At 37.0% G+C, this 70,151-nt stretch overlaps 7 protein-coding genes and 1 non-coding gene across 13 annotated transcripts in view; 5 read left to right on the forward strand and 3 right to left on the reverse strand.

The window, feature by feature from the left end:
- The window catches only part of LOC133880168 (formin-like protein 14), a 2,866-nt gene extending 1,120 nt beyond the window's left edge, over nt 1–1,746 (forward strand). Inside the window, exons 2-4 of the mRNA XM_062319098.1 lie at nt 195–321; nt 1,391–1,462; nt 1,636–1,746. Coding sequence (XP_062175082.1) covers nt 195–321; nt 1,391–1,462; nt 1,636–1,746 — 310 coding nt within the window. The remainder of the gene's footprint in view (nt 1–194; nt 322–1,390; nt 1,463–1,635) is intronic.
- A 2,671-nt stretch (nt 1,747–4,417) lies between these two features.
- Nucleotides 4,418–6,852, forward strand: LOC133875559 (UDP-glycosyltransferase 74F2-like). Its single transcript, XM_062313733.1, has 2 exons — nt 4,418–5,214; nt 6,032–6,852. Exons 1-2 carry the CDS (start codon nt 4,570–4,572, stop codon nt 6,758–6,760), a joined length of 1,374 nt encoding a protein of 457 aa, XP_062169717.1. The 5' UTR covers nt 4,418–4,569; the 3' UTR covers nt 6,761–6,852.
- Nucleotides 6,853–9,930: 3,078 nt separating this feature from the next.
- LOC133875569 (formin-like protein 14) lies at nt 9,931–29,943 on the forward strand. Of its 4 annotated transcripts, none has more exons than XR_009901466.1 (18): nt 9,931–10,131; nt 10,379–10,502; nt 10,607–11,313; nt 11,428–11,649; nt 11,877–13,471; nt 13,906–14,032; nt 15,084–15,155; nt 15,962–16,060; nt 17,810–17,851; nt 17,936–18,016; nt 18,107–18,157; nt 18,242–18,505; nt 21,619–21,690; nt 21,814–21,930; nt 24,337–24,405; nt 24,484–24,550; nt 29,275–29,590; nt 29,691–29,943. XR_009901466.1 is itself a non-coding variant. In XM_062313761.1 (18 exons), exons 2-18 carry the CDS (start codon nt 10,430–10,432, stop codon nt 29,427–29,429), a joined length of 3,726 nt encoding a protein of 1,241 aa, XP_062169745.1. In that variant the 5' UTR covers nt 9,933–10,131; nt 10,379–10,429; the 3' UTR covers nt 29,430–29,943. The 4 variants fall into 4 exon arrangements, 3 of the variants coding, with proteins under 3 accessions (XP_062169728.1, XP_062169738.1, XP_062169745.1); XM_062313761.1 differs by having other exon boundaries at nt 9,933–10,131; nt 18,242–18,323; nt 18,411–18,505; nt 29,275–29,943; XM_062313744.1 differs by having other exon boundaries at nt 29,275–29,943.
- A 14,061-nt stretch (nt 29,944–44,004) lies between these two features.
- Nucleotides 44,005–44,143, reverse strand: LOC133859002 (small nucleolar RNA Z247). The gene has a single exon (XR_009898670.1). It is a non-coding gene; the product is annotated as a small nucleolar RNA Z247 (small nucleolar RNA).
- Nucleotides 44,144–47,888: 3,745 nt separating this feature from the next.
- LOC133875593 (BTB/POZ and TAZ domain-containing protein 3) lies at nt 47,889–53,370 on the forward strand. 2 transcript variants are annotated; one of them, XM_062313772.1, is made up of 7 exons: nt 47,889–48,071; nt 48,554–48,634; nt 49,782–50,171; nt 50,430–50,560; nt 50,659–50,965; nt 51,928–52,241; nt 52,584–53,370. In XM_062313772.1, exons 3-7 carry the CDS (start codon nt 49,830–49,832, stop codon nt 52,711–52,713), a joined length of 1,224 nt encoding a protein of 407 aa, XP_062169756.1. In that variant the 5' UTR covers nt 47,889–48,071; nt 48,554–48,634; nt 49,782–49,829; the 3' UTR covers nt 52,714–53,370. The 2 variants fall into 2 exon arrangements, with proteins under 2 accessions (XP_062169756.1, XP_062169764.1); XM_062313780.1 differs by lacking the exon at nt 48,554–48,634.
- Nucleotides 53,371–54,602: 1,232 nt separating this feature from the next.
- On the reverse strand, nt 54,603–59,110 carry LOC133875608 (sm-like protein LSM36B). 2 transcript variants are annotated; one of them, XM_062313792.1, is made up of 4 exons: nt 59,022–59,110; nt 58,356–58,500; nt 54,957–55,070; nt 54,603–54,855 (listed from the first exon to the last, which is right to left on the reverse strand). In XM_062313792.1, the coding sequence occupies exons 2-4, from the start codon at nt 58,468–58,470 to the stop codon at nt 54,809–54,811; spliced, it is 276 nt and encodes a 91-aa protein (XP_062169776.1). In that variant the 5' UTR covers nt 58,471–58,500; nt 59,022–59,110; the 3' UTR covers nt 54,603–54,808. The 2 variants fall into 2 exon arrangements, with proteins under 2 accessions (XP_062169776.1, XP_062169784.1); XM_062313800.1 differs by having other exon boundaries at nt 58,356–58,494; nt 59,022–59,102.
- A 1,610-nt stretch (nt 59,111–60,720) lies between these two features.
- On the forward strand, nt 60,721–66,385 carry LOC133875628 (acyl-coenzyme A thioesterase 2, chloroplastic-like). The gene is made up of 5 exons (XM_062313826.1): nt 60,721–61,917; nt 63,860–64,037; nt 64,619–65,088; nt 65,557–65,685; nt 65,964–66,385. Exons 1-5 carry the CDS (start codon nt 61,069–61,071, stop codon nt 66,114–66,116), a joined length of 1,779 nt encoding a protein of 592 aa, XP_062169810.1. The 5' UTR covers nt 60,721–61,068; the 3' UTR covers nt 66,117–66,385.
- Nucleotides 66,386–66,707: 322 nt separating this feature from the next.
- The window catches only part of LOC133875621 (formin-like protein 2), a 7,453-nt gene continuing 4,009 nt past the window's right edge, over nt 66,708–70,151 (reverse strand). Inside the window, exons 3-4 of the mRNA XM_062313813.1 lie at nt 70,112–70,151; nt 66,708–67,973 (exon numbers count right to left, since the gene is read on the reverse strand). The exon at nt 70,112–70,151 is cut by the window's right edge and continues 205 nt beyond it. Of these exons, the coding sequence (XP_062169797.1) occupies nt 67,113–67,973; nt 70,112–70,151 (901 nt within the window). The 3' untranslated portion in view covers nt 66,708–67,112. The remainder of the gene's footprint in view (nt 67,974–70,111) is intronic.

The following is a 70,151-nucleotide window of genomic DNA, read 5'->3' on the forward strand; positions in this document are numbered from 1 at the left end:
CAGTTTCCTTTTACTTCCTCCTTTTCTGAATGATACTATGTTCTCTGGTGTTTTCAGTTGATTTGCTTCTGTAATTTTCCCTTTTGTTGTGTTTTGTTTTCTCCTACTCCTCTCTCTCCAGGAGGGTGTGTGTGTGGGTAGGTGCGGTTTTGTTCTTATAACACTTCTGATATATCATTGAAAGTTTTTGTTAGTGCCCCTGAAATAGATATTTCAGAGCTTGAGAGTCTGTTCTCAGCTGCCTCTGCTACGGATGGGAGTGGCACTAAAGGTGGAGGTCGACGTGGTTCTAACATGAACAAACCTGAGAAAGTGCAACTGGTAAGCAACCCCCCCCCCCCACAAACCTTCACTCTCTGTCTTTGTCTCACTATTGTATGTATTACATATGGTTTGGTGCTGGAAACACTCAGACAAACATTGGAAGATACATGCTTTCTATTTTATAGTTTTATTCAGTTATAAATGATCCTGAAGATATCTGTACAGAGATTTTTTTTTTTTTTTTTTTCGAATTATGACAGCTCTATTATTAGGTGCTAATTAACAATTAGACAAATCCTTGGGAAAGATGAAATAAACAATCATATGAAAATCTCTGATTTTGTTGGTGGATGGCTCAACTTTGAGATACTAAACTGCCTAACTCTGTTAACACTTGATGAATATTTGCCTAAAGCACCTCACAAGGAGGCATATTTTAGTTACACTGGCACACCGTGATCCCCAACTGATCAATATATGATCCATTGTAGGGCAACCTAAGGTTTTTCTCTGCCTGAATTAAAATCACTGTAGGAAGATATCAGGACTTTGGTTGATTAGCATCCAAATGTGTACCAAAAAGAATGATTCTGTTATATGGAAGGAATAAGCGGTTATCACTCAAAATAAATTTATGATTCAACTCTGCCACTTGTAGCATTTTGCAACATTGAAGTTTTATTACTGTTGCTATTATTACGACATTGGAATCTCAGGAGGTCCTATCTTTTAAGCATGTTTTATTTAGTGGCACTACATCACAAGTTGATTTTGACTGCACAAAAATTTAGAGATGCACTGGTGCTTTTACCATGAGAAATTTAATTTGTTAATCCTTTTCTTTTTCTCTTTTTTGTTTATTTATTTATTTATTTTTAATTTTTAATTTATGGCAAATATACATCAACATCTTTTATAAATGGTATACTGGACATTTTTTTTGGCCAACTATTGCTGAAGTTAGTTTCTAAATGTCTCTATCAACAATACATAAATGGTGCAGGACATTTTTTATTCTCTCTACCTTTGTTATGTAAATGTTTCTACCAAATGTGGTGCTATTGTGATCTGTTATATTATATGTATCTAAAACTCAAGTTTTTTATGCTGTGTTTCTCTCTGTCAGGTTGACTTGCGTAGAGCGTATAATTGTGAAATAATGCTCTCAAAAATAAAAATTCCTTTGCCAGATATGATTGTAAGTTTCTTTCTTTTACTCATGCTACATGTTCAACTAACTTCAATACAATTTGACAATTGAGGGAATAGTTTTGATTTTTGGTCTCATGGGATTCTTTGTGAATGTATCACACTGGAAATGTGAAATTAGAATTGTCACTGACTTAGTTTTTTTTGCACATGCTCTTGAAGACATCAATGTCAAAGTTTTTCAAAGTGATGTCTAAACTTTGTCATCTATTGACAACATTGCATGGTCTTACCGTTGAGCATTCAGCTAACCTTGATTGTGTGTTAGCATAATGTAATAATATAGGCAAGGGATTTTCTCAGATGAATGAACTTGTACAAACCACTGCTCTCCCTCCTGCACCAAAAGTCATGGGAGGGAAGCCAAAAGCTTTCCTCCCCCCTTTTCTCTTCATTTTTTCTCATCTTTTCCTCCTTTTTCCCGTTGCTTATGCCTCCTACGAGGTCCCTATCATGCTAGAACTCTTTCTAGCCCTATCCGCCTCATCAGAGGCAATTTATTTGCTTTTTATGATTTCCGTCTCCACAACATAAAGTTCACCAGCTTACACCATCTTCCTCCACCATGTTTTCTGTGATTTTTGAATAGGTTGTAAGATCGAAATCTTTGGATCTAGGTTTACGTATACTACTCCATCCAATATTGCACAACACACGTCTCACCAGTGGGTTCGCCTGTGTCTTCTGCTTCCACAAACGGTTGTCGCGTTTTCATCTACCGACCACGCATCTGAGCGTGGCATGCATGTGCCAGGGAGTTTGTCTCCCTTTCCGGGGCGTGGTAGCCACGCACCCCGGTTTTCGACGGTTCCCTGCGATACCCATTGGAGAGAGGCTTTCTAGGGGCAGCACGTGGCCTTTACGCACCACCTCTAACAGCTCCTAGTCCCTCTCCTCCACCGGATCTATGTTGTTGTTTATGTTACTGTATTTGTTTTTATTTTCTTTGTATTTTTGGGATTTTCTTTTTGCAACTTTTCTATGTTTATCTTTCTTTCGATGTTTAGGTCTTTAAAACTCTTTTTACACCACAAACCATCTTTATTAGTGGCTTAGATTATTGGCATCCGTGTCAAGAATCATTTGTCCGCATCTTTGGAAGTATTGTCATCACGTACTTACATTTCTATTTTTTATTTTGGATTATCTAGCTCTTGTTGTTGTAATTTCCTTTTATTATGTAATTTTTTTTATGTATAAAAATTAAAAATTAAAAAATTAAAAAAAAAAAAAAGAAAAAAGAAAAAGAAAAAGGAAAGGGTTACCTAAATTTATGAATTGAAAGCAATAGCTAGCTAAGATATAGCAATAGTACGTACGTAAGGCTTCATATATAGCATTACTTTGGATGTAACCATCGATGGCTACAGAGACTAGAGTGTATTTGGTAGGGTTGGCAATTTTTGACACGACCCGCGAATCCGACACGAACACGACACGAGAAAATAGGATTTAATAGGGTTTGGGTTTTTATAATCGGGTTCGGGTCGAAATCGGGTCAACCCGATTCTGACCCGATTACAATCGTGTCTGGCGGGTCAACCCGCGGGTTGACCCGCCAACACGATTATAACACGAATAAAAGAAAAAAAAAAAAAAAAAAAAAAAAATTCAAGAAACTCTGAAACGAACCCTAGCCGCAGTGCCGCACTTTCACTTTGTCTTTCTAATTCTTTCACTCGTTCGGTCTGATTGTTCACACTTCACCCACCGTTCTCGCAACCACGCCCACGAGCCCTTGACGGCGACGATGCTCACGGCTCTCACAGAGTCACACACACAGCCACCAGTGCTACCAGCAGCGGAATAGAGTGGCGGTGTGCGGCAAAGGGGGCAATCGGCGTTGTAGAATTTGGAAATGAGTTCCAAGGCCGAAGATATGGACGGATCGATTCACCGACCAAGAAATTTATTTGGAGTCTGGACACGCCGTCGAGTAATCCCACCAGTGGTCCAATGCTACCAGTAGCGTAAAGCTTTCTGGTATACTATTTTTATTTATATAATTTGGTTATTTGTAATTGCCTTCTAAGAATTGGGCATTTGTGCGGTTCTGGATTCATAGATGCGGCTACCGTCTCTTCTTTCTTCGGATTCTTTCTTCTTCTTCTTCTTCACAACGGGTTACCCGGGTTGTGTTCGGGTAACTCGATTAATTCATGGGTCGTGTTCGAGTTTGAGTTTTCGACCCGATTAACAATCGAGTCGGGTTCGTGTCGAACCCGATTGTGTAATCGGGTCGGTCGGGTTGACACGAACCCGACCCGTGAACCCGAATTGCCCACCCTAGTATTTGGCAATACTCTCGTCTTCCTCTCTATTTTTTTGTCTTTTTGCTTCTAAAAAAAAAAAAATTCAATCCAAGACATTTCAACTCATCTTTTTTTCTTTTTTCTTTTTTCACTTTTTATATTATACAATCATTTTTTATTATTATTCAAATAAAAATAACCCACTTTAAAACAATTTTTTTTTTTCACTTTTTTATAAAATAATTAATATTTTTTATATTTTATATCACATCAATCACTTCTTATTACTATTTAAATAAAAATTTCATAACACAACTATTTGCCAAACGAGAAATGCTACTTCTCAAAAAAAAAAAATCAAAATCTTATTTCCAAATGATAAGTCATAATCCCATAAGATTATGACATATTTTTCAAAATAATAAACCTTATGAAATTGTGATACATTATTGAAAAATTACATTTAAAAAAAAAAAATTGAGATGGGTAATATTTTCCTTTCCAAACAGTGCAAACACACCCTCCACGCTATCGTGGTGGGTTCTATTCTTCTCCAGCTGACATCATCAGTGATCTATTGTGATCGGTACGGTTGACTACATCCAGTTCATAAAAGAGAGATCGAGTAAAAAAAAAAAAAATGGAGTTCTGTTAATAAAGATAGAGGGCACGTAGATCGATACCTTCCAGCCTCTTATTTTCATATATCATATTTTCGTCCTCTGTAGGAGAAAAAACCTACCAGTCATGCAATTCAATTGCCTCTTTCTATAAATTAGAGACGGCATGCATGTATGAGATGAAGAGAAGTAGGTAAGCTCGAGAGAGAGAGAGAGAGAGAGAGATGGAAGGGAAAGCACATCGAGCCCATGTCTTGGCGCTGCCTTATCCAACGCAAGGCCACATAAACCCATTGCTCCAATTCTCCAAGCGATTGGCCTCCAAAGGGGTTAAAGCTACACTCGCCATCACACTCTTCATCAACAACTCCATGCAGCCCCAACCATCAGAATCCGTCCAATTTGACACAATATCCGACGGCTACGATGAAGGCGGATTTGCCCAAGCTGAGAGCATCCCCTCGTATCTCGCTCGAATGGAAGCCATCGGCTCAAAGTCCCTAGCGGACCTCATTATCAAGTACAAAGACACTGCAAACCCTGTTGACTGCATAATATATGATCCCTTCTTGCCTTGGGGTTTGGAGGTAGCCAAAAAGTTTGGCTTAGTTGGAGCCGCTTTCTTTACTCAAACTTGTGCTGTTAATTTCATATACTATTATGTGCATCATGGATTACTGAAGCTCCCAATTTCTTCCACACCCATCTCAATTCCTGGTCTACCGTTGCTTGAGCTTGAAGACACGCCATCTTTCATTTGTGTGTCTGGCTCGTATCCGGCTTACTTTGAGATGCTGCTAAATCAATTTTCCAACATCGACAAAGCTGATTGGGTTCTTGTCAACACCTTCTACAAGCTGGACGTTGAGGTGGGTTTGGTTATATATAGCATCTTTTCAGTTTTATGAATTTACTTGGAAATCTTCTGGAATTGAACTTAACAGATCGTTGGCTCGATTTCTATTAGTACTTTGATTTCACCATAAATATTTGAATATTAACAATATATATATGTAAAAATATATACAGAGCTATACATGCAGTATATTCCAAGGGTGGCTCAATCACCCTCGTGACTCTTAGGGGTGATTTGGCTGATTCGGCTATCTTCATGGGCCAAAACCTCTTCTTCTTCTACATTTTTTTCACTTTGACCCTTGGGGATGGCCGAAACACCCCCAAGGGCAAAACTGGTTGCGGGTGGCTTCCCTTGGCCAAAATGAGGGTGGCATGTGGCCCAAAGGGGTGGCTCAGACACCCCTAAAATTTTATTTTCTTTTTAAGTCCTTGAAATAAAAAAAAATATATCTATATATATATAGTAACCATATCAGCGCTGGCATGACTTTGGAGACAAGTGTTGCATAGGTACTCTAACATGTGTAAGATGACAAGATGGGAGTTAGTTTTGGACGAAAAAATGAACAGAAATATTATTTCCGTCTTTTTTTCATAACACGTGTCTCTTATTTATGATCAAAATAAAAACTGAGGGGACAAAAATAAAATTTTTAAACCACAAATGTGTGTAAGGTATTTAACCCTTATTTACTCAAACTTTGCTTCAATACGTCCAACAGCAAAATAAGACACGCATGGAATAATTAAACTATAGTGTGCTAGCTATAGTGATTACCTAACTATGTACTGATGAAAGGTGGAAAATATTGTGTTTTACCATTACAGGTCGTGGATTCGATGTCAAAAGTGTGTCCAACATTGACAATTGGGCCAACAGTTCCATCTTTCTACTTGGACAACCGTGTGGAAAATGACAATGATTATGGGCTTAACCTTTTCACATCAGACGACTTGTCCGTTTGCACTAACTGGCTCAATACTAAGCCAGCAGGATCTGTTATTTATGTGTCCTTTGGCAGCTTGGCCAGTTTAAGCAACAAGCAAATGGAGGAACTGGCGTTTGCTTTAAAAGGAGGCAAATTCTATTTCTTGTGGGTGGTGAAGGATTCAGAGGAAGAAAAGCTTCCGGAAAATTTTGTGGAAGAAATAGCCGGCGATAAGGGCTTGGTGGTGAAATGGAGCCCCCAAGTGGAAGTGCTATCGAGTAAGGCCGTTGGGTGCTTTTTGACGCACGGCGGGTGGAATTCAACCCTTGAGGCATTGAGCTTGGGAGTTCCATTGGTGGTGATGCCACAATGGGCAGATCAAACCACAAATGCCAAGTTTGTTCAGGATGTGTGGAAGGTGGGAATTAGGGTTAAGGATGATGAGAATGGCGTTGTGGGAAGAGCAGAGATTCAGTCATGCATTAGGGAAGTAATGGAGGGAGAGAGAGGAAAAGAAATGAAGGAGAATGCCAAGAAATGGAGGGGTTTGGCTATTGAGGCAGTAAGTGAGGGTGGCACTTCAGACAACAACATTGATGAATTTGTTTCTAAATTGATAAAACCCTAGTTAGTTTCCTTTTGAAAAGTTTAATATTTCATCTAAATAAAATTTGTTTAGTAAGGAAATGTTATTTGAATTTAATAATTTTATTATTTTAACTCGATCATGATATAATTATGTGAGCGTAACCTTTTTCTTTCTTTTTGTCTGACCTTGGTTATGGCACATTGGCAAAGATTAGACAAAGGCGGAGACGATCATCCCGCCATCGATTGTACTCATTATAAAGGAATGTTATAGTTTCTTCTAGTGTCTTTTTGAAATGACATAAATGTAATAAAAAAAATTAAAAAATTGTATCCATGTCATCCAAAAGGACATAGATATAATTTTTTATTACATTTATGTCATTCCAGATGGACACCAGAAAAACACTAAAATGAGTTCTAGCATTCCCTCGTCATTATAATCATTCCCTTGTCTTTGTTCCTATGATATTTTTGTTATCAAGGTTGTGCAGGTCTCTGTGCTATAACGAGTAGATCTTCCAGTAAGGAAAGAATCTATATTGGAAGAGATGTCTAATATAGATTCTTTCCTTACTAAAATTAGAGTTAGCTCTAAAAGTCAAGACCTAATTGATATCTCGTATAATTGGCTGGTAGTGATCTATACATTGTTCTTCTTTTTAAAGGAGAACTATAAGAATAATGTATGGTTGATTATTATCTTCAAACCTTGTGTTTGCCAAAAAATTTAGGTTCCCTCTATGAATTTAAAAGAGTAAGTTCTTTTTACGAACCTAAAGGTTCAGGTTCTTTTTACGAAACTTCTCAATTTATCATTTCTTATGTTTAATTTGTTATTAGTTGGTTCGTATCAATTACCATATACTCTGTCAACAAATTCAAGCAAGCCATCTCAAAGTATTCTACAAAATAACATACGTATTCACAATAGATTCTCTACATGCATTACTATACAAAATAGCTAACCAAAGCTACTTGTTATGCACTCTACATCTGATCATTACTTATTCTTTTTCTATATCATTTAATTTTTTTTTATTTTATTATTATTTTTTTTCAATTCCCTTTTGATGAAAGAAAGAGAGAGAGAAATATATATACAGAGAGAGGGAGAGAGAGAAAATGATAAAAAATAAATAATAAATAAACCAACAAACTAAGTTCAGTTCTACTCTTCAATTTTCTCCGTCTTCAATATCTAACACTTTACACTGAAAATAATAAATAACAAAACAAGAGTAAAAGACAAACATATAGGGCGGACCGGACCGGACCTACTTGAAATTTGTCTTAAAGTATACATTTTTAATAAGTTCGTCCCCCAAAATAATATTTTTTTCTCCCCTATAAAGTTTTTTGTTTTTTCCCCCCCTCAAACTTAAAAAACCAAAAATACCCCATTCATTTAGCTTCCTTCCAAACTCCCCAGTTCGCTTCTAACCAATGAAACTCTAATTTGATTTAGGACTAGTCTATGACAAAGTCCATTGAACCTTACTCTTCCACAAAAGACACTTTAAGGGAATAGGTTTGCTCAAGGCTTATAAAGCCCACAATCCAGGCTTACCTTGGCAATGTGGGACTCTTAACACACACTACAAAAAATTCAAGATTTCTATATAATTTCAAACCATCTAGAAATGGTAAAAAACCGTCTGAAACAAAGTCCAGACGGTTTATTTTGGACGGTTTAAAACCGTCAAGAAAAATGGGTCTAGAATTCGGGTTATGGACAGTTTGGGCCAAACCGTCTGGAACCAATTTTGGATGGTTTGGGCAAACCGTCCAGAATTAATAATTTCTTCTTTGTCTTTTTTTTTTTTGTTCGGTCTCGATTCATTTTCATCAACGATGCCGTCGAGTCGAAGACGAAGAGGACCGAGCCTTCTGCAAACCCACACTGAGCCTTCTGCACAAATCATTCAGTATAAGAACTATACTGAAATTCAAACAAAAATATATTACAAGGTTAATTTTTTACCCCTAAATTTTTTTTAAAGTTAAGAGAAATATGGGCAAACAAAAAACAATTGATTCATTCTAATATGTGAGTCAGTTAGAAGTTAATACATCTTTAGAAACGGATCTTGATGCTTTAGTGACTAATGAGCATCCCTCCAAATGCCCAAGAAACCAACTTGAAAAAATGGATGGTACTTCTTTGGAATGTGATACAGGATTATGTCTGTAAATATGAGAATTTCATGTTAACTTACTAGATAAAATTGGACGTGTTTATATTAAAGCTGGTCCATATATATCAACTTTTAGAATATCCAATTTAGGAGTGGGTAATAATCGTCGCCAATTTCAAGCTTCCTAGTTTAGGACATACTTAATTTGGACGTTGAAGTACTCACCTTCAAAGAATGTCATATTTTGTCTTTCATGCTACGTTTTTGCTAAGAAATCAACGGGTCGTCCAAGATTAGATGAATTTACAGAGAAAAATTTTGACAATTGAAAAAATGTGAACGATGAAATGAAATTTTTTTAACAGGACATGTGGGAAAAAAATCCAAATTCACCACATAAAATTATTGTGAAATATTGTGAGGATCTAATGAATCATTCTTAGCGTATTGACAAGTTAGTTGTAAAACAATAATCACAAGAAATTGAAGATAATCGGTTGCGCAGCTCAAAACCTTAATGAATAATATTCAATGACTAATATTTTAAGCATGTGCCTTTAAAGGTAATGACGAAAGCCGACTCAAAACGTCAAGTAGCTTCATTAAATTGATATAGCTCCAAGAAACTTATAATGATAAAGTTGCAGGCTTATCTTGAAAAATATTATACAAAATGCTAAATATACATCATCCAAAATTCAAAATGAAATTTTGTATATAATTGCAAATAAGGTTAGACAAAAAGGAAGAAAAAGGTTATGTTCACATAATTAAATCCAGAATTAAGATTATTATGTTGAAATTATATCTATTAGACAAATTCTATTACGATGAAATATTTAATTTTTCAAAAAAAAAAAAAAAAAAACACCTTTGGGCTTGCATTGCATAGAGCAAATTCCCCAGTACTTCTCCTTCCAGTTATGGTGAAGTCCAGCCCATTACTCTAATGAGAGAACGTGTGAGCTGCACCTGCACAGCCTGCAAGGGACTTCAAAATAAAATATAATATAATATACTATAAATTCAAATTTTCAAAATTTCAAATAGAAGACGTAGAAACGACACCGTTTTAGCCGAAATTTCATTTTCTCCTAGTTTTTCTCCAATCTTCTTCCCTCGCTCTGTCAGACATCTTTCACACACGCACACGCACACCCTCCCACAGCATGCCCTCCGGTCAACCACCACCACCGGCCTTCGAAATCCCCTCCGGCGACCGAATTCCGGCGGGCTAACTGGTTAAACTCGGCACCCGTACATTAAAATCAGGGTAATTTCTAGTTTTACTCAATCTAAGCACTTGATTCATGTTTATACACAAATTGTTGGGTTTAAGCTGCAACATTTAGAAACCCTAGGTGAAATTTGAAACCAGTCCAAGATTCTGTTGGGTATTTTATGTAATTTCCCTTTTATTATCTTATATTATTGTTGTTGTTTTAAATGTCAAGAAATAATGAAGAGGAAGAAAACTGAAGAATAGAACTGAACTTAGTTCTTTAGTCCATTTTATTCAGGTATTGAGCTTGTTGGTTTCGTATAAACCACATGCAATTGGTTTGGCAAGAATGTCTCTTCTAAGTAGGTTCTTTTACAGAAGACCCCCAGATGGCTTGCTTGAATTTGTTGACAGAGTATATGGTAATGTCCTTCATTCTCTAATCTAGAATTGCTATTATAAATTTGATTTTTTTTTTGTGGGTAATGGGTGCATACCTATTGTTTGGTTTCGTGAATTTGTGCAGTTTTTGATTCGTGTTTTTCCACCGAAGTCTTGCCCGATGGAATGTACCAAATATATTTACATGAAATCATAACCGAGTTACATGAGGAATTCCCAGACTCATCCTTCCTCGCATTCAATTTCCGTGAGGGTGAGAAACGGAGCCAGTTTGCAGAAATTCTTTGTGAATATGATGTTACCGTCATAGATTATCCACGACAGTATGAGGGATGCCCTCTCCTTCCATTATCTTTGATTCAACATTTTCTTCGTGTTTGTGAGAGTTGGCTTGCACTTGGAAATCAACAGAATATTATTCTTCTCCATTGTGAGAGAGGGGGTTGGCCGCTCTTGGCATTCCTTTTAGCTAGCTTTTTGATCTTTCGAAAACTGCATAGTGGCGAACGAAGGACTCTTGAAATTGTGCATCGAGAGGCTCCTAAAGGGTTTTTGCAGCTCCTGTCGCCTTTGAATCCATTCCCATCTCAGCTTCGTTACCTTCAGTATGTTGCGAGAAGAAACATTGCTCCAGAGTGGCCACCTCCCGAGCGAGCTCTTTCTTTAGATTGCATCATTCTTCGGGCCATTCCCAGCTTTGATTCTCAGAATGGCTGCAGGCCAATTATCCGTATCTTTGGTAGGAATCTCCATAGTAAGGGTGGGCTTTCGACTGAGATGCTGTTTTCCATGGCCAAGAAGAAGAAGAAAACACTTAGGCATTACTGCCAGGTAAAATTTTTTGTTCTACTCTTCGTATTAGTTTATGTTTCTTGATTTAACTTTGTATTAGTCTATATTTAGTTGTATTTTTCTGATTCCAATATGCTGATTTTTTTATTACAGGCAGACTGCGATGTGATTAAAATTGACATTCAGTGCTTGGTGCAAGGAGATGTTGTATTGGAGTGTGTCCATTTTGACTTGGATTCAGAAAAGGAAATTATGATGTTTCGTATAATGTTCGACACTGCATTTATTCGATCCAACATACTGATGCTTAACACTGAAAACTTGGACATTCTTTGGGATTCAAAGGAGCGGTATCCAAAAGGTTTCAGAGCAGAGGTGAGTATGTCAGTGGGCCTCATTGGATCTTGGATAGAGCTAGAGAAAGAGAACTGATGACACCTGTCTAAGAAAATTAAGCTTATTTAGTCATTTTAGCTCTCTTATTTTCCTCCATTTATTTCTGAGATCCATAAAGAGCCTATAATATTGATAAGATTCTGTGGTTTTTCTTTCCCTACATACAATACAAATTTTCATCTGATTAAATGAAATTCTAAATTCAGGTTTTGTTTGGGGAGGTTGAAAGCATCTCTCCTCCAAAAGCCCCAACTACTATGTTAAATGGTGAGGAGAAAGGTGGATTGCCCATTGAAGCTTTTTCTAGGGTTCAAGAACTGTTCAATGGTGTTGAATGGGTTGATAGCAGTGATGATGCTGCCTTGTGGTTACTTAAACAACTTTCTGTTTTAAGTGATGTGAAAGAACTTTCATGGTTGCAAAGTAAAGCAGCAAGTTTATATTCATCACCTGCTGATTCTGAAGAAGATAACAATGCATCTAGCACTGCTGATAGTTCAGATGAAGCATTTGATATCATTCCCAAATCTTCAAAAGCTCCAACAAAATTACCAATACAAGATACTGTTGATTCAGTCCCCTTACCTTTTGAAAGTGATGGTCCACATGATGTAAATCATGCTTCAGAGCCTCCTCATCAATCAGCAATTGAAAATGATCCGTCATCACTTCATGAGCAATCAACAATACCAAGTGGAGGATCTCGACCTTGTTCAACTCCTATAGCACCGTCTCCACCTCCTCCTGCTAGTAACCCACCATCTCCACCTCCTGTTGGACTTTCTTGCGGAAATCTTTCGCCAATGTCCCATCCACCACCTCCACCTCCGCCTCCACCTCCACCTCCACCTCCACCTGTACCTCCTTCTCTTACTGCTAGTAGAGGGCCTCCCCCACCTCCACCTCCACCTCCACCTCCACCTCCACCTCCACCTCCACCTCCTCCTTTACCTCTACTTCCACCTGCACCTCCCTCTCTTAATACGTTTAGAGCTCCTCCACCGCCGCCACCACCACCACCACCACCACTTCCTTCCTCTAGTGTTCCTAATAGAGATCCTCTAATGCCTCCCCCTGCCACTTCCAATAGGGGTTATTTGCCTCCTCCTCCACCCCCTCCTCCACCTCCTAGTCTCTCACATAAAGCTTCTTCTACACCACCTCCTCCACCCCCACCGCCGCCCCCTTTCAATTCATCTAAAGTTGCACCACTAGCCCCTTCACCTCCCCCTAGTCAACAATCTTTTGTGCCACCCCCACCGCCCCCACTGCCACCGCCACCGCCATCCTCAGGAAGTGCAATTAACAAATTTCAACCACCACCGCCACCACCTCCGATGCCAAAACTGCCCCCTTCGTGTTCAACATCTAATCCTACTTCTGTTCGTGGGGTACCGCCTCCACCACCTCCACCTCCAACAAGTGGGAACCCTGGTAATGTTTGTCGGCCACCACCACCTCCACCACCTCCAGGACCTGCACGGCCAGGTTCAATTGTGCCTCCTCCACCACCAGCACCAAAGCTTCCTGGTGCTCCTACACCACCAAGTCGTGGTGCAACACCAGCTCCTCCCCCGCCTCCTAGAGCTAAAGGCTCTAATGCACTACCGCCACCACCTCCGTTAGTTGGTAAGGTGAAAGCTTCTTCGGGGCCATCAAGTCTTGGAAGAGGTCGAGGTGCTGGTAGCACTACTCTTGCCCCTAAGAAATCTTCACTAAAGCCCCTACACTGGGTAAAAGTTACTCGTGCGATGCAAGGGAGTTTATGGGCTGATTCTCAAAAACAGGAAAATCAGTCAAGGTGTGTTTATTTAGAACTTGTATAAAGATATTATATGTTCCATCTGATAGCTTTTTCAAGACGCTAAAGTAACTTGTGCATTTTCAGGGAACTATTTTATAAGCATTAATCAAATGTTTAGGTTCAGTATACTAAATGATAATGGCACTCGTCGATATGAATAATACTTTCATTCAAATTAAAGGCTGAGCAAGTTAATTGAAAATCAACTTTAGAGCAGCCATTCTACCTTTTTTTACACAGTTTCCTTTTACTTCCTCCTTTTCTGAATGATACTATGTTCTCTGGTGTTTTCGGTTGATTTGCTTCTGTAATTTTCCCTTTTGTTGTGTTTTGTTTTCTCCTACTCCTCTCTCTCCAGGAGGGTGTGTGTGTGGGTAGGTGCGGTTTTGTTCTTATAACACTTCTGATATATCATTGAAAGTTTTTGTTAGTGCCCCTGAAATAGATATTTCAGAGCTTGAGAGTCTGTTCTCAGCTGCCTCTGCTACGGATGGGAGTGGCACTAAAGGTGGAGGTCGACGTGGTTCTAACATGAACAAACCTGAGAAAGTGCAACTGGTAAGCACCCCCCCCCCCCCCACAAACCTTCACTCTCTGTCTTTGTCTCACTATTGTATGTATTACCTATGGTTTGGTGCTGGAAACACTCAGACAAACATTGGAAGTTACATGCTTTCTATTTTATAGTTTTATTCAGTTATAAATGATCCTGAAGATATCTGCACAGAGAATTTTTTTTTTTTTCGAATTATGACAGCTCTATTATTAGGTGCTAATTAACAATTAGACAAATCCTTGGGAAAGATGAAATAAACAATCATATGAAAATCTCTGATTTTGTTGGTGGATGGCTCAACTTTGAGATACTAAACTGCCTAACTCTGTTAACACTTGATGAATATTTGCCTAAAGCACCTCACAAGGAGGCATATTTTAGTTACACTGGCACACCATGATCCCCAACTGATCAATATATGATCCATTGTAGGGCAACCTAAGGTTTTTCTCTGCCTGAATTAAAATCACTGTAGGAAGATATCAGGACTTTGGTTGATTAGCATCCAAATGTGTACCAAAAAGAATGATTCTGTTATATGGAAGGAATAAGCGGTTATCACTCAAAATAAATTTATGATTCAACTCTGCCACTTGTAGCATTTTGCAACATTGAAGTTTTAGTACTGTTGCTATTATTACGACATTGGAATCTCAGGAGGTCCTATCTTTTAAGCATGTTTTATTTAGTGGCACTACATCACAAGTTGATTTTGACTGCACAAAAATTTAGAGATGCACTGGTGCTTTTACCATGAGAAATTTAATTTGTTAATCCTTTTCTTTTTCTCTTTTTTGTTTATTTATTTATTTATTTTTAATTTATGGCAAATATACATCAACATCTTTTATAAATGGTATACTGGACATTTTTTTTGGCCAACTATTGCTGAAGTTAGTTTCTAAATGTCTCTATCAACAATACATAAATGGTGCAGGACATTTTTTATTCTCTCTACCTTTGTTATGTAAATGTTTCTACCAAATGTGGTGCTATTGTATATTATATGTATCTAAAACTCAAGTTTTTTTATGCTGTGTTTCTCTCTGTCAGGTTGACTTGCGTAGAGCGTATAATTGTGAAATAATGCTCTCAAAAATAAAAATTCCTTTGCCAGATATGATTGTAAGTTTCTTTCTTTTACTCATGCTACATGTTCAACTAACTTCAATACAATTTGACAATTGAGGGAATAGTTTTGATTTTTGGTCTCATGGGATTCTTTGTGAATGTATCACACTGGAAATGTGAAATTAGAATTGTCACTGACTTAGTTTTTTTGCACATGCTCTTGAAGACATCAATGTCAAAGTTTTTCAAAGTCATGTCTAAACTTTGTCATCTATTGACAACATTGCATGGTCTTACCGTTGAGCATTCAGCTAACCCTGATTGTGTGTTAGCATAATGTAATAATATAGGCAAGGGATTTTCTCAGATGAATGAGCTTGTTTGTGTTGCTTATCTGTCATTTTGTTGTCCATTCTGGCTGTTTAATGGGGAGTTGGGGATTAAGGAGTGCATCACCCTTTGTCTTTTTTATTTTTCTTTAGCTTTTAGCTAGTCATAAAATTTATCGGGAGAATACAAGATAGCTTTCGATGATTTTCACAAATATCTCACTGATCTCACTCTATTTTCTAGTACAACTACTATCATGCATATTTGATGTGTGACATCTATTAGCTTATTATTTGCTTTAGACTTCACTTATAAATATTAGATTGAGGAATGAATTAATATTAGCTTACAATCATCTTATTGAACTTGCTATGTTATGTTCTTTTAGTTTTGTGCCTTGATGTTGTTTATTTTTGCTGCCCTTATAAGTTATATAGACTGTTTCTTCTTTTTGCTGACAAAACTTATGCATTTTTGTGAAACTTTTACTTGTTAGTTGATGGTCATATTTTTGTCATCTATACCTTCAGAATTCAGTTCTGGCTTTGGATTCTTCTACTCTAGACATTGATCAGGTTGAGAATCTCATTAAATTCTGTCCAACAAAGGAAGAAATGGAAACACTTAAGGTAATCTCTCTCACTCCTCCCGGCCCCCTTGTGCAAGTTTATGCATGATACAATTTCTTGGTGTTCTGGTGATACTCTGTTTAGTATCTAGATTGTTAGCAGTATTTAAAGATTAAGTATGATAGCTCTATCTCTCTTCCTTTTTTTGTGCTTGCATTAGTACTTGAAATTGAAATTATGGTGTCTTGTTACTGTTGCAATTAGGAAACATAATTACTACGCTTGGTTTTTTTGATGAATGAAGAAATATTTTTCAAAAGAAAAAGGCTGACTTGGTGTACAAAATAACATAGCCTAAGCTGAAAAAATTAAGAAAAAATGATGGAAGGGCAAGGGATGTTTTCCGAGAAAAGAAAAGATATAACTTCAGTTGCATCCTTTAGCTTAAAGATGGGAATTCTTTCCTGAAGAATTTTTTATTTGGCTACCTGCAAAAGCACCATGGAAGGCAATGCGGCAATAATCTCTAGACATCTAATGCTCTGCTCCAAATGTCACTGCCACTTCCTTTGCCCACTATGATCCACCACCCTCTAAACAAATTAACACTAACCTTAGCATCACCATGGGAAGCGAGCACAAATTGCCTTAATTTTCATCTATTGGAGGACGAAATAGATCTATCACAATTTAGTTTTACTCTAACAAACTGCAATAGGGAGATAGTTCTACCAAAACGTGGTTTCACATCTTTTTATCTCATTGGAAGTAAACTCCCCGGTACCAATGTTGGAAGTGGGGCCAAGATTGTAGCTATTGAAGCAGACAACAAAACAGATTAGCAGGATGTTGAAGTCGCGGGTTGCGCGAGAAAAATTGCAAGAATATATTGATACTAAAGAGGAGGTTCAAGAGACTAAAGAATGATAAAGTCATTTAAGATCATGAGGGAGCAAGAAGAGCTCAACATTGTGTTACAATATAATTAAATGATTAAATTTATCATTTCTTTTAACCTTAAGATTTTGGAATAATTGATAATTTAACATGGTATTAGAGCAGAAATCTTGAGATCAAACCCTGACAGTTTAACTTGTTGAGGGGTAGCTTGAGCTCACACATGAGGGAGTGTTAGAATATAATTAAATGATTAAATTTATCATTTTATATAAGCTTAAGCTTTTGGGAGAATTGGTGATTTAACACATTGTTTCTGAACAAGTCAAGATCAGGGATGAATTCTTTTCAAGACTATCCAAATCGTTGATTTCATCATTCCAAATAAACCTGATAATGTGGCGGGAAGGGAAGATTTTTTTCAACCTTGTCGCTTCCAAAAGCAGAAGTCAATGCAAGTTCGTAGTTTGACAATTCCTATATTTTGACATTAAAATCGAAGTTCGTGTTTCTCCAACTGAGGTAGAATAACAAAGTGTTTTCTGTAGAATGATTTCTAGATTTTGGCAACTTAAAACTGTTGATATATGTGGCCCACGTGCAATGCCTTGTGTGTTTTATCTGGAGGGAAGAACTGGCATTTTCTGAAAAAGCAGAATTTTATAATTTCTTACCTGTTATTGTCTGGTATTTTCTAGCTGTTTGTGGTGTCCTAGGTGCTTTTGGGTTTTAAGTTGGTTTATTGGCTGTAAGTTACTCTTTTAGGTGTTGATTGAGCACTTTCTAATTTGGTGTCCTAGTCGTAGTAGGGATAGTCTATTAGGTGTTGATTGGGCATTATCTTATTTGGTGTCCTAGTCGTAGACTCTTGAATCAAATGATCATGTCTTGTTGATTGTGTTTTTGTTTCAGAATTATGCAGGTGACAAGGAAATGCTTGGAAAGTGTGAGCAGGTTCTGTCTGATGCCATGTTCTTGAATAAATTCAAATGCTATAGTTTCATATCTGACAAACATATAATTTGTTATGTATTTCAGTTTTTCCTAGAACTGATGAAGGTTCCACGAGTAGAATCCAAGTTACGAGTATTTGCTTTTAAAATCACATTTTCTAGTCAGGTATATTTTTCTCAGATATGTGTTCAATATTTGTTTTTGCGTGCTAATGCTTTAATAATTGTTAGTGCTTATACTCTTGTTTTTGCATAGGTTAATGACCTTAGAAAGAATTTGAATACAATCAATGATGCTGCTAGAGAGGTAATACTAAATGTAATGGTTTTTAAACTGTTGTTCATGGAGAAATGTTTGCTCTACATCTTAAGTATAATACACCTATTACAGGTAAAAGAATCTGTGAAATTACGCCAGATAATGCAGACAATTCTGACTTTGGGAAATGCCTTGAATCAGGGCACTGCACGAGGTCTCACTGCATTAGTATTTGTTTATTGCAAATTTTTATTAACTTGTTGCCCTGCTTGGCTTGATGTTTCTTTTTTGGGTATTGCAGGATCGGCCATAGGATTCAAATTGGACAGCCTTCTTAAGTTATCTGATACTCGTGCAAGAAACAACAAAATGACGTTAATGCATTATTTGTGCAAGGTAGAAATATTAAATCTTCCAAAGAAATGTTTGAGTTATTGTTTATATTATTGAAGTTGTCGTTAAGGTTTGTTGTCCCTAATAAGAGGCGAATTTAATCTAGTTTCAAAATCATATGAATGGAAAAAAAAAATCTATTTTCTTGCAAATAGGTGTTCTTAATTTTTGGTTTTGGTGCTTCATTATTCTTGTGGTGTAACCCATTCAAGGGTTGAGGAGGGTGTTAGTGAAACTCTACTTTCACTTAATCTCCATGCATTTTCTTTTTCTTTCATCTTATCCATTTTTGAACTCAGGAAGTCATTAAAGTTCTCCTTGATGCTTTCCTTTCTTGTAAAGGGTCTTTCTACTCAACCCTGGCTTCCTCTCTTAGTGTTGATCTTTGCCTCCGCTATCATCAGATTTGAGGGAGAGGTCTTGTGATTTTCTTTTGTGTCATTCCTGGATATCCGAATCTCCCTTTGAGGAATATATTCCTAGCATTTTTTTTTCATCGTTGTTATTCCTTGTTTCTTTCCCCATTTTCTTGCACCTTATGGCAACATTTTAGCAAGGCCAAACCATTTTGCAGTGTTGCCATATGGTATTTTCTTGTATATAGGGCTCTAATTGAGCCGAGTCGAGCCGGGTATTGGTTGTTTAAAGTCGGCTAAAAAACAATTATACGTAGGATCAAGCTTGAATCGAGCAGTAGGAACATGTTTGAACTCAGATCGACATAAATCAACCAAGTTTGAGCTCAAGTTAAATTCCAATTTTTTTTATTAGGAAAATTTATACTAATTCTACATTCTAAAATTGCTAAGCCTAACACTATAAAATTTATATAAATTACTATGTATATTATTATACAACAAACAACTAATATATATATATATATATATATATATTATTATGTATGTCTTATTAACATATATGTTAATGTGTGCGTGTGTGTGTACGTGCATGTTAGTATATACACACTAGCACATTTTAATTGTGTATATGTTTATGTATATGTTAATATAGTAATATTATGCTACTATATATATATATATATATATATATATATATATTAGTATACATACATATACATATGTATATGAATATGTTATTGTGTTATTGTGTATGCAGACACTAACATATTTTAGTTATGTATGACGTTAATATTTTGTTATGAGTTAATATTTTAGATTATATTTATACAGGTTAGTATGTAAACCCTAAACCCTATATATGTTGATATATTTATACCAATACATATACATGTATGAGCTTTAATGAGCTGAGTTGAGTTTATACGAGTATTGTTCACGAACTTAAACCGAACCAAGCCAAGTTTATCTGAGTTGACTTGTTTAATATTTGAGCAGTAATTATTGTTCGAGCGCGACTCGTTTATTAAACGAACCAAGCTTGAGTCAAGTTTGTATGAGCTTAACTCGAGTTGTTCGGTTCATTTAAATCCCTACTTGTATATGACTTTACTGAATAATGACTTTGGTGGTTTAGGATAAGGCTCATTTTTAGGTTGCCTTTTGTTGTAGTTTTCTTGATTGTTGTTTTTTATGATTTTATGGGGAAGTATTCTTTATATCTTTGCTTTAATTGTTATATTATTTTTACTTATCAAAAAAAAAAAATGTTATATTATTTTGGTCAGTTGATCTTACATTGGAAATCTCCTGCTTTCCAAGTCTATATACGTCTTTTAGGTACCACCTCATTGTCAAGGCATGACATATGGCACGCTTAGGTTGAATTTTTTGATTGATCCAGACTTGTTCTCCATCATTTGAATGAAGGAAAAATCAATGTCTCGGATGAGTTGTATTATAAAGATGATGTTGATGCATTATCAATAATTACATTAATGATAGTATAATAACATGAATATTGCAATTGATGAATTCTATCTTTTTTTTTTTTTAAGTAATTTAATTACCAAAAAAAAGCAAGATTTACAACAAATCCAAAACACACTACGGATCCCTAAACCCTGATGCTCTGCTAAGTCAACTTCTTAAAAGAGCCACCTGTGGAAACCAAAAACAGCTAATCAATCTGAGAGGTTGGCAATGTACACAGTCCTGAGTAATGAACTAAAGTTTCTAGACAGGATACACATTCCTACGTGCTAAGCTCTCACAAACAGAGAGCATAGGTCACTTCATATAAGAGGACGCTAAAAGCAGAAAACCAGCGAACTACACACTCCCCAGTCCCTGAAATCTTACAAAGCAGCATCTAACTAAGGTAGCTCTCCATAGCCTACCTCAGTTCTCTTTCCTTGCATCTTCGATGCATTGGTGTTGTCCGTCTTTGGAGCAGGCATAAATGCCGGTGAGTGCTTTGTCACAAGCCAATTTTGATGAGCAGATTTTGTCATTTAGTTTCTTCTTATTCTCTTCTCTAGATGATTCAAACTTGCTGATAGTAAAACTGGTAGCTTCTGGATGACCAGATATATCCCTTGACTGCAAGGGATTACAATCAAAGCTTTCTGAATCATCTTCCTTGTCACCTCTGTCTTCTTCTGAACAAGAGGGAAGGATTTCAAACATACATATTCCTGCTACTCTCTCCTTGAGCGAGTTTAGAGCCCTTCTCCTTGTTACAGGCTACAATATAGGAATTGTTTACTGCAATCTTCCCCTCATAATTTATCACCAATTTCCATTCATGGGGTGCTTCAAGCAATTTGAATTATATACAATATCAATGAGGGGAAAATGGGAAATTTTATTGGTTTCTTTGATGGTACTGAAGGTTGCCTTTCCCAAATGATTCCCTTCCATCTTAAAAAAGAAAAAGAAAAAAAGTATTCCAATTGTGAAGATGAGCTGTCAAGTTTGCAAACTGAGTTATGAACACCATTAGCATGTAGTTAAATACTTGACATCCAAATGTTTTGCAGGATTATCATATATCAACACACATGAGAGTGGAGTAAACTTTCCGTCTTTTTTAAGATTTTTTGTATTTCTTTACTTATAGTTGTTAATATTTCAATTTCAATATCCCAGCATTTATGTTCTGCTTTCTTCATTATTTTATCTAAAATGAGTAATTTTTGGCACCTGTATGGGATATTCATATGATGCCATATTAAATTGTTCTTTTTCTTTGATCAGCTCCTTTCTGAGAAATTGCCAGAATTGCTGGATTTTGATAAGGATCTTGTTCATTTAGAAGCTGCCTCTAAGGTCTGTTTGTTATCTTGCTAGTATTGGCTCCTTTGTTTCTTGTAACTTGTTAATGGTTGGTCTATAGCTGACCTGCACAACTTGTTCCTTATCATCATCTGATTGGCCTTCACAAATGACTAGATTCAATTGAAAGCTTTGGCTGAAGAAATGCAAGCTGTCAGTAAAGGTCTTGAAAAGGTTGAGCAAGAACTCACTGCTTCAGAAAATGATGGAGCTATCTCAGTGGGCTTCCAAAAGGTGAGGATAAGGAGATGTGGCATCTTCCCCTCCCCCCCCTTTTATTCTTTTAATTGGTAAACACTACTGATATTTTGGGATCAAATCTGTGACTTCACTCTTTTCCTCTTGTTTTTGTGAAATACTCAATGACGGCTAATTATTTGGCTTGCTTTTAGCAACAGCCATATTAGCAAGTCCCTTTTATCAAAGGCATGCATCTCTGTGGACATTCTTGATGCACATGAGTGTGGTTATCATCTTTATTTGTTCATTTATTTGCTAAATGGTGAGCATATTAATTAGAAGATGAAAATATGTTAGGTCTTATTGACATTATATATGGGCAGATGGAATTGATAGACTTGTTTTTTCTTATGCTTCCAATGGGGACCGTATGAGTTGCTTAAATCTATTTGGACCTTTTGCCAAGGTTGTATTGTAAATGGTCCAATTTGTTGTGGCAAAGGAGGTGCTCTCAATGGGGCTGTCCCTCTATTTCTAGTGAGGTTCAAATGTTCTCGAGTTATTCTTCTCTTATTTTGCACTATGTTTTATTCTATTATAGAACTGTAGTTCTTGCGATCTCAGAGCTCTTTTTTGTTTTCTTTTTTATTTTATTTTATTTTTTTATTTATAAGTAATAAGTGTAATGTGAACCAAGAACACAAGGAAAATGCATGAGAAAACACCTAGTTAGAAGAAAAAAGAACGAAAAAATCAAGATAACTAATCTCCACAAGAGAAACAAAAATAGTTGTTTAAAGTTACAGAGTATAGAAAAATAAAGCTTTAATTTCTTCTAAAGTCTTCTCACGGTCCTCAAAACTTCTATAATTTATTTCCCTCCATAGACACCACAATAGACACAAAGGCACCATCTTCCACACAGCAATACTCCGAGCACTACCAGCAGTCCACCAACATCCTTATAAGTCGACTACTCGTCTAGGCATAACTCAAGATGGCCCTAATCGACTGAAGAAAACATCCCATAAAGCCTTGGCAACGCTATTCTTTTCATCGTCTTATAAAACACCATAGTTCTTGTGGTATGAAGTTAGCAATTAAGTTTAGCACAATTAAACCACCTAGACTTCACCAAATTGTCCTCTTGATCATATTGACACATCACAAGTTTTTGGAAATCTAAATGGATTGTTGGTAAATTCTTAGTCCCAAATATTTAAACCTCTATGTTGTGGGGCAACATTCATATCAAGCATACTTATATCCCCTCTCATGGGCAAGCCTGCCCAACAACGTTGATGCAGGCATTGCACATTCATAATGAAAGGATTTACTAGAAAAGGGGATCACCAAGACTAGAACTTGAGACTTCACCAAAAACAAAAGGCTTTTGTACCAACTTTTCTGGTATGTTGATGAGAGAAGAAAGAACAAGAACAGGAGGGAAGAAAAAAGCGGAGCAGATACCGAGAAAAGAAGGGAGCATACTACCGGGGGGGGGGGACCAAAAAAGAAAAACACAATATTTGCAAGCCTGCCTAACAAGCCTGAATAGAAAGTGGTCCTTGAATTTGCAAAGCAGAAGAATTTAGTAAAAGGGGGCCACCAAGAGTAAGTACGACTTCACAAAAAATTGGGCTGTGATTCCAACTTCTGTGGTTTGTTGAAGAAAGAAAGAAGAGGCAAGAAAATGAATAAAATATCTTGGGAAGAGGAGAGGCCATATCCACTTGTCTGCCAAGAACTCTAACTCTCTCCCTCCCCCCAAGCACCCCCCTATTCATACACATGATATGCATGTATACATGAGACCAAAAAATAAAATTTCAGTGTAACTACACTTACAATGTAATCCAACTTTGTGTCTCTTGCTCCACACATTGATTCCAACAATTGCACCATTTTGTGTGGAAATAATATTGTTATATTTATTGCTCCAATTAATAAATGCATCAGAAGGATGATTTCAATATGGTCCTAGATTGTATTGCATCTTGTTCTGATAATAGTCGGTCAAACTTTCCCTTGGGTACTGGGGCACTAGCTTTTAGTTTTTCATCATGTGGTCTCTTATATTTCTCTTGAATATCCAATATTACTATTTTTCTGTGTCTTACATTTTGTATTCTCTGTCTTGGCATCAATATATACCTCTATACATATATGTATGTATTTGGATAAGTTCTCCATACTTTTCTGGCAAACACTAACCAAGCAGTAAACAAATGGGATGCTTCTAAATAAACTTGTGTTTAGCTAGTATAGAGTCGACTTGATAATTGGCTCAATTCCACGCTTTATCTTTGTTTCCTTCTATGAATTGAAAGGTGCCATGTATTAAGTGGTGCTTGGAATATTCTTGTCAACAATGAGGCATTGGATGTAAATAAGCGTTTAGCATGAATTTTTCAACATGGACCTTTAGTAGGTATTAATACCAGAATTCCTCATTTTCAGGTGCTGAAGAATTTTCTCGATACTGCAGAAGCTGAAGTTAGGTCACTTATCTCGCTTTATTCTGAAGTGGTGAGTCCTGTCCATGGTCATAATTCTTGATAGTTATTGTTCAGTTAATTACTGTAATGCTAAATATTGTCTTTGCAGGGAAGAAATGCAGATTCATTGTCTCAATACTTTGGGGAGGATCCAGCTCGGTGCCCCTTTGAGCAAGGTCTGTTATGTCTTCCTCTATATGTGGGCACACAATAAAGCGATTTGGTTCGAATAGCTGCATTTTTTCTCTTTTTCAGATAAGTGAAATTTATTTGTTCGTTAATGGGAGTATTCTGCTTATGTAGCTTTTACTGTTCTTTTCAGGACAGACAATTAGATCTAAATTTTTTTTTTTTGATAAAGTAAAAATTTATTGAAATGAAAGCGTAAGGCACTTTTACGTACACAGGTAGTATACATAGGAGAGCCAAAGCTGGCCTGAAAAAACCCGAACAAAAACCCAGCAAAAAGCCCCGGAGACAAAACCTAGAAACCGAAATAACACCCAAAAGACAACCCACAAAAGAACCCAAGCAATGCACCCAAAAGAACCCAATTAGGTCTTGTCAAAGACGGTTCCTATTCGGTCTCTAAAATTTAAGAAGTTACGATCAAGTATAAATAAGTAGCAATTAGGTCTTGTCAATCCAATTGGATTACAAAGCAATTTTGTCTGAAATGATCATATCCTTGTGGCATAGCCATTCCAGCTAATATTCATAATTTTTTTTTTTTGGTAATTACCTTTTCCCCCCATGAACTACCAGCCTATATCATTTTACCCCCACGAACTATCACTTCGACAAAAAAAGAGCATCAAACTACCATCTTTACATACTTTGCCCCCTTCCGTCAAGGAATCTTGTTAACTTGGATGGAATATGCCATTTTTTACCGTTAAGTTTGATTTAAAGACCAAAATGCCCATACAGTAATTAATAAAAAATATTAAAATTAATATATTAAAAAAAAAAACTGAAGGAAAAGGGCCGCCACCACCCCTGAGGTGGCCGGGTGGCTTGCGAGCCACCCCCAGAGGTGGATCCGGCCACCTCTGGGGTGGCTCGCAGGCCACCCACAGCCTCTGGGGTGGCCGCGCGGCAATCCTAGAAAAGACCTAGGGTGGCCGTGCGGCCACCCCTTAGGCCGGGGTGGGCCGCGAGCCACCCCATAGGCCGGGGTGGGCCGCGAGCCACCCCAAAGGTGGCCGGAGCCACCTCTGGGGGTGGCTCATAGGCCACCCGGCCACCTCAGGGGGTGGCTGCCGCCACCCCCTTTTCCTTCAGTTTTTTTTTTTTTTTTTTTTTTTGTTTGTTGTTTAAGATGAGGATATTTAGGTAATTTTTGAAATTGAGTTAGGGCATTTAAGTTTTTGCATGAATTAGACTAACAGAATGGGGGAAAGTATGTAAAGATGGTAATTTGATGTTTTTTTTTTGTCGAAGTGGTAGTTCGTGTAGGCAAAATGACATAGGCCGGTAGTTCATGGGGGAAAAGGTAATTACTCTTTTTTTTTTCTTTTTTTTTTTGAAGTAATTAAAAAGAAAAGTTCTCTCTCTCTCTCTCTTCCACTGCCTTCTTCCACACCCCATCCAAAGCCCCGCCCCAGCCTACTCCCATGGCCTCCTTCCCCCACCCCTACGCCCACTTTATCTTTGTACTTGTCTTCATCCTCAATAATGAGACAGACCAAAAATTCAAAAAGAAAATCAATTCAATCCAAGAGTAGCAGGCTTGAACAAGGACAAGGCCCCACTTTTTCAAAACCTTATCACCTGGCAAACTAGGGTTCTCGACATTCTGAGACTTTGACCTCATGCTTTGGCCCAATTAGATCACCATACTCTTTTAGAGCTGTGGTACTGATAATCAAGTAATGAGGGATTGGATAGGTGGGTGAGAACAGCTGTTTGGGTTGCAAGAAAGGGCATAAGTGGTGGCAGCACATGGCCGTTGCTTTGATGGAAAATAAAATGGGAGCTAGGGTTTCAAGAGCATGAATTTGTTTGGGGATTTGGTCAGCTCTGGTTGTTGGTGTCTCAGCAGTGGTGGTGGTTGAGTTGAACAAAAGAGGGGGGGATAAAAACAAAGAGGCGGCTGGGTGAAGTGTGCTTTTTCTTTTTAATTATTTTTTACTAAAAACTTGAAGGTGTTCTTTATTAGTTGTTGATGTGGCAATCCCACATAGATGCCATCTCAACTAAAATAAGCCATTTCAAATAGAAAATTACCATGCCGGCACTTTTCTCATGTGAGGTAAGCGTGCAAATATGTACATGGACTTCTAGCACATAAGAAATTAACTTGACATGTCATCAGTTTCTGTCAATTAGATTGATGAAATGGCCTAATAGCTACTTTTTTTTTAATATTCTAGGACTTGATTGTAACTTTTTAAATTTTAGGGATCGAATTAGAACTTTGTATAATTTTAAGGGACACAAATAGGTGTTTGCGCTTCTTTTTTATCCTGATTTCAGGCATTCATATTTCATACTATTTGGAAACAGTCTCAATGGATATACAAGTTGTATGTAGTTTGCCTTCTCTAATTATCTAGATCAGAAACTTTTGATCTAGGCGGGGGAAAGGCAAGTCTCACGTCTTCTAGCGTTGAGTGCCCCGCGGGGTTTTGGGCTTTGCTGTTTTTTGGGTTTGAGGGCTTGTCGTGTTTTGGGTTTAAGGGCTTGGGTTTCCTGCTCATTTGGAGCTTCTTGTGTATGTTATCTGTGTATTTAGGGGTGCCTTACGCTTTTTAATATATTATTACTTATCAAAAAAACTATCTAGATCAGAAATTTTAAAGAAGAGTTTAATTTGAAGAGATGTATGCTCCTACTTTAGCTATGACTTAGGTGTTTTCTTGTATGATTGTTTTATTGGGGCACTCTATTGCATAAAGGTTCACTACTCAATTATGGGTTGGTAGTTTTGCCCGAAGAGTTTACCTGTTTGTTTTAGAAGACCTCAAAACATGATTCTTGGGAAAGGATTGCTCTCATTGGACTGATTACTTTACTTCCAGGAAAGGAGTGCGCTACTACTAGATTTTTGATCCTAAGAACCTGGCAATTGTTTATGCCTCCAGAGTTCTGAAGCACAAATTTCTTCCTCTTAGGCTCTTACGATGTTTTCTATCTACGGAGAGCTACCACTCTTGAGTACACTGAATGAAACTGGTTGGCTTCCCAAGTATTACCCAATTAAATCTATATTGCTGATTCTTTTAAATTACATTTAGGGCTAATGTTTTAAACAGCATTACATAGTCTTCAATCTGCACAACATCCTCATATAAGGACTGAATCATTGGGTGGTGGATAATTTGTCAGTGGTAGGAGGCGTGGCTCATTGGAATGTTCTCTTTACGCGCAATGTTCAAGATTGGGAGGTGGAGATGGTGATGTCCTTCTTCGAACAGTTATACTCTACTAGGGTTCGACATGGGGAGGTTGATAGGGCGGTGTGGACTCTTTCCAAGAGGAAGAATTTTGAAGTGAAGTCTTTTTATAAAGCTTTAGTTTGTCACGAGACGACTTCATTTCCTTGGAAAGGTATATGGCGTGTTAAAGTTCCGAAGCGGGTTGCGTTCTTTGTCTAGACAGCGGCTTTAGGGAAGATTTTAACTTATGACAATTTACGTAGGCGTGGTATTGTGGTGGTAGAGTGGTGTGTTATGTGTAAAAAGCATGGGGAATCCGTTGATCATCTTCTTCTTCATTGTGACGTGGCTCGGATTGTTTAAAGTTCTTTTTATAGATTGTTTGGGGTGGAGTGGGTTATGCCTAGTTGTGTTGTGGATTTATTGAGTGCTTGGGGCACTTTGCTGGGTCGTGGTCCTGTTCACCGTATGTGGAAGCAGGTTCCTCTATGTGTCTTGTGGGGTTTGTGGCGTGAGAAATTCTAGACTTTTTGAGGATGTGGAGGTACAAGTTGGGGCTCTTTGTAGAAAGGTGCTTAATATGTTATATCTTTGGGTGTCGGCGCATAGCTTGGGTAGTATGCCGTACGCTGATTTTTTACTTTCTTGTTCGTTTCAGTCCTCTTTTTAGGGGCTCCTTTGTATACTTCCTGTGTACTAGGGTTGCGCCCATATGCGCTTTTTAATGAATTCTTACTTATCAAAAAAAAAAAAAAAGGACTGAATCTGGATTTCACTTCAAGCAAAGGATGCTTGACATCTAACTGGTAGGAACTAAACAGGACATAAGTTTTTAGCTATGAGAGATAGGTAACCTCTTATTGAGCTCATTTTTGCAACCGCAGCGCTTGTCCTCTAATAATTGAGGTAAGTTGGTACTGCTTTCAGATATCAAACTATCTTATTGTCTATCTTTTGAGTAAGTGATCTTTCTTATATGTGGTAATATTAGTTTGGTGTCGATCCAAAATTCATTTCTTTGGAAGGCGAAAAAGTATGTATAAACAATAGCCGTTTTTTTAGCACTTCTTAGCTTTTCAATCTGGTTAAGTGAAAACATCTGGCGCTTTGGATATTGCATATTATCCCCGTTTCTTTTTTGACTGTCAAATAGAACTTATGCACACGTATGGGATCGATCCCTTGACTGGATCCTCCACTTGTAAGTATCCTTCACAAAAGGGAGTTATCAAACAAATGTATCATTTATTTAGGAAATTAGCTTATCCTCATTCTGATTAGCTAACAGGACCAGCAGATGTAGTCAGTGTTAACTTGTTTCTCAACGTCTAGTTTACGTGGTGGGGATTGATATGGCTTTTTTGGTTGGATCTCTTATTGCTTGGATCTTTGTTGAAAATAGAATATTTGCATACCTTTAACATCCATGGAGATGATGAAGGTTTTTATCTGTATAAGAATAAGGATCGTGTTTGGGCATAATGTTCACTGATGAGCTTTTGTGGTGGCTTTTGCATCAGTGACACAAGTTTTGGCCGTCTTTGTTAAGATGTTCAAGAAGTCACGAGAAGAGAATGAAAGACTGGCTGATGCTGAAAAGAAGAAATTGGAAAAGGAAGCCATGAAAGAGCGGACATCAGCTAACGCATCCGCAAGGAAAGATGCTTCTCAATAGAGCGGCATGAAACATGAAAACTTGCATAAATTTCTGAGAATATGCAAGAGACATTAATCAGATGGAGGTTGACTCATGCAAGTAAACTGCACCAACCCAAGATCAGAGGTCGCTGCTTTTCTGGAAATCGCTTTGGCGATGATCCACGCTTATCTCCAAAGGTGCAGTTCAGTTTACTCCCACAAAATTGAGCAATTTCATAGCTATTATTGGATGCTGCCTTTTGTCTTCCATCTAAAATCAGTGATGCTTCTATCACAGCCTGTACAAATTGTATTCAAAGATGTAGATATATCAAGGAAACCAACACATGCAGAGTTGCAGTAGCAGACAAACCCCCCACCCACCCAAAACAAAAATACTGATTTAAATTTTTTGTAGCAGCCTCAGTAGATGCAGATTATTGTCTTGCAGATGCTGGTTCAAGATATGTATTTGCTGATATGATAGCAAAAGAATGGTGAAAATATTGTGTTGCTAAATATATGGGATTAGAGATATTAATGGGGTTTAAGTGAAGTGTTGAAACTTTTATGCTCAATGTTGATCACCAAAAAAAAAAGGCAATGCCCAGTGTTTCACTAGAAACTATAGAGACAATGCTGATATTCAATGAATAAAGGTGGCAATGGATTGCCTAGTTCAAGGTGAACATTGAAGTAAAAATAAAGGAAAATTAATTTAGAGGCTTTTAGGGTTTAACATTTTATCAAATTGCTCTTTTAAGGTGTAATTTTTATCAAATCACTCAAAGAGGTATTGTTCTCTTATCGAACAGCTTTATGAACACACGTCCTTAGGTTTCATAATGGTGAACTATGACATCAGGGTGAGGGTCACGTTATAGTCAATAATTTTTATGGACACATGTACATATCGTTGAATCGGTACTAATTAATTTCGTCACTTTTTTTTTAAAAAAAAAATAATAATAATGTAATTTAAAAAAAAAATAATTATATATATATAAAAAAAAAAAAAAAAAAAAAAAAAAAAAAAAAGAAGGAAAGGGCAAGCTAGGAAAATGAAACGAAGTGATAAGGGAGAGTAAAAAACAAGGTGGTTGGGTGGCAAATTGGGTTGATTCGGAGGAAATGATTGAAAATTGGTGGTTCAGCCACTCCCAATGCCACTTAGTGGCCAAAGGAGCAATTTGACCATCTTATCCTAGCAAAAGGGAGTAGTTAAACCATTTTTAATAGCTAAATGAAGTGATTCAACCTCCTAAACCCAACCAAATGGCAAAACTACATCCAATTACTAAAAGAGGTAGTTTGGCCGCTCCAATCACTCTTTTTTTCTTTCATTTTTATTTTTCTCTGGAATTTCATTTTTATTTTTTATTTTTTATTTTTTTATATATATATATATATATATATATATATATATATATATATATATATATATATATATCTGAAATGACATTTTTTAAGTGATGTGACAAACTTAATTGATGTGACTTAACAATATGTACATGTGTCAATATATTATTGGCTCTTATGCCATTAGCCTATATGTCACTAATTATTTATAAGGGTTTGATTTCTACACTTTACCGGTACAACAATTGCACAACAACCCCTCACATGGGGGTGGGCCCCACACACTGGGTCTCACCCCCATGTGAGGAGGTGTTGTGTAATTATTGTGGTGGTGTTGTAAATCCATCATTTTCCTTATATATATTAGAAAAAAGATTCATGCATAATAATTGTACACATGTTGTGCAGGAGTATAGACATATGTGATGGAACCCATGAACCCCACGTGTCTAAAGTTGTGTATATGTTGTGCAAAAATCACTGCTCTAGAGAGAGAGCGCCACATGACGACGGAGCAAATATCAATGAGCAATATAAGTATAGGAAAAAGTCCCACTCTTCAAGCTAAATTAATGGAAAATTTTAGTGTAAAGAGTAATATGTAATTAATTAATTATTTTAGTATTATTAATAACACTTTTAATTCGATAGAAGTCAAATAATTTAATTTTTTATTTTTTTGGTAGATAATCCATAAATTTTTGAGTTGAAGGAATTTAAAGAGGGACCAAAACTATTGTAACTATACAACCCAATTTTCTGAGATTGGAACATTCGTGAAAACTCAAAGCCAATCATCTTTCGGCTCCACCTGAGTCACGTAGGCCCACCTCCACATCAGATCGACCGTCCCTTTCTTTGTATTTTGGTTCTTTTTCGCCGCCGCCCCACTCTCACTCATTCTCTCTCTCTCTCAACACCCTCCACGTGTCGAGCACTTTTTGGTTGTTCGGGCAATCCGACGGCGCGTGGGGACGTAGGAGGCGGTCCCACCTGAATGGCTGTCCGGGCACCAAAACCACCACCACCACCCGTTCATTCCTTAACGCACACAATCTCTTACTTTATCTTTGTTTATCGAATCGTCTCGTGATATCTCTTCTACTCTTTTCTCTCCGGTAGGCTGTAAGAAGATGTGGATATGAAAATATAAAAAATGGTTAAATATAATTTACCCCCTTAACTAATAACTATTTTGTATAAAGCACTACTAATTGATAAATGTTATGCTTTATCCTTTCAAATTATTCATTTCTTGCAACTTAGCCCTATCCGTTAGACTTGACCGTTATGTTGGATAAAAAATCAAAATTGACCTAAATATTCTGAACATACTCTTATTTTGACCATTAAAAAAATCAAAATTACCCTTTGTTTTTTTCTACTAATTAATAAATAAAAAAGGGGAATTTTGGTTTTTTTAATGGTCAAAATAATGGTATTTTCAAAACATTTTGGTCAAATTTAATTTTTCATCTAACATAACCGTCAAGACTGATGTAGGGGGCTAAAATAATAACAGTTTGGTAGTTTAAAAAACCAAATTATAATACTTATCAGTTTGTTATACTTCATTAAAATGATTGTCAGTTTAGAGGCTAAATAATATTTAACCTTTAAAAAAAATGGTACTCAATCATGTTTATTTTTTTTAAAAAATGATCCTTACACTCATTTCTCACAACAGCCCCACAACAAGCTGACGTGGCTGGTAATATTTTATTATTTTTTTACAAAAAACAAAAAAACAAAAAAAATAATAAAATATTACCAGTCACGTCAGCTTGTTGTGAGACTGTTGTGAGAAATGAGTGTAGGGATCATTTCTCATTTTTTTTTTTGAGAAATGATCCTTACACTCATTTCTCACAACAGCCCCACAACAAGCTAATGTGGCTGGTAATATTTTATTATTTTTTTACAAAAAGAAAATAAAAGAAAACAACAAAATAATAAAATATTACCAGCCACGTCAGCTTGTTGTGAGGCTGTTATAAGAAATGAGTGTAGGGATCATTTCTTTTTTTTTTTTTTTTTTAGGGCTTCTCACTTGACGTGAATAGCTAAAAAATGTTGAATCTGTATGACGGACACTTTGTCCCTAACAAAATCTTGCCCTTTAAATTATATAATTGAAATCTATGATCAATTAGCAATAAAGAATCATGTCACTTTTAGTGGACATGAATTATGAATACGTCCAAGAATAGAATAATAATTTGGTCAAAATATGTTTGATGTTTCCATCCTAGTGAAAAAAAATTGAGTCATTCTGTGTTGTCATTAGAATAGAAAGTTGAAGAATATAAATGACCATTCCAATTCATAATTAGGGAATCATCATTCGTAGCATCAATTATCAATTACAACCAAACTAGATTAACCTACTTTATTAACCATATGATAATGATTCACTAAAAAACAAAAAAAAAAAAAAAAAAAAAAAAAAACCCCACTTTACTAACAATTGAATTGAGACGAACAAGTGTCAATTACTAATTGAAGCTCTAACTGTGGCAGGTAGCTGCCATAACTAATACTATATCTTACCAACCTAACACTGCAATACATTTGTTTAAGTGTGTCACTTTATCTTGGATAATATAACAAATTACCGCCTATCACATGGGCCCAAGAGCTAGAATCTCGCTTGTAATGTAATAATTAAAGCTGTAATCGAGTCGAGCAGAGTTTTAAAATTTTAAGATCGGCTCATTTATGAGGATTTTATTCTGGTCGAGCTATGAAATGTGTGTCCAAGCTCGACTCGTTAAAAGCTTGGCCAAGTTCAAGTTCGAACTCGTTGAGAATGTCATTCCAATCGAGTCGGATACTCGACAAGCTCAGCTCAAGTTAAATTTAAGCTAGGCTACTAAATTTTTTAATGTGTGATTAAGTGGAGTTCAAGCCCAAATTTATGGAACATTACTTTTACTAAATTCTCATCGATCAGCTTCAGCCGACAAGAGCAGCATGTCAAATTCATAATAATAATTTTACCCAAATATCACTTGCCCTTTTTTTTTCTTTTGTCTTTTTTCTTATTTTAGGGGCAGATCTCATTTGTTACATATATGTATATAATGTTTATATAGTACCTATAGTATATAACTATAATTCTATAGGTGACCATAATTATTATTATTATAATATAAAAGTTATAAGTATAAACTATAATATACATGACTGTGTGAGTAACTTCTACTAGTAATACTATTATCAAAGTATTATACTTAATATGTTTACTTAGTATAGTTGGTTACTAACCAACTATACTATACTTATTTAGTATACACTTTCTTTCTTTTTTTTATTCAAAAAAACATATAGACTAATAGTTAACTACTTAATTATGCTTACATATATGGTTGGTTAGTTATTTAGTAACATTGAGTTAGTATATATAAACCAATTAATTAATATCTTAATATGTTAGTTAATACCAAGTTAGTATATGTTTATAAACACACATATAAACATATATGTGTATACGAGACTTAATCGAGTCGGGCGAGTGAGCCAAATCAAACTTTATACGAGCTAGGCTCGTAAGCTTTAATCAAGTATTGTCGAGCGAGTCAAGTATATATCACTTAATAATTGAACAGGTTTCTACAATCACGAGCGGGTTTCTATAGTTACGAATTGAGTTTAAATGAACTAATAGATATTGAGTAGGTTGTCAAACAGACTGGCTCTTTCATCTAAACCCTGTTTATCCAAGTTTTTCTAATTCCTACCGCAAGGCCAATTCTTATTTGCTTTGATTAAACAAATAATTACAATCAGTAGATACAGTACTAGTTGCAAGAAAAATACTCCTCTTATTACAATTTTTAGTATAGTTTTATTATAAATTCACGGGACAATCTATATTTTAAAAATTGTCGTGACAAGTGTCACATAAACTGTCACATTAATTTGTAAACGTGTAAATAATGTATGAACTACCCCGTGACAAATTATCTATCAAAGTAGGAAAAAAAAAAAAATCTTAAAATCTATCAAAAGTATTTTGTAGACCTTCGTGTGGCATAAATCTGTCAAAGCTATATATGTTTGAATATTTTCCTTGACATTTTTCAATTTTCAAGCCACAGTTTTTCTTGGCAACTGCTGGTTGTATTAGCACAACCAAAATTGATTACCACCGTCCATCCAACTTTTTGACAAAATGGACTCCTCACTCCTGTGAATATGTGACTTTGAAAGGACCATTCTATAAAAATTTCTTCCAATTATGTTAACATTTCAAACCAAAAGATTCTCAACCGAGTGTCGGTTTAATGGATCTGAATTCTTTTAAATGATGTGTTTAAATTCGCTTAAATTCAAGCAAGTAATTATGAGAAATCACTTATAAGATCCATCTGACCGGATAAAACACAATCACTTATTGAGTCAGGTAGGTCTCATAAGTGGTCTCTCACAATCACTTGCTTTTATTTTTTTAAATTCAAACAAATAATTTAAAAAAAAAAAAAAAATCTTAAACTCAATTTAACAGCCAATAAGGTTAATTTCTCGATCGCTCGAATTTTTAATTACGCAATGAAAATTACCAAATAACTCGTGGGCAACATGGATCTGGTAAATTGGTAAATATTATATTGGGACTAGCTTCCAAAGGTTTCTTTTTTTTCTTTTTTCTTTTTTCTTTCTCTTTTTTTTTTTTTTTTTTTTTTAATGTAGCTTCCAAAGGTTTCTTCATTCAAAGGAAAAGTTTTGCACAATCGTCTGGCTTTATTTCAGGGGCGCCATACCCACGAGGAGGCTCATCCTCGTCAACCACTCCTCCTTTTGGCAGAGAATTTAGGTCTTATATTTTAAAAAAATTTATACTTTTTTTTTTTTTTGTTATGAAAAAATCTAGACATTTTCAGATACAAATTTATCGTGGCACTTTATTAATTGATCACTCTCTAAATAAGAGACTACATGATTACACGAATCAAACTGAATCAAAGTTAAAAGACATGACGATAAACTTCTTTCTAACTTGGAGATCGATAAACTCCTACAAGAAACAATAGAAACTTAATAATAAATGACTTTTGTACTATAATGCTACATATAATTAAAAAATTATAACTTACAATGCTTGTGAGTCATGCCGACGTCTTCTGTTTGCTGTAGAATTCTACTTTCATAACAATGCTTCTCAAACTTCAACTCTCGCTTCGTTCCATGCAATAAGGTAATTTCATACATATATGATCTTTTGCCACCACAAGACACAACTCTTGACCACCTTGCACATGTGGCAAGGTGGTCCCCTAACTAGCTTTAGGGTTTTTTTTTTCTTAAAAAAAAAAAAAAAAAAAAAAAAAGTAAAAGTTAACACGTGAGTAAAGGCGGCCAAGAGTTATGTTTTGAAGTGACAATATTATATCTCAATTTTATATGAAAGTTTTTTCGGATCCTTTCATGTAAAGAGTCTATTCGAACCCATTCATTCAAACACGCTCTCGCTCTCGCTCTCACATGAGCTACCTTATTGTAGTGCACAAGATCTAATTAAATCTTGTAACACCCACATTAGGCATTCTCTCTTTTTCAATATGGGTCAGAAAACCAAAACTAGACATGTCCTAAAGTTGAAAAAATGTACACAATTGTCTGCAACGACAACTCTGCTTTTGTAGTTGCCTAAAACCGAAGATTCGTGACTGTTTGATTATGGGAATGGACAACTTTGATAAGGATCAGGGTTGAAAAATAACAACATGTCAATTATTTACCTACCAAGTTTAGATGTGAAAGTACTTTTGTTGAGTAATTATAGTTGTGGTTAAATTGCCAACCACCAGTCGGAAAATAACTTTTCGGTAGCCGCTGAAATTTATTTCCTCGTGGGAGTTGAGAAGTAGCTTTTGCTTGCAAGCTTAATTTGTTCTTCATTTTTGTTTTTTTTACATGAGTTAATCTCCATGCCTCACTTCTAATTACACCTCTCTAAAACTTTCCTTGTTCATCACTCCTCTAGATCTCAGCCATCTTCAATTCCCTCTTGAGCACTTTTCTCAACTGAATAATCTTTTTCAAAACTCCTTTTGTATTTCTTGTTGAGAGTTTGAAAGTTAGATCTACTGCATTTTCTCCACCCACCCAAGCCACGCATCCCTTCGATCGCTACCATTTTCGGCCATTCCTTTTTCTCCCGGCGATCGTTGCGGTCTGTCAACACCCTTTTTGAGAGCCTTTTTTATGCAAAGGAAATTTCAAATTGAGATCTTCTAGACCTTAAAATAATTTTGTCTCACAATTTGTGGTAGTGACTCTTTTACTGTCGGTATAAATGTCTTTTAATTTTTCCGACTCTTTCTACAACGGGCCTAAAATTAAGAATCCTTTAGTACCTTCTTGCACCTATAACTTCTACCATAAATTGCTACAACCATCATCACATGCATCATTCCGTTTGCTTCTTCCATCTTGGAGATCCTTTTCAAGGGCTACTAAATGGATTGATACAATGGATTGTGACATGGTGTACTTTTTTTTCCTTTTTTTCTTTTTGGGTTATCTTTAATTTTCTTGTTTTCTTTCAAATTGTTGTCGTAATGTCTTGATTCGATTATCTAAATATATAAAAAAACATTGAAGGCCAGTAGCTTAAAACTTTTTATTTTTAACGAAAGATCTTATTATTTTATTAATCAAAATTCACAAGCATAAAATTTTTATATCACAAAGTATAAAGTTCTACAAAATCATAATTACATGCTATAAGGTAGTTATATAGGCATAGATACAAACAAAATTTTTACAATAAAATGATATCTATGACTTTCATTTTTTGCTAATCCATGTACAAAAATAGTTAAAGAGCAGATCTGTTCCAAGCAGACTAGATCTAAGATAAGGATAACTAAGTATTCTAAAAATTTATTTAAACCGGTCGTGAGAGATAATCTCTCACACTGAACTATCCAAGCCGTGAAAGATAAGCCTCACATCTAACTAATTTTCATCTCATAGATCGCTCATGAGGACAGATCTAAAAAGAAGAAAACTCTTATTTAAAGCAAAAACACAACCAGCAAATAGCAGTAGCAGTGGCTAGGAAGGAGATGAATTGCACAACACGGAGGTAGATGGACAAATGCATAGCAGAGATGCCAAAATTACTTATCTGGTCGAAGAACACCGACAAACAAAAGAAAAAATCATAATGGGAAGAGAATTATAGGAGCGAGGAGTAGAAAGGAAAATAGAGAGGACGAGCTCCCTCCTCCTCTCAGATCTGTTTTTTGGAGGATGAAGTCTAGGGCCAGCTTCTCCAAAACGAGAGCTTTATATATGCCTTACTGAGCTTAAAACTTCTTGATCATTAATGATTAAAAAAATTATCATTGACATGATGGAAGAGGATCATTGTCCCTCGATTTCCTAGTTTTTTTGTTAACATTAATAGCATTAAAATATAAAAAAAGCCTTGGGAAGTAACAATCGATTTTAGAATGCCTTTTTAAATTTTTAAGTGCACTAATGTGACCTATCAAATTACTAAAGTGTGCCAAAAATGTCATTTTTGTTGAAATATTTATATAATACACTTATTCTCTTAAAAGTATATATATGTATATTAACAAAATTCTTACAATAAAATAATATCTATGACTTTCATTTTCTGCTAACCCATGTACAAAAATAGTTAAAGAGCATAATCTTCATCTCATAGATCGCTCATGATGACAGATCTAAAAATAAGAAAACTCTTATTTAAAGCAAAAACACAACCAGCAAACAACAGTAGCAGTAGCTAGGAAGGAGATGAATTGCACAACACGGAGGTAGATGGACGGATGCAAAAAAAATAAGTTTTTAATTTATTTAAAATTTTAGTTTTATATATATTTTATTAACATGCATTGACACGTGTCGTCATTTTATTGATGCTAACGTGGCACATTAACGAAATCCATCAAGTGTTTGACGGAATTTGACTACAATAACTAAATTATTATTTTTTGCCTACCTTGAAGACCTCTTAATTAATTTTTATTCAGCAGTGAGCAATTTGTAATTTAAGCAAACCATATAGATTGATTTTGCATTTATCTTCTTTTTATTATTATTATTAGTTTTTAAGAGAAAAATGTATTATAAGAATATTTCGATAAAAGTAGCTTTTTTGGCTAAGGGTGGGCGTCGATTCAGTAGGCGGTTAGGTCAACTTTGTCAGTAGAGTTGATAGGCGATCGATATCAGTTCGGTTGTGGTTCGGTAAGCGGTCGGTAAACGATAGTTTGATAATTTGCCCACAAAATGTTCGGTATGCGGTTAAGTCGATTAAGTCGGTTTGGTTAAGTCGGTTAAGTCAACTTTGTCGGTAGAGTCGGCAAGCGGTCAATGTCGGTTCAGTTACGGTTCAGTAAGTGGTCGGTAGGCGGTAGTCGGATAATTTGCCCACGTGGCCCACCTCTTTTTTTTATTATTCTTTTCTTTTAATATATATAATTTTAACTTTTACTTTTTTTTTTTATTAAAATACACACGTGCCATTTTTGATATGACGTGAGAACACTATTAAAAATTTTGACAGAATGATCTATTAAATAAAACTTTAAAAATTAAATAAATAAAATTTTAATCTAAGAGAATGATTCGACAAAAAAATCATACTTCATGTACCTCTAGGCATTTTTCCCAAAACAAAAAGTAAGAACTTAATCAATTACCCTAGAGATGGTATCTTTAATCAACTCAGCATTCACCGATCACCGACCATCCACTATCCGTTTGTTTTTTTCTGGTTATATATATATATATACATATATATAAAGTTAGCACTTAGCAGTTAGAAAGTACAATTCGGAATTATTAAAAATAATTTTGTATCTTGTAAAGATCAAAAGATATGATTATCAATATATATTTTAGAAAGATAATCCAAAAATTTCTCACAGAAAAAAAAAAAAAAAAACACAAAAAAACTCTCTCCTTTACCATGAAAGGACATAGAGGTCTCCCCGTGATCATGGAGACCTCTGTAGTAAAGTGATAAGTTGAGAAATGTTTGTGAAAAGCTGTAGAGGATCAATCGGTCCTCTGTTCTATATATATTGAAGTATGTACTTGTTACAAAAGATAAAATAAAAAAGACTAAAGACTAGTTACTGAGAAAGTAATACAGTAAAAGGCAAGAAATCAGATGGAAAGTACAAGGTACAGAGTATGATGAAAGACTTGGCATTTCGTGTGGTTTAACTACGCATGGTCTGTAGCTGCAGCAGCATGCCTTGAGTCCAAAGTGGTCTTCAATTTAATACTCCCCCTCAATCCTAACGGTTTAGGACAAACGTTAAGATTGGCGCAAAGATGAGCAAAGCGAGCAGAAACTAGGGGCTTAGTGAGAACGTCAGCTAGCTGATCTTTGCTAGGAAGAAATTTGACAGTGAGGGATTTTTGAGCAACCCGATCTCGCACAAAATGATAATCAATTTCAATATGTTTTGTGCGAGCATGAAACACAGGATTGGAAGTTAAGTAAGTGGCACCAATGTTATCACAATAAAGAATAGGGGCAGTCGGGAGAAAGACGCCAAGTTCTTTGAGTAAGGATTGTATCCAAATCAATTCTGCAGCGGCATTGGCGAGCGCCTTATATTCAGACTCCGTACTAGAGCGAGACACCGTAGGTTGTTTTTTGACTGTCCAAGAGAGAAGATTACACCCAAGAAAGGTGCAGTATCCGGAAGTGGATTTTCTGTCATCAGGACAACTTGCCCAATCAGCATCAGAAAATGCAACAAGTTGAGAGGAGGGGCTGGGTTGGATGAGAAGACCATAGGAGATAGTGTGTTTGAGATAGCGAAGAATTCTTTTGACAGCAGCCCAGTGAGTTTCACGAGGAGCATGAGAGAATTGGGACACTTTGTTCACAGCAAATGCTATATCGGGGCGAGTAATAGAGAGATAATGCAAGGCACCAACCGTACTTCTGTAAAGAGTGGGATCAGACAAGGAAATACCATCAAATTGACTGAGAGTAGAAGCAGCCGACATGGGGGACGAAACAGGTTTGGCTAGCTGCATATTGGTGCGGGTGAGAAGATCAGTGATGTAGCGCTGCTGGCAGAGATGAAGGCCAGAGGAAGAGCGCTGCACTTCAATGCCCAGAAAAAAATTTAAGGAGCCAAGATCCTTGATTGGAAAATCAAGAGATAGGGAGCAGATGAGATCATCAATAGCTGCAGCAGAAGACCCAGTGAAAATTATGTCATCTACGTAGACCAAGGCAAAGAGGCGAATACCTGTAGAAATATAAACAAACAAGGAGGTGTCGGCTTTGGAAGCAATAAAGCCCAGCTCAAGAAGTCGAGTGCTGAGGCGAGAGAACCAAGCACGAGGAGCTTGTTTAAGTCCATATAGAGCTTTCTTCAAGAGACACACAGAATTAGGGAATTGTGGATGCACAAAACCTGGCGGTTGGGCCATGTAGACAATTTCACTGAGAAGACCATGCAAGAAGGCATTGCTGACATCAATCTGTTTGATAACCCAGCCAGAGGATACTGCAAGAGAGAGCACAGTACGAATGGTGATGGGTTTGATGACCGGACTATAAGTTTCCCAAAAATCAATGCCTTCTTGTTGATGAAAACCCTTAGCAACTAAGCGAGCTTTGTAGCGATCAACACTGCCATCGGCCTTTCTTTTGATGCGATAGACCCACTTGGAGCCTACAATGTTCATAGAAGGTGTACAAGGGACGAGAATCCAGGTTCCATTTTTTAGCAAGGCATTGAACTCTTCTGCCATAGCATCACGCCAAACAGCATGTTTAGAGGCAGAGGAGTAGCAAGTAGGCTCAATATCAGGAGAAGAAGTGGACACAGTGAAGGCCTGAGGTAAGGGATATTTAGGAGTCCCATTTGGTAGAAGGGTGGGTTTACGGATGTTATGTTGAGAGCGTGTGATCATGGGATGAAGTCGAGTAGGAGAGGGTAGATCAGTGGGGTCATGGCCCTCGTGGGCAGTAAGTGAAGAAGGGATGGATGAATGATTAGGTAGCAGGGAAGAGTGAACAAGGGGTAAAGGTTGGAGGGACACTTGAGACGTGGGAAGTGGAGTGTGGGATTGAGAGCTAGTAGGAGGTGGACGTGTGTGAGGACGAGTGGGTGACGTGTTGCATGGAGAGGTATGGGAGAGGATGGGAGGGTGACGTATTTGAGTGTGGTCTTGAGATATGGATGCAGGAGGTAAATCTGAAGGAAATATGGGTGCAGAATTTGAAGAAGGTTGGCTGTCGTGTGGGACATGTCCGACAGTAGGGTGAGGTGAAGAGAGTGGGTGAGATGTGGAAAGTGTTTGGGGAAATACTGTGGGTGACGTGAGAGGGAGTGGTTTGGATGAGGAAGGGATGGTGCTGCCAGGTTGACTTGTGTGGGGAATTGTGGGTGACGTGTTGCAAGGAGAGGTATGGGAGAGGATTGGAGTGTGACGTGTTGGAGTGTTGCATTGAGATATGGGTGCAGGATTTGAAGCTGAAGGAGATATGGGTGCAGGATTTGAAGAGAGGGGGCGAGATGTGATAGGTGGTGGGGTAGGAAAATTAGGAGACGTGGAGGTGTTAGGGAGCGGGTCAGTGAAGCTCATGCGGGAGTCAGGAAAGGGTAAGAAACCCGGTAGATTAGGAGGAGATGTGGTTGAGTGAGGAGTTTGAAAAGGAAAGACATGTTCGTTGAAGACCACATGACGAGCAAGATAAAGTCTGCCGGTAAGAGGGTCTAGACATTTGTAACCATGATGAGATGTGCTATATCCAATGAAAACACAACGTTTTGAGCGAAAGGAAAATTTGTGGGAGTTGTAAGGACGAAGATAAGGCCAGCATTCACATCCAAAAACTTTAAGGAAGTTGTAATCAGGAGTTTTGTGAAAGAGGATCTCATATGGGGAGGAATTGCGGTTGACACTGGAGGGAAGGCGATTAATAAGAAAACATGCCGTTTCAAAAGCAGAATCCCAGTAAGTAAAGGGGACATGAGAGTGAGCAAGGAGAGCAAGGCCAGTGTCAACAATTTGTCGGTGTTTACGTTCGACACTACCATTTTGATGATGTGTATGGGGACATGTTTTGCGATGAGAGATGCCATGAGTGGACAGAAATTTTTGTAAGGCAATGAATTCTCCCCCGCCATCGGTTTGAATTGACTTAATAGACTGATTAAAAAAATTTTCAACCATGACTTTGAATTGAGTGAAGACATTGAGTACATCAGATTTAAGAGATAATGGAATGAGCCAAAAATATTTACTAAAATCATCCACAATGCACAAGAAGTAGCGTTTATTATTAGAAGATAAAAGAGGAGCAGGGCCCCATACATCAAGATAAAGAAGATCCAGAGGATCTTTTGAGACAGATAGAGAGACACCAAAATGAAGTTTGTGCATTTTTCCTAGCTGACAGGCAGAACAAAGTGGAGCAGATTTGTGAGACAGCACAGGGAGACGATGCTTGGACAGAAGACGACGCACCAGTGGAGTAGCAGGATGACCAAGACGATTGTGCCATTGATCAATGGAGACTCGTTCACCAATGAGGGCTGTACGAACAGATTGGGGAGGAGAGGTAGATGGCCAAGGGTACAGTCCACCGCTACTGGGAGCGTGAAGAAGTAGGCGCCCCGAGTATAGATCCTTAACACGAAAAAAGGAAGGGTGAAATTCAATGAAAACTTTATTATCATGAGTAAATTGATACACAGAAATGAGATTTTTTTCAATTTGAGGTACATGCAAGAGATTAGGCAAAGAAAAAATTTTATGAGGAGTGGAAAGTTGAGCGAGGCCAGTGTGTAAAATATCCAAACCTTGACCATTTCCGACTTTGATTTGATCTGTGCCATGATATTCGTCAGTCCGGAGGTTGAGATTGGAGAGATCATTTGTGAGGTGGTTGGTGGATCCAGTGTCAGGATACCAATTGAGGTCAGGCTGAGAGTGCTGTGTGGTGAGGAAAGAGGAGGGGTTTGGAGCTTCATACTGATATGAGTGGTCAAAACGATTGTAACATTTGGAAGCAACATGACCAACTCGATTGCAGATTTGACACACAGGACGGTTGGAAGTGGGTGAGAAGGATAAGCGTCCCCGTCCCCTGCCACGACCACGGCCAAAGGAAGAGCTGGAATGGGGAGAGAAATGTCGAGGAGGCTTTTTGATAGGCAAGTGGTTGCGTTGAGCAACATTAGCCGTTGAGATAGAGAAATCACCAATTGGATGGAGGTGCTCAAGACGTTGTTCATGAGTGAGCAAATAGCCATATAGAACATCAAGGGAAATGGGTTCGATGCGAGTAGTGACAGTAGTGACAAGAGAGTCATATTCAGGACCCAAACCAGCAAGGATGTAGGATGTAAGTTCGGAGTCCTTGAGAGGTTCATTGACAGCAGCTAAGGAGTGGGAGAGGGACTGAGCCTTTTGAAAATAATCGGAGATTGACATGGACCCCTTTTTTAATGTTGCAAGTTGGAGACGAAATTGCATAACACGTGCCTTTGACTGGGAGGCAAACATTTTTTCTAGAGCTAGCCATACTTCACGTGAAGTTTGAAGACCAAAGATATGGACAAGAAGATTTTCGGACAGAGTGGAAATTAAAGCAGTGAGTACAATCTTGTCTTGCTGGTACCAAAGAGAATATGCAGTATTTGCAACCATGGCAGCAGATGTGGAGGTACTGTCAGGGGAAGGGACAAATTGAGGAGGAGCTGAGATATCTCCGTTAACATATCCAAAGAGATTTTGTCCTTCTAAGAAGGGAATAATGATGGTGCACCATGTGGGATAATTATCACGTGTAAGTTTGAAGAGAGAAAGTTGGGTAAGATTCTGTAGAGGTTGAGGAACAGAGGAGCCAGATGGAGTTTGAGTATTGGATGTGGTGGAGGGAGGGGTAACAGTTGACATAGTTGAAAGAAAAGGAAAAGGGATGTAAAAAGGAAGGGGCAAAGAGGACGCTGAGATGAGAAAAGAGAAGGAAGAAGACAACAAAAAAAAAAAAAAAAAAAAGTAGACGTTTGTCTTTTGGTGCTCTGATACCATAAAGTGATAAGTTGAGAAATGTTTGTGAAAAGCTGTAGAGGATCAATCGGTCCTCTGTTCTATATATATTGAAGTATGTACTTGTTACAAAAGATAAAATAAAAAAGACTAAAGACTAGTTACTGAGAAAGTAATACAGTAAAAGGCAAGAAATCAGATGGAAAGTACAAGGTACAGAGTATGATGAAAGACTTGGCATTTCGTGTGGTTTAACTACGCATGGTCTGTAGCTGCAGCAGCATGCCTTGAGTCCAAAGTGGTCTTCAATTTAATATGTAGCCCTTTACAACTATAAACATCAAATAATATTTAGAAAAATTTCACTTATACTATGTTTAATTCGGCATAAAATGGTTTCCGTCGTAAAATATTTTCGACGAAAATTATTTCAAAAAAAAAAATTGATTTTCTCGAAAATATTTTTCGATGTTTAGCTCGCACAAAAATAATTACATGAAGCGAAAATACAATTGTAGCCGTAATCCAGCGACATCCAATCGCCGTTGCAGGATTTCGGCCATTTTAGCTAGATTCGACTGGATCAATGGTCGGATCCGGTCAGTTCCGACAGGATCCCGGCCATTTTGGCTAGATCCGGTCGGCTTCTGACCATGGCCAGATTCCGACCAGCTATATAAAAGAGACCAAACGGTCTAATGTTCACGGTTACAAAGATTCCCTAATAAACTAAGTCAAGCACAAGGAGTAGAGTTTTCTCCACCCCAGCAAAATTAGACTCAAACCATTACAAACCACAACTGCAACAAGATTACCTAGACAATAGAAGATGTCTCTACATTACATGAATATCTACTTGATCTAAGAGATAACACACATTCTGAGCTATAAAATAGTTTTTACAAACTAAGTTTAATCTAAAAAAGCTGACCAGGCTGCAGTAGAAGACTACTACAATACACAAACAAAGAAATAGTAAATAGTTCAAACTTGACTAGCCGGCATAACACATGGAAGGGGCCAAAACCATTTCCCCCACATCTCCTCTTATCTATTTGGTTTGGGTGCACATTCAACTGCAGCATCGGTGTCATGGTGCAACTAAACCATCATGGACACGTTACCATATTTAGTGTCCCTTTTGCAAGAGAGCGGTTACCAGAGAAAGTAACCGCTCTTCACCAGAACCTCCGTCCCATCAGAGATTCGTTTGCCGTATTCACTCCAAGCCTCCATGGGGAAGACCTGTGCAACTATTGGCTCCGGCATTTCCATCAAAACCAGCAACTACATCATGTAAGATCCAAAAAAGAAAGTATAGCCACCAAACAGGGGAAACCATCATCTTGATTTGTTCTTCCTCTTCAGACAGTCCTTTCTCAGAAGAAGCAAGAAACGTTGGATCAAACAGGGGACTTCTAGACCCTTTCACCAAAAAAACAAATCTTGACTTTCTAGGGAGACCCACTCTGATTCAAAATCTGCACTGAACTCCACGCATCAAACCGGTATACCCACGAAGCAAAGCACAAGCGTGGGAATGGGAGAGATCCTTCGCCATTAGACCCCAACTAACCGATACAAAAACCACACCAAAGACATAAAATCTACATCTCCATCCCAGAACAGGACAAGATAAAAATCACATTCTCCTCTAAGGTGCTAACTACAACCGAAGAGGAAAGAACACTTACCGTTGAGAGCCCCTTCTATACGGTAGTGGCAGAAAACAAGGGCTTTATGCCCACCAATAATCACTTGACACATTAGCTAAAAGCAAAAAAATTGAAATTTTGGTGAAGTAGGCAATCCCTCTCACAACTTCAGAGTACCACCATTCCAAAACAAAAGAAAAACCCCACTGCACGTCCGCCCAGCAACCGTTCGCCGTCCGCCAGTCCGCCCCTAATCCGCCCCAAATCACCACATATTTGCCTGGACTGAAAAAAATATGGAAAAAAAAAAAAAAAAAAAAAAAACTGAAGCTCCTCAACCCAACCCGTTAGCCGACTACCTCTTCCCCGTCGCCGAACGGCCGGTCCTCCAGCCACAGAGATCCGGCGACCACTGGCGAGCCTCCAAATCCTCTTCCCCACGACCTCCCAACACCGTCGACAGAGATCCAAACTGAGCCTCGTCCTTTCCCAGGATCTCTCCCTTTCGCCGACCATTCTCCCCTCTCGCCCCTCTAGTGGTTTTCGGTGATCACATCCGGTCCGGTGATTTGGTGCTCTCGGCATTCTGGTTCAACCGGAGATGGTGAACGGCAATGTGGTCCAGGTCGAACTCGGGTCAGCCACGTGGTGGCGCGGCTTCCATGGGCTACGCCGATTTGGTTGTCTCGGTCAAGGGTTGGTGATCAGGGCTGGGTTTCCAGCGTGACACGCCCATCTCTCTCCCTCGATCCCTTCATTTCACTGCAAAGAGAGAAACAAAATCGGGTGTTTTGCTTGTATGTGATTTTTTTGCTCCAGGCTCACGTGTCAATTTCTCATTGGTGGGCAAACAAAGCCTACTTTCTGCCACAACCGGATTGAAGTTATTCCCCTTACCGTTATCTAAAAAACAAAACCTAAAACACTTTGAGAGGAGGGAAGCCTTAACACAAAACGCTTTTCCCTTGCTCTCTGCTCTCAAGTGCAAATTTGCTTAAGAGAATGTAAAGGAAAATGCTAAAATTACAACAAGTGATATGTGAGTCTCACTCCAGTATGCCTTGGAGTTATGCATTTGTAGTGCATGAGTCACTACCCGAATGTGAATTCTTTAATCTCTTGCTTTTTTGTAAGTAGTCTATTAAAAACATAAGGAATATCAACAAAAGAATTTGTTTAAAAAATGTTTTTCAACCATATGAATCTATCTGATTTTTTTTTTTTTTTAAAAAAAAAAAAAAAAAAAAAAAAAAAAAAAAAAAAAAAAAAAAACTGAGAAAGTGCGAAAGCACAATAAATAAATTTGATACTTTTGCTTAGATCAGACTAGAACCGTTAATTTTTATATCTGTATTCATATCAGACTAATAACCCATATCTCGTGAGATGATGACAAGAAACAACGTAACAAAGGTTTGCTCTTTCCCTCCCCAATAAATAACAGACAAAGTACGCTAGTTTTGCCCCCTGTTTACACGTCCCTCTCTCTCTCTCTCTCTCTCTCTCTATCCCTCTCTAGAAACTGTCTATAGTCTGCTCTGAACTTCACAAACTCACAACCCAAAGCTTTTTCATACGTTTCCCACAACAATTCGGACCCAAAAGCTCCATAATCACTTGCTGTTTCAATGTTTCTTCAATACATTAAGGTAAGGTACCCCCCCTCCTAGTGTCCGATTAGCTTCTTCTTCTTCTTTTTTTCTTGTTTCCTTTTTGATGTTTTATGAATTCTTGAATTATTTTTGTGATGGGTGTATTAGACTAAAGAAGAAAAAAGGTCATTTTGGTTTGCCTTTTCTTCTCTGTTTTATTTTGTGATTTTTATTATTTTTTTTTAAAAAAAAAATGACACCCATCGAATTTGTTTTCCTAGAATTTAAATTAAGTTACAATTTTTACCTAAAATGTGATTTTTTTTCCCCCTTTGGAAAAAAAAAAAAAAAAAAAAATCAACGAAGTTTGGAATTTTTCTCGGGCAAACGCAATTTAGGAATTTTACATGAGGACGGTTTGGCTATTAAATATCTTGAATATCATTGATTGGGGTTTTAATTATTGTGAAGAATTCCGAAGCTTCTTTGTTCGGATTTATGTTAATTATTTCTTCTTCTTTTTTCCTTTTGTTTTTTAGTTAAATTTTCAGGTTCTTTAGCTCTATACAATAAAATCACGCGTAAAAATCGTGCGTGAAGATTTGCTGCCTTTTCTGAAGGTTACTCTCTCTCTCTCTCTCTCTCTCTCTCTCTCTCTCTCTCTCTCTATATATATATATATATATATATATATATGGATGGGTGGGTGTGTTTGACTGCCGAGAAACCGTAAGAAAGGAAAAGAAAATAACTTGTGTAAGTCGGCGATTATATATCTCTATTGTTTATTTATTTATGTTGATGTGATCTATTAATATCCATTAAATAACATTTGCGAGTTCATTTAAAAAAACAAAAAGTAACATTTGCGAGTTTAATCATTAATGTGTATATGTGAGTGCTGACCATCTTTTTATCCTCCTAAAGATTTTGGATGAATAACCATTAGTTTTTTATCGCAACAATTTTGAAAAGATAAAAGGAAGATAAAAAGATTGTTCCTAGTAGTTGAATGCAGACTTTTGTCTTTAACACTTGTTTCTTTTAATTTTTAATTTTTTTTTTTTTTTAAAAAAAAAAAAAAAAAAAAAACTTTTTTCTTTAACCAATCGTATTCTCCAAGACTCCAACTACTACTTTTCTTTTGCCATAGTTACTTTAATCCACGTACGTATTTTTTTTTTTTTTTTTTTGGGGGGGGGTACACGTTCAGTGCAGTTACAGTAATGGATATGGGTTGTTGTAAGTGATGCCCATTTCAATCTCAAGAGTTCCGTGAATGACATGTAAGATTTTTAATAGATTCATACAATTCATGTGTTATAATTTTCAGTAATATATCTGGGTTTCAGGGTTTGGTATTGCTAGCTTATGAAGTTTCCTGGCTGATGGGTTTAAGATTTACCGGTATTGGTGTTTGTGGGCATGGAAAGAAACCTGTAACCTCAAAGCAAAGCAACTTTGTTAATGTTCTGCAAGTCATACAGGATGACCTATGTAGTTGATTCTTTCCCTGTTTGATACAATAGGGGTTCCTGTTTTGTTTATTTACCTCCTTTTGGCATTTCTTCTCTGAAGAAGTTTGACATTATGATGCAACCCTGAGATACCATTTAGGCAACTATATATCTAGATTAGTTTCAGACATGTTCATTGTTACATTATTATGTTTTCTTTATTTGGTTGACACTATTCAATCTCATTTTGGACGATAGCCCATTTACAATTAATTACTGCTTCTTTAATCTCTTTCTATCTTTTTTGCAGATCTTTGATTGAAATTTGATAATTATACTACACAAACCCTAGTAGTCGATGGCTGCACCGGATCTTGACTCGTCCTGGCCGTCCTCGACTGGTGAATCCTTCTGCGGATATTTAAATATACACCTAGAGGAAGATAATCCAGCCGATATTTTACCTGTGCTGGAAGTTTCCACATCTTCCGTAGCCTCTAAATGTATTATTCCCAAACCACCTTCTCTCCCTGGTAAATCATGTAGTAGAATAAAAAATGCCAATAGGCTTTCAGAGTGTACCTCTGTCCCAAAGGAAACAAAGGATACATGGGACAGGCTTTTCAAGGAAGGATTTGGTTCAGATGTCTATATTATTACAGAGGACAAATCATATATTCAGGCTCATTCCAGTGTTCTGGTGAGTTACTGAACTTTGCTTTTCCTTCTTTTTAAATTTGAACAGCCCTATTTCTATTGTAAGCCATGCCTTAATAGTTTGAATTTTTTGACTTGAAAAGATTACATTGAAGAAATTGCTGAAAAAAGAGAGGCATGGGACTTTTGAAATTATAATTCATCGCTTGCAAATTCCCATGTAATTATTTATTTTGGTTGCTGAGGAATTTTTAGCAGGGTTGCGGCTGAAGGCTTATCAGCTGTATTTTTCTTTGTGTAGAGTGTTGCATCACCAGTGCTGCGGAATATTCTGCAGCAAGCAAAAGTTAAGGATGGTATGAGATACATCAAGATTCCTGGGGTGCCTTATCAAGCGGTCTATGTTTTCACTCGTTTTCTCTACTCATCCTGGTAGGTTGGAGGTGTCCTTTTGCATCCCCATTGCACTCGCAGCTAGCTATTCTGGCTAAAGTTCTCAAAGTTATTTCTTTTTAAATATCCTAATGCAGCTATGAAGAGGAAGCAATGAAGCAGTTTGTTCTCCATTTGTTGGTTATGTCACACTCCTACTCAGTTCCATCGCTGAAAAGAGTTTGTATTTACATTCTGGAGCAAGGCTGGCTGACTAAAGAAAATGTGATAGACGTGCTCCAATTGGCAAGGAAATGTGATGCACCACGGCTCTCCCTCATTTGCATTCGTATTATTGTCAGGGACTTCAAAACTATACCTTCAACTGAAGCTTGGAAAGTAATGAAGCTTTCTAGTCCTGAACTTGAACAAGATCTTCTAGAGTGCGTTGTTGAGGCAGATTCCGTAAGTCAGTTCCTGTTCTTTGTTCAAACCAGTTTATTTTATTTCTGTCTTATGGAAAGAAAACATGCCAAGGTTGCGTCAAATCTACATCCGGCAGAAACATTAATGGAATCTATGAACTTATTTTGTACTATAGTCTTATATGGAATTAATTATCCATTGAATTTCAAAACTATCAAGGCAACAAGGAAAGTATGTCATTGCCTCTCTTATCCTTAAATACTTATAAAAAAAAAACGAGTTTCCAGTTGTTGGGATCTATTAAACTTGTCCCACAGTGGAATTATCTATTTGGTCGGAGTGAGAAAATATTCATTCTATTTTAGTCCTAAAATAAATCTACCTCATAATTATGCTTTAAATCTACTTTTTACTGATGCAATTTTAGTATGTTTTCCTCTTTAATTAAGGGTTTGTGTTAGATAAGTACTAATTAAGATATCTCTTTGTTTTTTGTTTTTTTTTTGGTAAATGCACTACTTATCTAAATACAATCTGGAGACTCTTTTATTTTAATTAATATGTTTTTAATTGGATTTTATATGTATGTTGTCGTGACTTTCCTTTCTTCTGCTTTTTATATTTAATAAATCTTATTTCTGAGCTGGTTATGTACTCTTTTCTTCCCATGAGGACCTTTTATCTTTCCATTTGTTGGACATAAAGTGTTGTGTTCTTGACAATTATCAGCTGGACTTTGTCTCATATAAATCATCTTTGGCTTACCAGTCCAAGAACTGCTATAATTCCTTACTCATTTAAGGTTTTCTTATTATCTGGACTCACATTAGTATGAGTGCACAAGCACACATATATGGCATTAATCAACAAGCGTTTAATTCACCAACTTCATAGAGTTAATGATAAAGTCAATCAGGTCATATTGTTATCCATTTATTCTATAGTTACTCCTTCAGATCAATCTTAAGTTTAGGATCTTTGTTTTGATTTGTTTGTTTCAGGGAAAACAAGAGCGGTTGAAGAAAATGGAAGAGAAAAAGGTGTACTTGCAACTGCATGAGGCGATGGAAGCCCTCCTTCACATATGCAGGGATGGGTGTAGAACAATAGGGCCTCGTGACAAGGTTCTGAAAGGAAGTCAGGTTGCTTGTGGTTTTCCAGCTTGCAAAGGGCTTGAGACTTTAGTCCGTCATTTCTCTATTTGTAAGACTCGGGTTCCTGGTGGATGTGTTCACTGCAAGCGCATGTGGCAGCTGCTTGAATTGCATTCTCGCATGTGCAATGATCCTGATTCTTGCAAGGTCCCTCTTTGTAGGTAAGCATGAAACTTCCATCTTTACCTCAATGCCCTTCATTCTCAGGGGAGAGTAAATTACTATACATTCTGGATAGTCCAATTTACTTGCTTACGAACATAATTTAGACTCACTCCGGGAGTTGAACAAATCTCATGAGGGACTCAGTTTGTATTCCTACTGATCTCCTTTGAATTTTGAACAGAGTATAGTACTAACAATGGCAGAACTCTTTTTTTTTTGACAAGTAACAATGGCAGAACTCTAATCTCAGTTATATTTATCTTGAGTAGCAAGTTTCACCTATTATAAATTCTGATGATTATGGTAATAACATTTTCTTTTTTTCTCTCATGTTCTAGGCATTTCAAGGAAAAAATGCAGCAGCAGATGAAGAGAGATGAGGCTAAGTGGAAATTGTTGGTCAGCAAAGTGATAGCTGCAAAGAATTTACTGGGGGCATTCTCAGGTGGACGTTCAGGTTTATTATGACCCCCCATTACTGAATACACTTCGTATATTCATAGGAATATGAGGGTATCAATAAAGTACCTCAATTTTATTAGAGGGGAAAAAAAAAAATCAATGTGAGCTCATGCTCCCTGCCTTTGTAAGAAATCGTGGGAATTGTTTAAAAAAAAAAGAGGATTATGGTTCCTTCCTTAAGGACAAAGAGAGTAGTCTGCATGCAATTCGTTCTGACTTACTAGTTATAAACCAAGATACCATGTTGAATTCAGTTCTAGGATCTGATCCATTGATGATCATACTTATGAAATGCTTGTGATGGCAGCACAAGGTTCTGATTTGGTTATATACCCGATTGATGATGTTAAACTATATGGAATTTTTTTTATATATATATACCTAACAGCAGTTTCTCTAAGGCCATGTTTGGCACGATGTATATAGAAGCTGGCTAATTAATAGGTTGCAGAGGCATCTTTATGAAATTTCAATACTTTCTTTTCATAAGGAGCATAAGGAGGGAGGGAAAAACTTGATGTATTTTACACAAATGAAGCTTCCACCTCTCTTTTTAGAAAAACCTATTGAAGCATGTGCTTATTCGAAAGCAGGCAGGCATGGAGGTTGAGTATTTGTTACATTTGACTGTTAACACCTAATGACATTAGCCTTCTTATGACATGTTTACAAGACCCTTTATAAGGGGATTCTAGTGTCCACGTTTACTGCTTTTTGATTTATTTAAACAATCAATATATATTTGAAAATGATTTCCATTCCTCTTGTATAGATTTACATTCATGGCAATACGACAGTGTATTGAGCAATTTACCATTGATTGATACACTCTAGGAAAAGTGGATGGTTAGCAACTTTCTTTGGCATAATTTTGCTATTCAAGTAATTCCTATTGGTTGGAAACTGTTGTTTTAAGATGAAAAGAGGTTAACTATTGATTTTGGTTTTCTATAATTAACTCTTAGTTTGGAATCATGCAAAGAATATACAAAATTCACACGTCTACTCCACATGTACGACTATTACTTGTAGACTTGCTAATTACCACTTGCTGATTACGAGAGGCAAGTCCATGTGGAAATACAAATTAGCTTTATGCAATTGTGGAGGGGCCACTTTATAGTTTACACGGGTCCGAGGTTTACCTGACAAGTGGGTACAAGAAGTGGCTTTCATGTACCCTGCCTTGGAGAGGTTCCTCGTTATTAAAAAATAATAATAATAATAGTTGTTTTATGTAATCTTCCAGAGAAACAACCTTTGGGGATAGATTTCCCCCAGGCTTCATGCATAGGTGCTAAAACCCATGTTTCAATATACAACATTTCATATCTGCCTCCGACTATTTGATAAAAAAAACCCAAGCTGTACTTCATGCGTTATCTGACTGAATTGGAAAGCTGCCACAACTGCAAGGTTTTATTTCCATTTACAGAGAAACGTTATCTGACTGACTTCTTCCAAGCATTGATAATTTTCCAGTTTAAAGATGAATGTGATTTTAGAAACGTTTACTCGTCAACCGACGTTGGATTAGCGTGAAGAGTATCATTACTCTTACCCTAAACCAAATAGAGAAACAATAAGTGAAAAAACAAAAAACAGGTCCTCCATCATCTCCTAAGACGTTCCCAAGTGAAAGGTCTATCAGTACTTCTCTTGATTCCGAGTAAAGGTTTTGAGCTAAACTAGAAGTACTGTAGATTGCGAAGTAGTTTCCTTGCAAATTAAAGCCGTCTCAGCCAATTCGGTACATGACCACAGCAAACAAAAGGATGCCTAAAAAGAAACACAAAGCTTCAATATGTAAATTCATCTGTTAAGCAAGGTAGAGGCATCGTCGTCATCATCTATATGGGAGGAATTGTGAAGGCGATGATCAACATTCATCACCGTAACAATACCGCATCACTCTTCAAATCAAACATTCAATAGCCCAGTGCATTACACATAATAGATAACAAAAGTTTCATTTGTCCAAGTTAGAGTAGCTCTATCTAATTCTCATGTCCAAAATCCATATCATCTTACATATTACAATACAAACATAAAAAGCATGACTGCAGATGATCCACATCGCTTGATAAAAAAATTCAAATACTTAAGCCCCATCTGCTAGTGTCCTCTTTGATGTACTAATGTAGAGAACTGCATCAACAAAGAGAAAAACCAGTCAAATAACAATGATACGGGCCGACAAGAAGGTTGAATAACAGCAGTGAAATAAAGAGTCAAATCCATTAAAGTACCATTGTTTCCACGAATGAAAGCGTCGCCGTACTTATTTTTCAACTGCCCATTGACATATTCTTCAGTTTGCTCCATTGCTATATTCATGTACCCATCCAGACATGCAAGAATACCTGCACATGAAGATCAAAGATATCAAAACAACCAATGAATGTATGGTTCCATAGTCCATGCTATACTAAACCAATTGGAGCACACCAACCATCAGTCAGATGTTTATCTACACCAAAATTTGCCACTGGCCTTTGTAGCCAAGTGGTGTTTCTCTGCCTTTCAAAGGTGGAAGTCTGATTCTACCGATTACTGGTATCAAGTTTGTAGATTCTTCTACCATACTAAACCAGCATATGGACCTTACTTCCACTCTCCCCCTTGAGAACCCAATTTCATTATATCACAAAAGACTGGTAAAAAAAATCTGTTTCACCCCTTCCCCAAAAGCTATAAGTTAGAAAAAGGGAGAAGTTTATGGAAAGTGAATATCCCTCAGCAGTGCTCGTGGTGTTGAAGGAAAATTTTGAAATTGAGAGAATTGACTCTGCAGTTTATTAAGTTCGAGGTTGGGTCTGGCTGTAATATCTATCTTTGGCTTGATAATTGGCATCCGGATGGAATCTTGTATGAGAAGTATGGCTTTCTTGCTGTATATGATGCAGGTAGTAATATAGAATTATAGATGCAAAACTGTTGGTTGTGCTTGTTAATCGAACCTGGAGATGGCTCCCAGATAGATCTGACTATATTGTGGCCATTCAGAGCAAATTGCATCTGATTCAGCTTGGAGAAGTTGATGAACCAGTCTGGAGTATCTCGAAGAGGGGGTTTACAATTGTGCAGAGACTTCGGATGCAATTAGAGTTATGTTTGCTGAGGTTCCATGGTGGCAACTTCTCTGGTTCTCTATGGCAATCCCAAAGCAAAGTTTTATTGCTTGGTTAGCCATTCGAGACTGTTTGTCCACTGGGGAGAGAATGCAAAAATTGGGGTATCAAGGTGAAGTGTTACGTGTCTTTTGTAGAAAATGTATTGAAGGGAAAGCTCACTTGTTTTTCTTCAGTAAGCGGATTTGGCAGGAGGTGTTGAGGAGTTGCTTGTTGGAAGAGGATTGTGCAGATTGGGATGATGTTCTCTTGATGGGTTTACGAGTGGGGTGATGGGAACCCACGTTACTTGGTTGTGAAAGTTGAGGGCACAAGTGAAGAGCATGGGAACGTGGAGGACTTAGAGGTGCTAAACGTGGGTACTTGGACACATGAAGATCATGGCCTCGTGAAGGACTCTAGATGTGGGTAGCGGGGCTGTAGTTATGGCATGGGTAGTGGGAGTAGAATGCTGCAGTAATTATTTTATTAAGAGTCTTATGTTGTTGTGTTATTATTTGGTGTCATTGTTATCCACGCCTAGAGTTAGTGACTTAGTGTAGTGGTAGTTTCCTTATTTGAAAGTAGTATAAGACTTAAGCTTGGGAGCACGGTTCAAGCATTGAATATTGTATCAACATTTGTCATTGTGTATCCAGCCCTAATTTGATTTATTATCTATCATTGTGGTCTCTCCTACCTGAAAGGAGTTTATTATCTATCTATTTTTGTTCAATTAGCCGTGAGTTCTTATCATGGGGGTTAGTAAAACTAAAGTCCACTTTGTTTAGAATGGGTTGGAGTGCTGCAATCTACAACCTATGGAAGCAGGGAAATAATATTCATCCTGGAAATCATGTTTGTACCAAAAAAAAAAAAAGGTTTGCAGATTAAATGGGAAGTACGAACTCATATAATGGCTGTTGGGAGGTTTCCAATAACTCGGGAGAACGAAATTTTGTGTCCAACTTGGAGTATTTTAGATAAGGATTTGTCTCCTTGATTCTTTGATTTTGTGTATAATTGTCTGTACAGAGATATAGATGATTGAGTGTACATGTGATTTGTAAAATGGTGTTCTGCAGAAGAGATTGCAGTTTGTTCCAGTTGGTTTTAGCTGTTGCGCTTGTATTGTTTGTTTGTTAGTAATACAAAAAATTCATTCATCGGAAAAAGAAAAGGAAAAAAAAAAAAAAAAAAAGTTCCATACAGAGGAGGGGACGTCACCCATTTTCACTAGATGTCATGATGGTAGCTAATATTTTTTTCCCCTAAAAACTCAGGCAAAGAGAGAGAGAGAGAGAGAGAGAAATAGTGTCTGAAATGCTTTAACCCAATCCAGAAATTGGTAATAATATATCCTACATTGAGTGATCAATGTACTTCAGACATTTGACAAACAAAAAGCCGCGCGCAAGTTTAATTTATGCAATATATATACATATATAAAGGGAGGATTAGATAATAATTGTGTCATCAAGAGAGTTAGTATGAAAATTGGGGAAACTTCACTTAATCCCCCTAAACTTCCATCGCATTTGCAATTAACCACCCTAAACTTTAAAAACTCTCAATTTATTGTATCCATATTTTGATTTTCTTAAGATTTTCCGTTAAATCCTAACGAGGGGTGTCAAAATTTCCAAAATACCCATTTTTTTAGGGAAAAAAAAATACGTGGATTTAGGAATTGGTAATGATTTAATGGAATTTGCAAAAATACTTATGCCTAAATCTTTGATAAAAAATTTCATGATGTCTTGGAAATTTTTGACAGGATTTAATGAAAAATCCTGACGGATAGGTGAAATTGAAAAAAATTGAAAGATTGATACACTAAATTAAGAGTTTTTAAAGTTTAGGGAGATAATTGCAAAAGCGAGGACAATTCAGGGAGGTTAAGTGATGTTTCCCCATGGAAATTTTATATATTTAAAACAAATCATGCTTTGAGAATATTTTGCTGTTAAAATTCGGCACAATTGAGGCTTGTAAAATGAATGAGATACAAGCAAATACCAAAGGAAAAGGAATTCAATCCCTTTCTAGATTGAGAGGATGCGAACTAAGAGAGAACATTTAAAAGATTTTCCGACGCATCCACGATTACACCTATATGGTTGCACTGTATCCACAACAAGCCTTTTCAGAAAAATAAATAATAATAATAATAATAAAAAGAAACATAAAAATGTTTTCTTGAATGAGAAAATAGTTAAGTGGCCAGTAGAATTGGAATTATCTGAAATCCCTCAAAAGGAAAAATCTTTGCTATGGGGCAGTTAAACTTCCATCAAAGACTAGCCACAATAGCAAGCAGAGCTGGTCTTCATGAACCCATTCACCATGCTCCAAAAATAAATAATAATAATTGGAAAAAAAAAAAAAAAAAAAAAAAAAAAAAGAAGCAGAAAGGTGGCTCAAATGTTTGTCCTCTATCTCCCCCCATCACAGCACAGACCACAGACACAGCACATAGAGACAAGAGAAGATAATACATCAAATTTCAGGAGGGAAATGGGAAATAGAGAAACTAACCTCGATAATCAACCCCAGAATTCAGTTTAACAACAACAGGTCGCCCACGAATTGATTTGAGGAAATCTCCTGGGGTCTTTGTAGTTGCTGACCCTTTCTCTCCACCTCCGCTCATTTTGCTTATCTAAAATCTAAATTTCTGTACCTGACGATAGAATACCAATAGTAAACAATACATTATTTTATGGAATTAACCAATATGGCAAAACTAAAATTTGTAGTCAAATTTACTTTAAATTTGAAACCAGCACTATCTTATCTTAACTTAACAAAACAATATAACAAGAAAATGATAGAAACACCCATCTCACACACCGAACAAACAAAAAAAAAGTACTTTTATTTAACAATTATGCTTGATGGGTTTAAGCTAATTCAAATGCCCATAAAGAAATAGCTCACTGAAATCTAAATCCCTAACAAACAGTCCTGAAAAATCCCAACGCCCCATGCCTCATTTGCCCACACTACTCCCGATTCAGTAGCTATGGTTGAAAAGATAAACCCTAGAATAGTACACGATAATAATTCCAAAGAAGTGTTCATAAAACATTGTTTCTTTGGTTCATCTACTCCAATTCATATTTAACCATTGGAAAGAATAAAGAGTTCGAATTGGAACCCCAATTACTGAAATGTAAGAGATAAAAGATGAAGAAAAAATACCGTTTGATTTGCTTTGCTTGATCTTTGAGAAAGAACGAGAGGGAGTTTTTTGGTGTGCGGGAACCCTTGCTTATACGGTTGGGTCCTTATATATTGGTTTCTTGTAGGGGACGACGTCGTTTACCAATTTTTATTTTTATTTTTCGCTTGCGTGTTTTATTTTCTTTTTATTTTTTTGGCCAATCCGGTCCAACAAAGTTTTTTTTTTTTTTTTTTTTTTCCAAACTTGATAATAATTTTAAAAATATATATATATATTTATTCAGTTTATTAAATTAATATACGTTGAAAGGTATGTGATTTTTACATGTATTTAATTAATTAACCAATTTATGTTGTATTTAGATGATTTAGTGAATGCTAAAATGAGTTATGGAGGATTAAGATTCAATGGTATTATTTGAAAAATATAAATCAAGACTCCAAATAACACTTAAAATGGAAGCTGAATAGATGTAAGTCAATATAATGCGAAATTTAAAAATTATCAAGCGTACAAATATTCACCAGACATAATAAAAGCAGTAAATCAATCAACACAAAGAATTTGGTGATGAAGTGGAAATTATTTGAACTTCAAAGAAAAAAATTACTATGGAGTAGCTAGTCCAGAAATCAATCTACTATAGAAGAATAAAGGTTACAAGAAGAGTTCATACTAATAAAACCTTTGAAGTTGACACTCTTTTGTATAAGACAAGCGACCCACTTGACTTTTACAGCAATAGCCCCCAGAACCTTTGAACAATTCTTTTACTTGATTTGATTTCCTTCATCGAAACTCCGATAGGCTTCAATTGTTGATGAAGAGCTTGCATGATTTTTAAAAAACAAACTCTAAGAGAGAGAAATTCATGATAGCTCTAAGAACAAAAGTTCTCTCTTAACACACAAAATTGTAGACTTAGAATCCTTAAAAAACTCGTGCTTTGAAGTCCCCTTAAATAGACTTAAAGTAAACCTAGTTTTAGGAGTAATAGGATTCCAGCAAACTTTAAGTCGGCGTATGGACGAGTTGATTTCTTGTACGTACACAATTAGGCTAATCCTTAACAATGAACAATTTCATGATGCAGGGCGTCTCTACGTAGTAATGTTGAAAATTATTTCATGAAAATTTAAGATTCCCTTCAATTTGAATATTTCAACTTTCTCTCTATGTTTTCAATTATTCTTTGTCCCACATTGAAAAGTTATAAGTTTTTTTGTGTACTTTATAAGCATGTATCTTGCTTTTATATTATATAAAATTTTGAGAGCACATGTGTTAGTTGTATCACCCAGTGCGAAGCACCGGCTATCGAACGTACGCGACTTTAACGCTTTAGATGCACTTAGCACGTGCGCATCATTGCAAACGAGCTTATTGTTTATTTGTATATTTTTCGGATGTGTACAACTGCTTTTCTAATAATAATTTTTTTGAATTCTTAATTGTTTTCACAATCGTCAAAAATTATATTTTCTAATTGCTTTTTCAAAAGTCAAGAACTGTTTTTTCAACTATTAAAAAGGGTAATAAACTATTATAAACTATTTTTGTAATTTAAATAAAAATATACTTTTTCAGCATATTTAACAGTTGGTTTTTTTTTTTAAAAAAAAACACTGTACGCAGATAAACAAGTAATTGGATGTAACAAAACTACTCTTAAGCCCCCAAGGAACCATTCCTTCACCTTTGACCATTTTCAAAGGGGCGGTGCAACCACTTCCAAGCCGTCGAAGACTAGCCCTCAACTTAAGGACCACTCTAACTACCCTTTCGAAATAGTCAACGATTCTTTTAAAGGGTAAAACGGTGGTGAGCGCTCCTCCGGGGTGGCCGGACCAACACCGTTACTTTGCTTCCTCTTCTTTTTCTTTAAAGGTTGATGTGGCTCTATGCGGCTGTGCCGATCGGTCTAAATCCTTGAAATTTGACGACCGACCTCGATCCTTCAGCTAGCACCCAGTCTCCTTCATCCATGGAACGTTAAAGCTAACCAAACAGCTGTCCTGAGCTGAGCCCATTTCCTTATTCATCTTCTTCTTTCAGTCTGACACCATGAGATCACTGAGAAAACCACTTTCCCACCACCTCTTCAAGTCCACCTGCATTCCATTCTACACTTACAATTCCTCGCCAGTGCCACTCCAAGCACTTGTTTCATGCTCGACTCCCACTAGTCCATCCCTATCGCAAGCACCACTAGAGTTCCGAAACGTTGTTCCCGTTAACATCCACATACCAGACTCGCCAAAACAAGCAAAAGCCGCTTCCAAAAGCACCCTTCTCGATCCAATTCCACCTGCACTATCTCAAACCAGGTCGTTTTCTTATATAAGTTCAGACCCATGTCCGAATTACCACTTTAATGGAGAAGCCAATAGTACCCTCTTGTCCAATTCATCAAAACAAGCAAAACCCATTTTCAGAACCAGAATTTATGATGCGAATTCATACAGATTTACTCAAACCAGGCCATTTTCGACTGAAAAGTCTGACCCATGTTCCAAATCATTGGACTCTACAGACCCCAGACCCTCTTCATCAAATGCAATCCCAGTTATTTCCACCATAAGTTCACCGTTTGAGGCTTCGCAGCCTATTGATGCGGGCTCTTCGATCCGAAAACCGATTAGTCTATGGCCTGGAATGTACCATTCACCTGTAACAAATGCTCTTTGGGAAGCCAGGTCAAGCATTTTCGAAAAGCTCTCAGATACGCCAACCGATGCGCCTTCGCAAGGCGAATTGGTGAAGAAAAATCCGGGGCAAAGCCGGACTAGCATTGTTTACAAGTTCTCGTCTGATTATATACTTAGAGAGCAGTACAGGAACCCCTGGAATGAGATTAGGATGGGGAAGTTGGTCGAGGATCTTGATGCTCTGGCTGGAACCATCGCATTCAAGGTATTTCTGAAACTCTTCTGAATTCTTACATATGGGGCATTATGATATAATATGCAGTGTGTTTATTTGAAGTTTGTCGAATTTGATGGGTGGGAAATGCTTGCAGTTGGGGTTGTGAAATAGGTTTTGAATGGTATGGATTAGAGGTCTGTATTATGGTTGACTTGGTAGCCATTTCTCATGAAGCCAAGTTTTCTTAGCAGTAATGCCAAAATGTTGTCAGAGGTTCTTATTTATACACTACAATGTGTTGTTGGTAGGTGTTGAATTTGAAGATGCATTCCTTGTGACTTGCTTTATCATGTTGGCATTGCTGGGGTTTGTAGCCATAGCAGTGCCTAAATGTGTTCCACTGAATTGGATTTTGGATATTCATTAGTTAACCTGCATGTAGTACTAGCTTCTGGAGGTCTATGGTTGGATTGCATTTTACAGTATTCCAGTTCCACCTGAACACGACATTTGGTTCGCATCCTATGGACCTGGTAGGAATAAAGTGAAGGAAAGAGAAGAGAAAATAAGAAAATGTGTATTGTTTTCCATTGATTGATTATGATTAGAAAGTGGATATTTAGCATATTTTTTCCATACTCCTACCTAGCTTTCTCTCCAAATCACTCCTATTTTTGAAGAGAAAATTTTGGTGGGGTTTAGTATGAAAATGCCAACATGTGTACCTCACCTTTCTTTTCTCTCTTTCCCCATGACAAACCGATTCCTTGAAAATAATTTGAACTTTTCTCTTTTTTTTTTTTTTTTTTTTTCTTTTATCTAGAAGCCAAACAAACATATTTGAATCGAAGAAGTCCACAAATAAAGGAAAGTAATTTGTCAGAGAAATGTTCAAGTTTCAGTGAAATGTGTAGCGGAATGTCATTATATAGTTTATCCAGTTTGTCACTTCAACTAAAAATCTCGGGTTTTATGACTACTTAGAAACCCCAAATTGGCCACATTCAATAATGTTTGACTATTTGCCTAAAGCAATCAAATTGACTAAAGAGATCATGAGTATATCCTCTGGAAACTACCCATCAAAATCATCATGCAGCACATGGTCTTGTAGAATCTTGGCTCTCTGCCATTTCAAGACCCACCTTCCTCACTTACCTCCTTACCCACACTTCCATTTCCACTGACTACCATCATTTTGACCACAAGTGAAGCTCCTAAAAGTGTGAGAACGAGTGTTTATGCTTTCATAGTCTATAATGAATCACTTGACGAGTACAAAATTTGTATTCCCTTTTGCAAGCAGCAATCCTTTCTTGAGAAATGTGGGTCATTATAATGGTGTTTTATGCTTGATGGCAACATAGTCAATTTGGTTCACCTTCAATAAGACAATTTTTAGGGAAGAAAAAAAAGAGAAAGGGAAAAAAAAAAATGGTTTATTCTTTTCCATTTGGTTATAGAAGGAATGTGCAGAGAAAATGAGGCAAAGAAAATGAAATTTTAGTATCTTTCCTTCTCTACATCTAACTTTCTCACCAAATCTCACATATCAGAGAGAAAATCTTGGTTGACACAAGAGGAACTTCATGGCATATTTTCCTTGTACTTCATATGTTTTTTTCCCATCTTCTTGACAAACACAGGAACAGATGAGAACTTAAAAATTATTTCTTCTTTTTCTTTTCTCTATGGATGAACCTAACATAATAGGACATTTTAGACTTATGGGATACAGTGATGCATTAGTTGGTTTCTGCAATGCCGATGGTGTAAAACTATGGAGCCCTTCCATCCGTAAATGCAGTCATAGACCTTGCTTGCTGTTTTAATGACATTTTAGACTGTGCATTTGTGCATTTCATAAGATAATGTATTTACTTCGACATTCCTTCCCTGGCTTGGCTATTTTCTAAGAGTTTCATTGTTGCTGATGTAATTGAAACATTATCCAAGCCCCTATCATTTACTTGATAACTTGTCTGACCAGCACTGCTGCAATCCTGATGGCACAACAAGGCCTCTGATATTAGTCACTGCTTCTGTCGACAAGATGGTTGTGAAGAAACCCATCCATGTCGACACAGATTTAAAAATAGCTGGGGCTGTTACATGGGTTGGGCGGTCATCATTGGAGATTCAACTGGAAGTGACTCAGTCCAAGAGGGGTATTGCAGAACTTAATATTGTAAATATAATTATTGTTTTCTTTTCTTTTCTTTTCTTTTACAACCTGAGCATTGGGATAGGCTTTGCAGTTTCTGGTGCTATATCTTTCTTCTTCTTCTTTTGAATCTGATCAGTAGATTTTTGCAATGACCCAGGAAAAGTGTTAATCACATATGCGCTATCACTCCAAAAGGACTGGTCATCAACAAGTGGTTTAAAAGATATAATTTAAATACCTGTCTTGCATAAGCCAAAATTAAAAGAGTTTGCTTTATAACAAGTTCTTATACTTGTTTTCATGGTTCTGGTTAAAGTATCCCTTTCGATCTTAGTAATGTCTTACATATACCCCAACCAAAAAAATAAAATTGTTTTACATAGACTAGTATCTTGTGACTTAGGTTCTTGTGCCATGGTCCTCATGGAACTGATAATAACAGTAGAAAATAATGTAAAACCTCCTGAAAAACTTCGTCTTCATATGTTCCCTTGATAAATTTATATATTTATACAATTCCCAGCTGGTATCTGTTACTGCGTACTATGCCTTATTGTGGAATTTTTTTTTATTTTTTTGCAGAGGCCATAAATGTATCAGACTCATTTGCTCTTATAGCAAACTTCACATTTGTGGCTCGGGACTCTAGGACTGGAAAATCAGCACCAGTTAACCAAGTCTCACCTGAAACTGAAGAAGAAAAGTTACTTTGGGAGGAAGCAGAAGAAAGGAACAAACTTAGGAAAAAGAAGAGAGCAGAACATAAAAAAGATTTTGAGAATGGACATACGGATAGGCTCAATTCATTGTTGGCTGAAGGGCGAATTTTCTGTGATATGCCAGCATTGGCAGACAGAGATAGCATCCTGATAAGGGATACTTGCCTCCAGAACTCTTTTATTTGCCAGCCACAACAAAGGAACATTCATGGTCGGATTTTTGGTGGATTTTTGATGCGAAGAGCATTTGAACTGGCCTTCTCAACAACTTATGCCTTTGCTGGTGTAGCACCACACTTTCTAGAAGTTGATCATGTTGATTTCTTTAAACCTGTAAGTAGCCACCATACTAATTAATTATTAAATGCTAATACACCATTTTCAGTAGCTACCATGCAGAGTACTATATTTCTGGATTCAGAATGTACTGTTCCTTGGATCCCTCTAAGGGTGCATCTCGAATACTACTCCTCTTCATGGCCAGAGGCATGGATCGTACTTAGTTACCATAGAAGAATAATATGTAATATCAAACATCTGGTAGGTTGTGCCATATATGTAAGAAAAAAAAATGCTTTAAGAGCTCAGTTAAATTTATGTAGGTGTAAACATAATACCCACTAAAAATTAGAATTGGTAAAATGGCGTAAAAGTGAGGAAACGTGCCATTTAGGCAAGTCAATGGATTGAGTTTTGACATTGATACATTGCTCTAGAAGTGTCTATTGTCCAGCAAGAGTATTTCTGCAAAACAAGTGTCATATCTGATAGTCAAAACCTTTCACAATTTTGGTGATGCAGGTGGATGTTGGAAATTTCCTCCGGTTCAAGTCTTGTGTGCTGTACACTGAACTCGAGAACCCAGCTGAACCTCTGATAAACGTGGAAGTTGTTGCTCATGTTACAAGGCCTGAGCTCAGGTCCAGTGAGGTGAGCACCAGAAATAAAATATAAAACCTTACTGCAAAATAATTGTCAACCACTCTGAGGTTTCTCTTTTTTCTTTTTGTTTGTTTTTAATAAACTTCTGTACAATGACATGAAAAATCTATCCCTCCCACCCAAATAAAGAGAAGTAAATAAATTAGGTTTAAAGTCACCAAAAATAAATCTATTTACTCAAAAAGATTCTCCACATCCCGGCAAATGCATTATCAGATGAAATAGGATGATCTTTTTGTCCTGTTACATGTTTGCAATCTGAACAGGTGTCCAACAAATTCTACTTCACGTTCTCTGTCCGTCCCGAGGCCATGAGCAGCGGATTGAAGATTCGGAATGTTGTTCCTGCTACAGAAGAGGAAGCACAGCGGGTGCTCGAACGCATGGATGCTGAGGGCTCCCGGTCTGCGCAATCATGAAGACATTTATTCTTGATGAAAGAGGGCAAGCATAAGTGAAAAACGAAGTTCTCTGATGGAGTGTTGGTCTTTTCTTGATTTTGTAGATATTTTCTTAGGGGCAACAGAAAATTACTCACATTCTGTGTTGCTTTTGAGGTTGAGAAATAAAACATGCAGGAAATGTGGTTTACAAGAACAGGAGGTCCGGTTCTTAGTTGAAGAGAGATCAATAGAAACGAATAAATTTCTCAAGAAATTTAACAGAAAATCGAACACCCTTTACCACCTGAGCCGCGTTGTAATGGTAGTATTCATCAGGTAAGCCAAAGAGTCAAAAACTGTTGATATAATTATCTGCACAAGATCATTTATTCATTACAGTCATGTTCATGATCTCCCTCTCTGGGTCTCTCCAAGCATTTCTAAATATGATTGTGTGCCACTCGTGCTCATTAGGATTGAGTTTGCAATGCAGCAAAATTTCCTCTGTAAGTAGCAGTGATCAACCTGGTGTTTATGTCCTCATTTTGAACACAGAAGTACATGAGAAAAGATAAAAGAGATAGCGAGAGCGAGAGTCATCATGAACAACCTAAATTATCTAACAGATTTACACGATAAATCCAACTACTCTACCAATACAACATTATTATCTTCAGACAATTCCCTCTATATTACACATAGGATAGACAATTCCAAAATTCTGTGAGCATATATGTATATATATAATTATATAAGTACAAGAACGGTGCCACACAAAAGCAAATGATATTACTTCATATTCAGCAAGCTCAACCCAAAAGCGCATCTGAAAATGCCACCAATATGTAACTTGCATTCAGTGAGGTTCACCATAAAAGCACAGAACGGGACTATATATACCAAATCAAGTGACATGACGAGGATGAACTTCCACCATCCATAATGCTGCCTTCCATTAAATCCAGGAAATAGCGGTGGAAGGGTTGGATTCACGGGCATAGCAAATCAATGAGACTATATGAAATGCAAGTGCTATGATGAGGGTGAGCTTTCATCATCTGAGGAACCATCATGCTGCCTTCCATTAAAAACAGGAAATACCGGCGCAAGGGTTGGATTCACGGGCATAGGAAATTGACGGGCTGAACCGACAATGGTTCTCTCATTAGCTTTCCCTACTTCCTTGCATACACAGTCGAGAACAGAAAGAAAATCCCTTACCACCATGAAAATCCGGAATGGATGAGCTTCCTCTTTAGCTGAGTTCCCATGAAAGTACTCCGTTATTTCCTTCACCAGTGAGAGAGCTCCTCTCTCCTGGGCTTGTATCCTAACAATCTCTTCCCCAGCCTTCTTCAAGAACCCATTCATTGACAATGAAAATTTTCGGCAAGTCTGCTTCAATGCGATATCTTCGTTTAATTTCACAACTTCAGATATTTTCGCGATTCCTCCAGCAAGCTTTGAAACTTCACTGCTGAGCACATCTGAATCCATTGCTGCAGCTTTCTTTACATTGGTGAGCTCCCCGCTCAAACCTGAAACAACTTGCAAGCCAAGCTTTCTATATTCAACTTCATCCCGAAAAGCAGACTGCTGACTTTTCTCAGCTTCGTCCTGGAAAGTAGACTGCTGACTTTTCTCAGCCATTTGACTCTGATTGGTACCAGAAAGACGAGAACCTTCAGCTCTAATAATTTCCTGAACAACAAAATGCAAGAGAGTGGTTTTCCCATTGGTGTCCTTAACATCAACAAGCTTGAGGAGCGTGTCCAGCTTGAATGCATGGGCATCACCCCGGTTGGTGCCAACATTCATGCGGTTCCCAGTTTTGAGGACTGCTTCAAGAAGCTTCAGAAACATTCTGCTGTTCCTCAATTCTTCACAAGCTGACTGTAGGAAATGAAGTGTAAACAGTAGCTGGTAAATATATATGTAATTGGAAAAGTTAGATCTACCTTCTCAATTAAATGAGACAATAAATTGCAAGGAGAAGTTATATCACTGGAGGGTATGAAAAGGCAGTTCAGCAACTAGGTTCATCATTAAACAAGAGATAGATACATTTATTTGGCAAGTATTTACATAATTTTACTTTTTCCTATTATCGTCCTTATGTACACATTACCAAGAAACTAGAAGAGAAGATCAAGTCATGCATGTTAATTTGGCAAGGTGCAAGTAAAGACTAAAGACAGTACTGCTCTAGCCAGAAGAAATGATTGGTCCGAGTTACAGGAGATACAGCTCTATACAAAGATAACCGAGAAAAAGATATTCATATAGCTTCCCAAGTACTTGGAATCAAGGCCTTGTTGAGATTACTTGGCCTGGTTCACCATATTACTCAATTATCATGACTGTTGGCACTTGAATGATCACTGCTACTCTGGGCACTACCATATTACTCAATTATCATGACTGTTGGCACTTGAATGATCACTGCTACTCTGGGCACTACCAAGTTTTTGAAGAAGAATGGTGATTTCAACCCGATCTCAATGCTCTAACCTACTGAATGCATTGTAAACCCTTAACTGATGTTTTCAATATAAAACAAGACATCAAATTAAACACAATATAATAAAGGTACAAGTAGTTTGAGGCTTCTTTATACTGTTGCATACTTTTTGAATCTGGTCGGTAGAAATATGCAGTTTATTTCCCCAACTGGATAAGCAACCTTGCTACTCTAAATGTGGAAGCCAGATTAATCAATTGGAGTTGGAGCCTTGGTTGGAACTGCCTTTGTTGCTCAATTTACGATGAATGTATACCTGGCTCCTGTACTTGAAAATCACACATGCTCCCAAATGAGTTGAGCGTCTAGTATCCCTCCCATTCCATGTCAGCCATGCACAAAATTAATTATTCTCAATTCGAGCAAAGCAATCCATCTCCGTTCGGTTGAATGGTACGCAACCCCCCCTTTGTTTTGGCGAGTAATCATAACCCAGGAACAAGATCATGAAAAAATTATTCATATTCGAGAAGGCACTAGCAGTGGCAGCAGATGGAGATAACGGGCTTGGATTAAGCCTCATGGTTACTTAGGGAGAATGTTATTATATGAAACGATGCTCATGAGCATTGGGCCAAGTATTGAGCTCAATATTAATGATTAGATTGGTTGCACGATAAAGTGGGTCAACAAATCATCTATGATTATGGAAAATGGAGGGGAAAAGAGACAGGAAATAATGGAAGAGTGACCAGAAAATGAAAATTATCATAAACAGTTTTCTCTGTGAAAACGGATTGGCTTTAACCACAAGTCAAAATTAAAAGAGAAGGAATCTTCACTTTTCACTATTCAGCTTTTGACTCATTTTAAAGTGAGCTCCAGCCTTCTGATCCCTGCTCAGGATAGAAAGGTATGTGTATATTGGGATGAGAAAGGAATATTGTTAACGAAAGCTGTAACGACCAGAGGTCCAGAGGTACATATAGATATATATAGGGAGTGTTCAAGTGGTATGCATGAGGTTCCCATTTCAAAATGTTTCACCAAATATAAAGTGCAGACAGCATAACTGATGGGGATTATAGAGATTATGCGATTTAGTGAAAAGTACAGAGAAAAGGGAGAGAAAACGATACACAGAATTTATACGTGGTTCAGCAGTGTGCCTACGTCCACAGAGCAAGCGTCTAATTTTTCACCAACAAAGAATAGTTACAACGCGCGCGTGTGTGTGTGTGTATATATATATATAGAGTATCCCCAATTAAACCCTAGCATGGTAAATTGAAATTCCCAATATACCCTTAACCATACCACAGGGCTGCCTCCAACCTATTATTCAACCCTTGCATAACAAACTTAAATTAAGCTGCAATGGATCTCATGGGCGGCTCCACTCCCAACATTTTGCTTACGCTCCCCCATGAGGCCTTTATACTAAAGACCAATGTTACATCCTTATTCAGAATATGAACTACCATCTCTAACGATAACCGAATAATATATATATATATATATATATATATATATATATATATATATAAACACATGATAAATTAAGATTTACCTCCAGAGTTTCAAAAGACCTTTGAAGGTATTCAACTTCT

The sequence above is a fragment of the Alnus glutinosa genome, chromosome 1, assembly GCF_958979055.1.
Source record: "Alnus glutinosa chromosome 1, dhAlnGlut1.1, whole genome shotgun sequence".
NCBI lineage: Eukaryota > Viridiplantae > Streptophyta > Magnoliopsida > Fagales > Betulaceae > Alnus > Alnus glutinosa.

Excerpts from the sequence above, each read along its gene's own strand:
- LOC133875559 (XM_062313733.1), top strand. The coding sequence starts at position 4,570 with ATGGAAGGGAAAGCACATCGAGCCCATGTCTTGGCGCTGCCTTATCCA. Across the intron at positions 5,215-6,031 it reads TCTACAAGCTGGACGTTGAG|GTCGTGGATTCGATGTCAAA; the intron begins GTGGGTTTGGTT and ends TTACCATTACAG.
- LOC133875569 (XM_062313744.1), top strand. The coding sequence starts at position 10,430 with ATGTCTCTTCTAAGTAGGTTCTTTTACAGAAGACCCCCAGATGGCTTG. Across the intron at positions 11,314-11,427 it reads CACTTAGGCATTACTGCCAG|GCAGACTGCGATGTGATTAA; the intron begins GTAAAATTTTTT and ends TTTTTATTACAG. Across the intron at positions 24,551-29,274 it reads TCGGTGCCCCTTTGAGCAAG|TGACACAAGTTTTGGCCGTC; the intron begins GTCTGTTATGTC and ends CTTTTGCATCAG.
- LOC133875593 (XM_062313772.1), top strand. The coding sequence starts at position 49,830 with ATGGCTGCACCGGATCTTGACTCGTCCTGGCCGTCCTCGACTGGTGAA. Across the intron at positions 50,172-50,429 it reads AGGCTCATTCCAGTGTTCTG|AGTGTTGCATCACCAGTGCT; the intron begins GTGAGTTACTGA and ends TTCTTTGTGTAG. Across the intron at positions 52,242-52,583 it reads TGCAAGGTCCCTCTTTGTAG|GCATTTCAAGGAAAAAATGC; the intron begins GTAAGCATGAAA and ends CTCATGTTCTAG.
- LOC133875608 (XM_062313792.1), bottom strand. The coding sequence starts at position 58,470 with ATGAGCGGAGGTGGAGAGAAAGGGTCAGCAACTACAAAGACCCCAGGA. Across the intron at positions 55,071-58,355 it reads TTCTGGGGTTGATTATCGAG|GTATTCTTGCATGTCTGGAT; the intron begins GTTAGTTTCTCT and ends CTTCATGTGCAG. Across the intron at positions 54,856-54,956 it reads TTTCATTCGTGGAAACAATG|TTCTCTACATTAGTACATCA; the intron begins GTACTTTAATGG and ends TTGTTGATGCAG.
- LOC133875628 (XM_062313826.1), top strand. The coding sequence starts at position 61,069 with ATGAGATCACTGAGAAAACCACTTTCCCACCACCTCTTCAAGTCCACC. Across the intron at positions 64,038-64,618 it reads AGTGACTCAGTCCAAGAGGG|AGGCCATAAATGTATCAGAC; the intron begins GTATTGCAGAAC and ends ATTTTTTTGCAG. Across the intron at positions 65,686-65,963 it reads CTGAGCTCAGGTCCAGTGAG|GTGTCCAACAAATTCTACTT; the intron begins GTGAGCACCAGA and ends CAATCTGAACAG.